Source organism: Thermobia domestica, chromosome 7 (genome assembly GCF_964235325.1).
Source record: "Thermobia domestica chromosome 7, izTheDome1.hap1.1, whole genome shotgun sequence".
Lineage (NCBI taxonomy): Eukaryota > Metazoa > Arthropoda > Insecta > Zygentoma > Lepismatidae > Thermobia > Thermobia domestica.
Genome location: NC_137460.1, coordinates 205,587,170 through 205,642,119, shown reverse-complemented (window position 1 = coordinate 205,642,119; position 54,950 = coordinate 205,587,170). Strand labels below are relative to the sequence as shown.

At 35.6% G+C, this 54,950-nt stretch overlaps 2 protein-coding genes across 11 annotated transcripts in view; both read right to left on the bottom strand.

The window, feature by feature from the left end:
* Nucleotides 1–3,106: 3,106 nt before the first annotated feature.
* LOC145690687 (uncharacterized) lies at nt 3,107–42,607 on the bottom strand. 10 transcript variants are annotated; one of them, XM_081765834.1, is made up of 5 exons: nt 32,852–32,956; nt 26,160–26,394; nt 17,759–17,969; nt 7,723–7,918; nt 3,107–4,306 (listed from the first exon to the last, which is right to left on the bottom strand). In XM_081765834.1, exons 3-5 carry the CDS (start codon nt 17,928–17,930, stop codon nt 3,379–3,381), a joined length of 1,296 nt encoding a protein of 431 aa, XP_081621960.1. In that variant the 5' UTR covers nt 17,931–17,969; nt 26,160–26,394; nt 32,852–32,956; the 3' UTR covers nt 3,107–3,378. The 10 variants fall into 10 exon arrangements, with proteins under 10 accessions (XP_081621960.1, XP_081621963.1, XP_081621965.1 ...); XM_081765837.1 differs by lacking the exon at nt 32,852–32,956 and adding an exon at nt 32,737–32,753; XM_081765839.1 differs by lacking the exons at nt 26,160–26,394; nt 32,852–32,956 and adding an exon at nt 42,399–42,607.
* Nucleotides 42,608–48,137: 5,530 nt separating this feature from the next.
* Nucleotides 48,138–54,950, bottom strand: part of D1 (D1 chromosomal protein) — a gene marked incomplete in the record, with an annotated part of 32,617 nt that continues 25,804 nt past the window's right edge. Inside the window, 1 exon segment of the mRNA XM_081765846.1 lies at nt 48,138–50,531. Within this exon segment, the coding sequence (XP_081621972.1) occupies nt 50,442–50,531 (90 nt within the window).

Below are 54,950 nucleotides of genomic sequence, written 5' to 3'. Positions count from 1 at the left end.
GGCGACTTCTAACCCCCAACCCGTGATCTCAGGGGTGCCTCAGGGGAGTGTACTTGGGCCTCTGCGTTTGTCCTGTATATGGATTATCTCTACACGCACTTATCAACTCAACCAAGTGGCCTTCTGCTTTTTGCTGACGATTGTAAGTTATACAGAGAAATATCGTGTCTCCATGACACAATTGCTCTACAGGAAGACATAAATTACCTTATAAGCTGATGTGAAATGTGGCACTTGAAACTCAACAGTAAGAAATGTGACAGTATTACTATTACCTTGAAAAAGTCTCCAGTCCCCTCCACATACCATATCAACGATTCCCCTATCACACATTCTGCTAGTCACAATGATCTTGGTGTCATCTTTGATTCAAAACTCACATTCTCTGACCACATCTCCACAATACTACAGAATTCAATGCGCATGTTGGGACTTCTTTATCGATTCACCGAACTACGCACTGTTTCTTCATTAGCAACTTTTTATAAAACTTTAATAGCGCCCAAGATCGAATACTGCTCTCCCATATGGGCCATGGCAGCACCTACACATCTCTCCAGACTTGATTCTGTTCTCAATTTCTTCCTCGCTATAGTCCGCTTTCGTGTTCCTGCACTTCGATCATTATCTAAGAAGGAACTCTTGCAACATCTTAATATTCAGACTCCTGAAGTACGCAGAATTATCTCTGACCTGAAGTATCTACATAAAATAGTTAATGGAAACTTAAGATCGGAAATATTACCTCAGGAACTATCCTTACGTGTCCCTTCCCGCATCACCCGGAATACCCACCTATTCCATCTTGCCCGTCCTAGGTTGGCTATTATACAGAGGTCTCTTTTTTTATAGAATACCAAACTGCTATAATCAAGTAACAACTGATGTGGACATTTTTTCGAGCTACCCAGTGTTTGAAAGAGCAATTAAACTAGTTTTGACGGAATAGTTTTACTTTTACACTCTTTTTTCTATGTTATTGTTATTGTTGTCTTGTTTTTTTCTTTCTTTTGTTAGAATGTCCCTGTGTAAAATGGCAAAGTTATGCTGTATCTGGGATTTGTTCAATAAATAAATAAATAAATAAATAAAAATTTTAATATGTTTTAAAGCTCTCAGAGAAATTATCAAAATGACCTGTTCCAGGTCCTTAGGTTACACCTGAGCTGAGTTATGGGGGGGTGCAAAGTCTCTATAAGAACAACATTGGGCATTTTTTAAATAATCGAAAACGAGCAATATTAGAGTTGAATTTATAGTTTTTGAGGTGGCTGAGATGAAGAGTGACAGTTTTAATCCAATTCAACTTCAAGATCATATTCCACTCCTGCAAGAATCCACTCCGTGTCCCTCGAGGGGGCGTGATTTTAAAAGTAATCGAAAACGACAGATGTTAATGTTGAATTCATAGTTTTCGAGGTCGCTGAGGTTAATGGTGTCAGTTTTCACGATGTTCAATTTCATCCTCACCCCTTTGAGTGGAGTGGGGGAGGTTGACTTTTTAAAACTAATCAGATAAGCTAGCTAATTAGTAACTATTGTAATTAGAGTGAATTAAACACATTAACATATTTTCTCGTGCTTGCGCGGGACTTTGTGGGTTGCTAATTTTGAATATTACTTTATTGTGAATATTAAAAAATACAAAATTCTGCCGCCCTGTGTTTAAGCATAGAATAGCACTTACCTAAATACAGGCCTGCCTCAGGTACGCAAAAACTCGGACAATACAGAGATCAGTTGTTATTAGGCACAGCAGTCCGTACTGTAAAGGACAAAACTATCTTTTTACACAGAAACTGTTAATTACAATATACTCAAAAAACTTATAAAAACAATATTTTTACATATATACACTACATCTTTTTTTTAGTAGTATCGCATGGAAATGCGAAACAAATTGAAATATATCGCAAATTGCGACACATCTTTGCATCTTTCATTATTACCACGAAAGGTAAAATAAGGAGCAAGCTGAAAAATATTACTATTTCAAGAAACTTTTCTTAGAAGAGTCGGTTGCTGCAAGAAAAAATGCCTTGACTTTGGGTTACAAAACAGTTTTCCACTCTGCTTTTCCTTCCCTTTGTCGATTTGTTGCTAGTGCGTCATCCTCCAGACCTTCTCAGGTTTCAGGTCATCCTATTCTTGTTTCTGAATGTGTAATAATAATAATAATAATAATAATAATAATAATAATAATAATAATAATAATAATAATAATAATAATAATAATAATAATAATAATAATAATAATAATAAAGTTTCTTGAAGAAAAAGCACATTGACAGCAAAGAAAACAAGTTCGAACTACATTGGACTTAGCCGCCATATAGTGTAGCATGAATGGGACTTGGATATGGTTAGTAAAACGCAGAAATGCGTACAATAGATCACTGAAACGGTAACGGCATTCTTCATCGCCGAAAATATAGAAAAATACACTCATATATCCCTCTCTTTTCTTTTCCTTTTCATTTAAAGTACTGATATACCGGATGGCTATTTACGCCCCTTGACAAAAACCAACATACAGTATTTGCAAGATTTCTCCTCGCGAGAAGCAACGAACCTAACTCACGAAACATTCTGAAGTAGTAATAATAATAATAATAATAATAATAATAATAATAATAATAATAATAATAATAATAATAATAATAATAGAAGATGATTCATAAAAGAAATACAATAAATACTTAAGTAATTCACACTTCCATTCATAATGAATGCAATTGCGAAGTATTTTCGTATTTATTGGACTTCTTTTATGAATCTATAATTACTCCTTATAGTACATAAAATGCGATACAAAATTTACAACTTGCGATATAAATTGAAATTTGCATCGCAATTTGCTGCACAAAATGTAAATTCAGAAAAAAAAAGCTGATACACCAGTATACAAAACTTATTTCTTGAGAAAGTTAGTGATTGTTTTCTGGAACATCTTTTGGCTTCCCTTTGATGCTACAATGTTACAGCAATACACAATGACAGACGGCTGAGCCCGAAGATTTAAGACTTAGCGGTTCGTTAACAGCCAGTGAGTGAATCACTTCTTACAACTTTTTTTTTGACTGTTTGAGTTAATACAGATGCTCGGTTAACCGGAACTCGGATAATCGTAAGTCCACTGTACAACTCGAATTTCTCAAATGTAGTTTTCAAGGTTCAGATTACACCTAACTTTGGTTTAGTTCACGTTACTACAAAGAACGCCTCATATATTAGGAGGTTTTTATTTTATCTCTTTACTTATTTAATCCGTGGCGTTCTATTTTATTTTTCAGGTTTTCTTTCGTACCTTTCGCATAACAATAAAACAGCAGTATTTGCATTTAACCTCTAAAAACTATTTTTATATATTTCTTTGAATTATTTACATGGATTTCTCTTATGACGTTTAAAATACGCCATAGAAATAAAAGTCTTTCCACATATATCACAAAAATACTTATTGTTACTATGAATTGAAACATGCATATTTAGATTTGATTTTTGTATAAATGATTTGCCACATATTTCACACGAATATCGTTTCTCATTCGTATGTATCCTCTTGTGTCGTTTCAGATACGACATCGACGCAAAAGCTCCACCACATTCCTCACAACAATAGGGCTTCTCGTTCGTATGAGATAATATATGAGTATTTAAGTTTGATTTCTGGCTATAAGATTTAGAACACACTTTACACGAATACGGTTTGTCACCAGTATGAATGTTTCTATGTCTTTTCAAATGTGATGTCGAAACGAATGATTTACCACATTCATCACACGAAAATGGCCTTACCTTAGTATGAATTAAAATATGTGTATTTAAATTTGCCTTTAGAGAAAATGACTTACCACAGTCATTGCAATGATATGGTTTATCACCTGTATGTATTTTCATGTGCTGTTGTAAGTTACATACCTGATAAAATGATCTATCGCATTCCTGGCACGCATAAGGTTTCACTGGTGTATGAGTTAAAGCATGAGTATTCAAATGCGACTTCTGAGTAAATGATTTACCACACTCTCTACAAGAATACGGTTTATCACTATTATGTAAATTTATATGACTTCCCAAATCTGATTGCGAAGTAAATGAGATGTCCCACTCGTTACAAGACGATGGTTGGAAACCTATTTTATTTAGAATACGTTTTAGATTCGAGTTCTCATGAACTGACTTAGTACATTCCACAGAATAGGGATTCTCTAGACAGGAGTTTTCAGACCAAGAGTTGCTACTGTGTTTATACTCATTAACATAACCAGAGGCTTCAACCACGTCCTTAGTTCCAGAAGTTTTCCTACGAGAAAGAAAGAAAAGTAGAAATAAAGCATCATTATAAGATAATGTTCTTTACATACTACTGTTATTACAACAAATTCCACGTGGATTATCCATACATGTATTTGTTTTAATATACAGTTAGGTACACACACAAAGAAGAAAGAAAAAGAAAATCGTCTGCAAAACACAGAAAGTGCATATTCATAAGCAACTTACCACTCTACCATATATAAAGCCTACTTTTATTAATCTGACTGCGGAATACTAAATATTGTGATTCAAAATTCGTGTTACTGAAAACATATATACAGTAATAAATACGAGAGTTGGAACTGCAACAGTGGCAACATTAATACATTTACGCCATGAAATATAATCAGTGCTTCTCGCTTATACCACACGTTTGTTCGATACCTAACATATCCCATCGTAAATAGACTTTCTTCTCAGACTTTAAGCAAATGTGCCGTGAGGAGAAGCATGGGCAGGTGTCAGCAGGAGATCTAAAGATGTACAGCCTCGATGTCCTCGGAACTCAGAAACTGGACAAAAATTGAATGTATCATCAAGATCCTCACGGGACGCGCAGCAAATTTCCTTTACCTAAAAAAAAAAAAAAAACGTCAAAGTGTGGCACACATACCTCGGATGAGGTGACGTACTGTGGGTGTAGAGGTAGCCCAGACCATTAGTATCTTGCTAGAGATGGACTGACAACAGATGATTGATGAGGAAGCCCATAAAACAAGATAATGGCATACGACTGTGCCTCAGATTTCAAAGGAACGGCTGACCATGAGAAAACTGAATCACAATGCCTTATGCACCATTTGACGGAAATGCAGAAATGGCTACTATACGATATTCTACTTGAATGCTATTAACGAGGAGATGCTTTCTTATGTCGTATCATTACTTTTCGTATAAATTGTCAGGCGTTATCACTCCTCATATGGAGTATCACTGGTTATTTTGAAACAAAACCTGTGACCAATGTTACAAAGAAGCGTCTTATAACTCACTGAAGAATTGTCCTATTTTTATGCGGAACAATTCTTGAGTGCATGTAGAGCAACGTGATTTGTTCGCTCGATGGTTCCCTGAGAAACGCTCTACCATACATCTCGGATCTCATCGTTGTGGGTATGATTTAATTTTTATCATTTTTATTGTGGTATTTTTTTTCTGAATTGATTCAGAGACATTCGAGCAACACATTACTCCAATCGAATCATCAACAGAACAGACGCTGCAACATACATTGCGAGCTCCACATCGCTGGCAACGGGTTATACAGAACGATCATGACTACATCGAAAAAGAGTACAATTTCATAACAGTATCTCTTTTCTATCAATTGTATATAAATAGTTGCCATTATTAAAATTTCAACCTTTGTAGCTTTTCATGAGTTACTAGTGTGTTTATAACCACATTTTCCTATTTAGGTATGTTTTATTTATTTATTTATTTTGAATAACCATTCCAATCATAACACTTATTACCGCAATGTAAAGTGCGGGACAAGAATAAACGTCCAAAAATACCATTAAAAGTAATGGTGGTTTTGGTCGTTTATTCTTGTCCCGTACTTTATAACGACCTGTCTGCTCCAGTGGCTGGCTCGAATAATCAGAATTTTGTTGTATGGGATAAAATATTGATTTGTTTCATTTAAACTGAATCAACTGCTCTTCGAAGATAACTATACAAGACGTTTATAAAATTCTAATGTACACGTAAAATTATCTTATTATTACAAGGCTCTGGAATTTTAGGGAAATTTTTTATAGCAAAAAATGGATGGAAAGATGCTATTTGGACGACTACTCTTTTCTGTAATCGAAAGCAGTTAATAGAAACTACGTATATTTCTATAGTAAACACCATGGCCAAATAACTTGTCTCATATGTTAATACTTAGTACTTCCACTCTTAGCTCGGAATACAGCTTCCACAGGTCGTGGAAGTGACGCAATAAGGTCGTGACATCTGTCGAGGGAGATACTGCCCCATGTCATCCCACGTAGAGAAAGTGTTCAGTTGTGAATAGGTTTGGAGATGCAGTCGTTCCAATGTTACCCGTAAAAGACCTTAAAAAATGTAGTACGGAGTTTACCTCTTTCGGCAACGAATTGCGAGTTCTGTTACGAAAGCAGCATTATTCCTACCGTAGTGAGATGTGCGTGAAAGTGGGATACAGTTGAACTCACGAATCATTTTACATAACACCAGATTTCGGTGAAAACCTAATTTTTTGGTATCACAGGTGATCGGAATAAGAAATGATGATTTGGAGTGCATTGACGTATTTTGATATGCAATGATCTTGTTTATAGAAAAAACAGTGTTCCTACCACCCGAATATTGAGATGAAAATAGTTTACAGTAAACATCAGATTAGTGCTCCTTTTTTGGAACCACAGTTCTTCAGAACTTCTCACTAAAGGGGAATATTTACTCTGTATCAGAAAATGGTAAATTCATGGCAATTTGAATTATATATGATTAACCATGAGCTCAGTGGAGAGTATTCTTTATTACTTATTCTTCAAGTATTCACATATTTCATATAATAACTGCCATAGATTATAACTAGCAACTTAAAATCATCTTTATATTATGGGCCTTTATCTCAATACTTTTACCCGTATTACCATAAATAATCCATATTTATTTATAACTTGGACACAAATTTCCTACTTAACTCTTGCTTTATCATTAGATCGATGCAGTGAGTGTCACTTCAGAACGAGACAGGCTATAAAATTAACAAGAATCATGATAAGTTTTTTTTTCTCATCTTGCAGGCTAATAAGACAATTCTCACAACTTTCGCCATCTCATTATTTTTACAACATTCGTATCTATTTTTTCTCTATCATATCTTTACTTCGTCTCCACTTGTTGTCACTATAAAGTTAGCCACAACATAAACAATACGCCCACGTTCACTTACATTGGGCCACCAGCATAGAGGAGGGACGTACAGAACCAAATGCACGGATTACGTTAGTAGCCAATAAGCAATAGCGTTGTAACGGAAGAATTAGATCCCGTTGTAGTACTAACATTGTCCCTTCAATTTCTCTCTCGTTGATATATTTTTTTTCGCACTTGCATACCAACTAATTTTTTTTTTTTTTTTTTTTTAATTGTTGCCCTGTGCCCGGACTCCTGTTGTTTCTGCGTAAATACAGTCCTGAGTCTCGTGCTGAAAAGTTAAGAAAGCTTAAAAACCGAAATTGGAACATCAATTTTGCAAGTAGAGCTCTACTGTAACTTACGCACGTTTTATGTGCTTCGAGATATGTTATTACAAAGGGTCTCATGGTTAAAATACATAAATAAAATTTCATATTATTCACTCTCAGTAAGTGTGTATTGTTCTGACACCCACCTCCCAACTCACTCAGAAGTACATTACATTACCTTGATTTGCTGCTTCCAGTCGTATCCTCTCTTTCGGAGACTGAAAAGTTACACTCATCTTCATCTTTGATTGAGATAATTGGTTCAACCTCTAATATTTCAGTATTGACATCTTCCACGTCTTCAACTTCCGTTTTAACGACTACTTCTAGTTTCTTTGATGTATCTTCTCTTAATTCCCCATTTACACAATAACCTAAAGGATAGGACAGGCAATTTATTCTCAAGAAGGTAAACAACATAGCAGACTAATTTGTGCGTACATTTAATTTCGAAACTTTCTAAAATCATCATTAAAGCCATTAATTCTCTCAACTGAAATGGAATTTATTGTTAATACCAGTTGCTCTTCGTCTGTGAATAAATCAAGCTGTATGGGTGATTTACAGGTTGAGATATACTTATGAATTACGGAAAATTACGTTCTAAAATTTACATAATTTAATCTTTTTGAGGTATGAATTAAGGAAGTAATTAGATTTTATTAGCAATCTTATATTAATTTTAACGAAAAAAATTCTGCTATACATGAATACACCTTCAGCGACAAAAGCAAGCTAATATAGTATCGGTAAAATCGTCTGTTTCCTTTATTACTTATACAATATCCTTTTGCATTCATTAACATATCGCTGACTTTGTAAAACCACGTGTTCTTATCGCTTCATGATTCTGTCCCTTGTTGTAGGTGCCAGTGTATTTACTTGCGTTTATTTTTCATAATTTTCTTTACCATATCGTCAGGATAGGAAAGCGGAAAAGGGTAATTTAACAGATTGGATAGGATGCTTGTTCAAAGTACAATACCTCTTTCTTTCGTAAATACCAATCCATTTGAAATCACACAATTTAAGATTAAAAGGTCGCTGGCAACATTTATTATTTTTAAATTTTTGTACACAAAGTCATACTATATTTAGAGAACTGGAAAATAGCATTCATTCGTTTTTTAGATATTCAGTTCTTTTTTGAACGGTCAGTTTGTATTGGTGTGTACGTCTGTTTTGCATTTTACAAAAGTCTGTGGTAAACGCCGTGGCTCCATTAGTTTTGAAAATATTTATTTGAAACAAAAGCCATTCGAATGGGAATCAAATGTACATTTTATGTCCAGTGCATATTTAAGCGTACTACACTACAAATACCTCAAAAAGCTTGTTGAAAGTTAAGCTTAAACATGCGAATTATCACTTTTAAATTTATAAATTTTACAGTTAAAAAAAACAAAACCAACCACCTCCACCTCCTCCTCCTCCTCCTCCTCCTCCTCCTACTACTACTACTACTACTACTAATAATAATAATAATAACAATAATAATAATAATAATAATCCTTTCTTTGTTATGGGCCTCCAAACATGATTTTTCAAAAATTGGCTATGTTCAACTACGAAATAACTCGGAAGGGACACACTGGAAAAACCTCAAATCTTTAAAAAAAAAAAAAAAAAAGTTATTTGCATAGTAGCAATGATTTTTTTCCCTCGGGTTGTGGACCGAGGAGGCGGCCTCTAGATATATGAGTTACCTGCGAATATATTAAATAAACACTCGAGGACATGAGGTACGCCTTCAGCTTGGGTTTTGGAATGAGGCTAACAACCTCATCTTGTATTAAAAAAAAAAAAAAAAAAAATCCTCCTTGAGAATTATTCACAGAAACCTCGGACCAGAACTGATAACTTGGCACGACCTCAGCAAAACAAAACGAACATGAGATTTGAAATACGGAATATATATAGTCTTCATAGGAGACGCGCATTGAAATCCGTGACAAGTGAGTTAGAGAAATATATGATGCACCTGGTAGTGTTCAAGAAGTTAAGTGGGAAGGAAAGGTTCGGTGGAAACAAGAAATTTTACTTTTTTTTATCATTATTATTATTTTATGGGGAAGGAAATAAAAATCTGCAACTAGGAACAGGGTTTATCGTCGCAAACGAAAAATATAATCAATTAAACGCGCTGAATTTGTTAATGATAAACTCTTTGTTATTACTCTTCAGGGTCGGTGATGCAATACTATTGCCTTAAATGTACATGCTCCAACAGAAATAAGGAAGATGATATAACGGACAGTTTTAATGAAGGAATAGAACGGAGATTTGACCAACTTCCGCGATATCATATGAAAATTCTATTAGGGGATTTCAATACGAAGATAGAGCGAAAGAAAATTTTCAAACTAAACAAGAAGATCGAAAGTCCGCATAAGGAAAGTAAAAATAAGGCATTAGACTCGTGAACTTTACAACGTCTAAAAATCTTATAGTGAAGAATACAAAATGTTCACATTGACATTCATAAATATACTTGGATCTCACCAGACGGAAAACTACATAATCAAACTGATACCATTTTAGTAGATAGAAGAAGACAGCCTAGCACAACTGATGTTCGGTCGTTTAGAGGAGCTGACTGTCACACTGACCACTCACCTGGTAGCAGCGAAAGAAAAATTAGAGCACGTAGAAGTGCGTAGGAACAAACCATGGTTCGACCAGGAATGCATTAAACTAGCAGAGAAGAGAAAACAGGCAAAACTGCGTTGATTACAAAATCCGAACGATTGAACTGCACAAAATTTCGTTGATATCAAGCGGGAAACTTCCAAAACTTTTAGAACGAAGAAACGTAATTTTTTGAAAGTTGAAATTGTTGAACTTGAAGATAATACTAAAAACAAAAATATTCGGGATATGTATAAAAGCATCAACAAATTTAAGCAAGGCTATCAACCTCGTGCTTAAATATTAAAGAAAGCGGACAGCAAAATTCTCACGAATATAGATAGTATTTTGAATAGAGGGAAGATTTTTTTTTTTTTTTTTTTTTTTTTGACAGTTTACTCAACACGCAGCCAGAAAATAATGTACGTAAAGAAAGCGAAATGCCACACAAACTCATTCTCTTCATCTGGTACAAGGAGGAACTGCCACAAGAATGTGTTGGGAATTTAACAGCTCGGGATAAAAGTGTTTACGAATAATAAGATGCTAGTTAAAAAACTACTGAGGCTCCGTTAGATCAATGGTTGTTTTTTAATAATTAAAGGGTCTTGACGCAGAAGTTATATAGACGGTTGAGTTTTTAGTAAGTTTATGATAGGAAAAGGAGGACTGGGATTAGCACTGATAAAATATTATATTATTGTGGAATTAATATGTATACATACTACAGTTAATAAAAGATAGTGTGGAAGTAAAGTCTCATAAAGGTTGGAAGCAGTTACTTGTACAGGAGTAGTAATTGGTGTAGCATAATCATAGGGACGACTTTTGAAAACAGTTAATAATAACATTTATAATTACCGAACTTTCTAAAACAATCCTGTAGTAATTTAACAGAATAAAAAAAAAAAAAAAAAAAAAAAATGTTCCAATTCACAAGAAAGGCGATAAAACTGACTGTAATAATTATCAAAACATCTCTTTGTTGTCAATACTTGTAAAATTCTCTCAAACATACTGTTAGCAAGATTGACCTCATGCACATATGAAATTATTGGAAATTATCAACGCGGATTCAGACGAAATGGATCAACTATTGACCAGATATTTACCATTCGTCAAATACTCAAAGAGAAACGGAAATATAATGCCCCGACACATCAATTATTTATTGATTTCAGAAAGGTCTACGACTCTGTTCGGATTGAAACATTGTATAACATTCTTACTGAATTTGGAATATCGAAAAAGCTAGTTAATTAAGATGTGTTTAAATGAATGCCAAAGTAATGTCCGAGTAGAAAAACACTTGTCCATGAGCTTTCACATCAATCGAGAATGTCCTGAAACAAGATGCATTATCTCCATTATTATTCAACTTTGTTCTAGAATACGGTGTAAGGAAAATAAAAACTAGTAACCAGAGAATAGAGCTGAATGGCATTCACCAGGTTATTGCACACGTTGTTATGTAGATCTGATAGGGAATGATACGAGGACAATAGAAATAAATGGAGAAGTTTTACAGAGTGTCTACTAAAATTCCAAAATCAAATTTAATGTCTTTTTCGTGATTTTTTAATTTTTTTTTTTTTTTTTTTTTTTTTTTTTTTTTTTTTTTTTATCAAATCATAAAATTTCGTAACATTCCAAAACTAATAACAACACCTATATTCTTCAGCACTGATCTTTATCTTATCTCTACTTTCAAAGGCTGTTCCTTAGAGTGATAAAAGGTTGGTATCTTCTCACAGTTGTATCAACTGGTTAGATGTGTGGGTCGTTTCGGCGATGCGATGCGATTTGCACCGCCACTGCTCAATGATGCCAGCTGAAGGACACTCTCAAGAGCGAATTTGAATGTGAATTAGGCCAAATTCTCATGCATGCGATACAAGAGTGCTTTGCTTGCGATTTGGTAGCGTTTAAAGCCGAAAATAGATATTTTTGGTGGGGGATTTTGACGTTTTATACAATAAAATTTCCCAGTCTCTACTTATATTCGTACAGACTTTAAAAAAAAAAAAAAAAAATCGTGACTTCATGACTTTCGTGACTTTTGTGACCGATAGACACCCTGTTTTATTAAACGCTTATAGGGACATGGAAGTAAATGAAGAAAAAACTTAATAATACGGAAGTTCGCCGTGACCGTAATACTGCAGATTATGGATACGGTAACATACCAAATAATACTTTCGACAAAGTGGATACTTTAAAATATATAGGATCAACATTAACAGATCAAAACCATATCCACGAAGAAATTTTATGTCGACGGAATTTATGTGATTATTCAGTTCAAAATATGTCTTCGCGAATCCTATCGAAGAATTTAAGCTTAAAATATATAAAACGGTAATTATTCCTGTTGTACTGTATGGCTATGAAACAATGTCGCTTACTTTAAGGGAGGAATGCAGACCGAAAGTATTTCAAAATATAATCCTATAGCGAATATTCGGACCCAAGCCGGACGGGAATAGGGAATGGCAAAAACTTCATAACGAGGAACTGCATAATTTATACGATTTAACTAACATTCTTATTATGGTCATTAAGTCTAGGAGGATCAGGTTGGAAGCTCATGTAGCCAAAATGGAAGAAAATAGAAAAGCTTTTAAAATGATAACTGAAAACTCATTCGGGAAAAGACCATTAGGAAGACCTAGGCCCAGATGGAAGGACAACATTAAGATGGATATCGGAGAAATGGGAATACAACGTAGAAAGCGGATCCAGTTGACTAAGGACAGAAGTCAATAAAGAGCTTTTATGAATTCGGCATTGAACCTAGAGGTTCCGTAGCCATACAGTGAGTGTGTCAGCTATGGACGAAATGACAAGAAGTTTTGCGCTCAGCAAATATTTAAAAAAAGTATTGTAAATCGAAATAACACATTAGTAACACTATGCTAGTATACTTATTTCTCTAGATATTAACGCTTTGACCTGTAGTCGTTGTGAACTCGCATCACACGTTGTTATGTTTAGAGACTTGGAAACAAGTCTGGGTCTATGTCAATGAAACAAATGAATAAAAGATTGTCGTTTTCCTGACTTGTTTCTTCATTCTTTTCAATCCACCAGTCCTTGTCGTACACGTAACCTACGGTATCTTGTATTCTCAACGACGACATACTTTCTTCTGGAATTGCTATAGTGCTGCAACCAATAAACTCTTTTGAATGTGGCTGTACATAACATCTAACTTTCGTCTGAATTAAAAGTACAAATCTATGAAATGACCTTATCTGTGTCATTTCTTTGCAAGTATCTCTGTAATGTCATCCTGTTTGATTGCACTTCTGATAGTACATAAATAAAATGAAAGGAGGGTTGCAGTCAACGGACGATGCCTTAACTTCAATACAAAAGCAGCCGGTTGGGGATCGTTTGACCATACCGTCTTTAAACAAGGGTAGTTGGTGTATTTTGCTTTAAACAGTATGCTAAGTAGTACCTCATTTTGATAAAGTGGTCTTGATTACTTTATGCATTGTACAGAAGGTTGTTGGCTTTATGTCCGACCATCTTTGAAGGATATTCACCTTAAGAGATATCGCGCCGCCATCACGATCATGTTCTATTGGACCCCCAGCATTGTGGACTATCACACGACATTGCAGATTCCATTGCAGCAATCTCCAGCGCAGGACGGGCAAGGGAATTCTGTCCCACTCCTCCCTACACGTTTTCCATAGACCACGGAGGGTGTGCGGACGATGATGTTGAAGACATCGTTTCAACAGTCCAGATGCACCTGGTCTTTCTACAAGAATGTCTTCAAACGAAAAGACACAATTCCTAATTCCTCTGCCATTTCCTGATAAAAACGTAGTGATGTTCTGGCGGTATGACTCGAGGCCTTGCCCATATGGATCATCACCTGGTACGCGTCCATTTTATACAATTGTGGGATGTCTCTCCAATAGATGGGTATCAGAATGGATTTTTCATTAATTCATTAATGGATTTTTTATTTATTAAAATTTTTAATCTCAAAAGTGGCAATTTCTCTTCTGGATTTTTGGAATTATCTTACATTCACCTTCACGTTTTTATCCACCTTGCACATCGGCAACTCACCCTCATATCCGAATCCCTTAACAACCCCAAAAAAAAAAAAAAAAAAAAAAAAAAAAAAAAAAAAAAAAAAAAAAAAAAAAAAAAAAAAAAAAAAACACGAGGGAAACTTTCCCTGACCTGACGAAAAAAGTTGCTGGGCCCCTTGCTGTCAATGTCATGGTATATAATCCCCCGAATATGACGACCAGCAGTGAGATAGACATTGAAGGGTAAGGGGAAAAAACAAGGAATGTCCATGCATGTGCTTTACCGGGTGCTTTGTCCTATCTGTTGGTGACTCTTGGTACTATTTGATTGTATATGCCATGCACGCGTAGATGTAGAAATATCCATGTAAAAAGGGACGAAAGATTTAATAACCCTATTCTTTGTACGTGATTTCCAATATTAAAATGCCGTTTTCTCAAAAATGTAATTTTGTGACATTCCTTCTTTTTTCCCCTTACCCTTCATATGATTTATCCATTGTGACACACTTTCTTTCATTTGGAACCCGCTAGGTACTTTTCATACAGTTTCTTGCTGTTCGTCTTAAGTTCGGCAATGTGACGCAGTAGCAGATGGTGTACACGGGCCTTCCGCACACACTTCAACCTATGGCGCTTGCGAATTGTCTTGTTCACAATTCACAATTGACGGTTCGAGGTAGAATCTGTGGCCCATATCACGTTGCGTCGGGAGATTTTCTTGGAATGCCAATCGACAGACCCCCTTTAGCACTATGGGTGTCGCTTTGTTTGCAGCCCTTCTCCTGATTGTTTTCGTGGGTGAATGTTTCACAGGGGGAGCCTGTTGCGTGTAACGGGACACAATAGTTTTCGCAGCAGTCACCCTCAGTGTTAACCCATTCTCCCAACACTGTTTCACAATACGTACGTACGAAAACTTACCGTAGAAAAATACATTACGTAACACTCCCAATACCGGTTGATTTTCAGTGCCATTTGATAACACTCACTACCAACACTGACGCACCTACAAGGTCAGACAAAACACTGCTCCCACCAGCAAACCCATACATAGTTCCAACATGATACGCCAGGTGACAGCATCGAATTGAAAATGGTCGGATATACAGCGAACAACATTCAGTATAAGCTCAAATCTACATCAGACACAACAGCATCTATTTTCTATATAATTCTTTCCTTCACAAACATGATTATCAATTAGTTTGTTCCAGTACAATATTATTATAATCAAACAACGTACACAACTGAACTGAGCTGTATGTTTATTTAATACCTAATATATACATATGGTGTATATATATTAGCTACTAAATACCTAATATCAAAGAACAACAAAACTCTGAGTTATCAAACGTTTTTAGAATAAAGTATATTACGAAGCCTACATCTAAAAGAAAAAGTAACGGTGACGCTTATTTTATTCATTAAAATTTTTAATCTCAAAAGTGGCAATTTCTCTTCAAAAATAACAGAGCTATAGTGGAGATTTCAAGATTGGAATGCAGACCATTAACGAGATCAGGTATGCAGATGATACGGTTATAATAGCTAAAACCGAAGGACGACTACAGGAGATGATTGACAAAATAGTTTACCCTGGAAAACCATATGGAATGGAAATCAACATCGAAAAATCGAAAGTTACGAAGGTATCCCGTAGAAACACGCCCTCACGGATCAGAGTAGAAAAAAGAGAAACTTGAGGAGGTCGATATTTCAAGTATCTGGGAAGTATTTTGTTGAGAGATGTTTACTGCACCAAAGAGAACAGGTCAAGAATTTCCATAGCTAAAGAAACATTCAACAAGAAAAGATAACTCTTAACTAGCAGGCTTAATATTGGACTTAAGAAAAAGTTGGTGAAGTGCTACATATGGAGCATTGGACTGTATGGTTCAGAGACTTGGACATTACGGAAGTTAGAGAAGAAATATTTAGAGAGCTTTAAAATGTGGTGTTGGAGGAAAATGATGAAGATAAAATGGATAGAGAGAGCAACAAATGATGATGTTTAAAAACGGACAGGAGAGAAGAGGGCACTTTTAGTTACCATCCTTCGTAGGAAGGCCAATTGGATTGGACACATTTTGTGAAGGAACTGTCTTCTTCATACTGCCATAGAAGGAAAGATGGAAGGGAAGCGAGGAACAAGAAGAAGAACACAGCTGATCGATGATTTGAAAAATATAAGAAAATACTAGGAGTTAAAAGAGGAAGCTGAAGACCAAGAACCGTGGAAGAAACATTTCCAAGCCCAAATCTAAAATTGAGAAAAAAAATCCTCATTAGTCCCAGGATCTGCCAAGGGCAGAACACTTAATAATAATAATAATAATAATAATAATAATAATAATAATAATAATAATAATAATAATAATAATAATAATAATAATAATAATAATAATAGTGTCTACGCGCCAATACAAAATGGCCGCTTCAAACCAAAACTGAACATCTAGAAAACGAATGAATGCTTGTTTTCAACTCTCTAAATAAAGAACAATTTTATGTACAAAAATTAATAAAATAAAATAAAATAAAATAAATTCTATAAGCAACCATCATTGGTTGACTTGATATGGATTTACCCCTATTATAATTGTAGATATTAGCTACTACAGACTTAGTGTCGGAAATCATGGACAATCGGTAACCTCAAGTCAAAGTTCCCTCTTTTTATACATTAAAATGAAAGTACAACGTTTAAATTTTTCCACTAATTAGAATTTTATAGAAAACGAATTATTTACCAGAAAACAAAGAAAGCATTGTCAGACAACACTACAAAACATGCACTATTATTCCTAGTAAATAAAATTAAAAAAAAATTAAAAACATGTTTCCTTAAAAAATATGTACTAAAAAGTTTTTTTAAAAAAATCTATTTATGCATGACTAAAAACAAAAACTTCAGGAGTGCAATTTATGAATTCTTCAATTCTCACGTAAATCACGTATTTGTATATGAGAGCAATCCCAATATTTTCGTTTCAGTCGCGCTTAAATAGAAATTTGTTTTAAAAATATTTTTTTTTAAATAAAAGATTTATTCTTTTATTTTTGATACGGTTTGTTTTGTTTATTATTTTTTTAACATTAATGCACAAAATAGTTTTATTAGAGAAACTATTAAAAACGCTCAAATCAACAAAGCATTTTTTTTTTGTTTTTCGTTTTTCATAGACTTGGAAAACCTTTGTTTTTTTTTTTTTTAATCTATATTTCCTGTGCTTAATAACATATACACAAGACTTCTTACAAAGAAAGGAGCAAAAAATAGCACATAAGCTGATGAAATGAAATGAAATGTTTAAGTTTTACGTCCCACGCTTATGCCGGCTAGGCTAAAGGAGACGGCGACGATGAGAAACGAATAAAAATGGTGGAATGAAGGAATTGGGAAAAAACGGGAGAACCCCGGGAAAACCCACGCACACGGTGCTTGTCCACCACATGTAATCTATGTAATCTGAATAAACATTGCTTTCTTCACCCAAAAGGTACTTTAAAAAATTAGTACTTTACCTGTTCTTCCCAATTCTAAAGTATCTTCATACAGTCGTTCAGTATCTTTTTTAAGCACTATTTCATCCTCATCTTCCTCGTATGAATTTTTTTCAACTTCTGTTTCATCAGGAATTTCACATTTTACATAGACTTCTTCTACTTTGGAACCTTCAGTCGATGTTGGCTCCATTTTCTTTCATTTCGGCGACATCTAAGAAGTAACCATTTTCTGTAACAGAAAGAGTTAAAATAAAATACTTTCTAAGCAATTCCGAACATTAAAAAAGAAAAAAAAAAAAGAAATTCACAACAGATCTATATAAAACATGGGCCACAATTAAAAACTAAGAAAATGTACATCTTAATTACTGGTACTTCAAGCTGCAACCTTCATTCCTGCTTGTGCTATGAACGTCTCCAATAAAATACGCTTATTTCACACAAGTAAATACACATGAACGAAAACTAAAAATATATTTAAAAAAAAAAAAAGAAGATGATGAAGAAGAAGAGAGATCTAAAAAAAATGCGGGACTGGTCTCCTATTTATTCTGCCGATACTCTAACCACTACGCTACCCAGTCCATCCCCTAAACAGCTGTAGACCCTCCACTTTTGAGGTCGGTACTCATCATTTCAGGCTATACACTTTCTTGTTTCGACACCAAGTGTTTATATAAATGAACACCTAAGATGGTTGAGGGGTGCAGCGACAGCGGTAGAATTGCTCGAACAAAAAAGTTTCTGGTAATAATAACCTGTTATTGATGACAGGGTTCTTCGAGATTTACTTCCTCCCTAATTTTTGTTTGTTTCTTTGCAGTGAAGCGGTCATATTTTAAAACCTTGTTTACAATCTCAAAGGACTACCTCTGCTTTAAAAATAGAGGGCGGTAATGTAAAGGATGCTTTGACATGAAATGAAATCTTTGAGTTTTACGTCCCACAGTTATGCCGGTTAGGCTAAAAGAGACGGTGATTATGAAAAATGAATGAAATAGTGGAATGAAGAAAGTGGAAGGAAATGGGAGAACCCCGAGAAAACCCAAGCACAAAGTTCACTTGACGGGGGCTGGGATAGAACCCGGGACCCCAAGCACCAGACTGAGCCACCGCGGCCCCTAAAGGATGCTTTCAGTCAATTATAATACAGATATCATTGTTGCTTGCCAAAAGAATAAAATGTTATGACAAGACGTGTCGGATTTACTGATGTTGCGAGTGTAGACTATATTCTTAATACATATTTTCTATTGCCGTTGCTATAAATTCCTCCTCGGAGATTTTAATAATTCTTATATCAGTGGTACTCTTTTTTTATGAGATGGCCAATCAAAGAGAAGCAATTCAAGTTTAGAAAGAAAAGCTTCGTTATTGCGTCGTTTTCTGAAGTACTCGAAATTTAGTGTCTAATGATTTCTTTTAACATTCGGAAAACAAACTGCTGACTAGTCCAGATACAGAGTTTCATCATCCTAACTTGATGGGCTTTTGATTTTTTTTTTTTTTCAAAATTAACTTCCTTCCCCCCTTGCTCCTTTCCTTAGGATATGATAGAGTGGTGATTGGTGGATTGTGTTTCGGATACTGCAGTACGAACGATTGGAGACAGAAGATAGAAACTGGACTTATTGACTAATCAACATGACTTTAGACACAAATACTACGTGATATGTGAAAATAAATAAAATTCTGTTAAAAAAAATAAAAATTAGTACATTTTATGCAATTACTCATCTTATATAAATAGATAGTCCATTCTTCCTTTTGATTGCAACAAATGTGTCTATTACACGCTGGTATCCCTATTATCAGGTCTTTTTTGATGAAAGTCAATGATGATCACTTTTCTAGGGATTGAATTCCTTAAAAATGTCTTAAATTTTATTCAATGTGGAAAACTACCTTTCTCATTCTGCTGACGTCATAGGTACACTTAATATCAACTTCAGAAGCTTTATAGATTCACTAAGTGATTTTCCTAGATTATTCCGAACAATTAATTCTAGCAAACCCACATCCCTGACAGTGAACAAAATTTATCTGCAGCGTAGACTGAAGACAGTTCGTGGCAGAAGTTACTTTTATGTATATATAATCTCTAAATTGAGCGTACTTCACAGTTTATCTAGGAAAATTTAAAGCATACTGTGGAAACATAGCTGGTGCAAACAACATCGCTGCCATGAGATGTCCTATGAATTTAAATCGGCTTTTAGGTTCGGAAAATATAGCATCGCATACTTCTTTTGCTTGTCTGTTCCATTCTGTGCTGTCACTCTTCCTCTTCTTTTGACGCCCTCTCTCTGCCGATTCCATTCTCTTGCTTCTGTTATCATCAATTTGATTTCTTATTGCATTAATATTCCTTTCAAAGTTATCGCATATTCTGATCAGTTTCTCTCTTTTGAACAAAATTTGAACAAGTGACATTATTTTATTGAAAAAAAGATAACTAAAAACTGAAGTGATGACTGATAAGAATTTTTGCAGGCTATCAGCCTCGTGGATTGTGTTGGCATTTTTTATCTCATCCATCGTTACTATCTTACTCATGCACTAGATGATGTCTTTTTCATGATCATTCACACTTCTAGACCTAACATTTCACTAAGATTTACTGCCCGAAGTAATTGTTTCTGAATTATTGAATTCAAACCTGCAGTTCTCTACGGGCTACCAGGAAAAAGAAAGAAAGAAGAAAAAGCAAATCTCTTGTAAATTAGAAAAGAAACTCCTACATTTGTATTTATGGAGATTTGTTCATAACCAAATTGACTTGATGAGCATAACAGTGTATATATTCGGCAATTAAAAAAGTTTATTCACTTACTGCTTCCCCTCCCTCCCCCCTCCCCAAAAGAAAAAAAAGAAGAACCAGACCTAACAGAATCCCCTTATATGTTTGCGCAATTAATTTTGGTGAATTTTCATGAAGATTTAACTTTTAGTTTTTCAATTCTGCAAGCAAGTAAGAAACTAATGTTTTAGCATCATACTTTGATACTGAAATAAAATTACAAAAACGTTCTACTGGTTTGCGCTTTACTGAGTACCGAAAAGCAATAATATCTTATCAATGTAAAGCACAATTGAAATATACTTGAAATATCACTATAATAACTGTTAAACCGTCTGGAATGAATTTTTGGATGTAATTATCATGTACCTCGAATCATGTTGCTCTGATGAAAATGCCTATTATAAAAGGGTAGGGGAGCGGAGGGTCAAAATCTATGCGAAACATTGAGTATTTCACGATCTTATGAAGTTAGGAAGATGAAACTTTTTATATAAACTCTCCATTCAAAATAAGTGGATCCGTGTCCCAGCGTTTTCGAGAATTTCCATTTTAAGAGGGGAAGGGTGGCATTTTCTAGAATTTGAAAGCGATGTTGCTCGCATCTCGGGGAAACGATTAAGCAGTCTGAAATGAAATTTTGAAAATAGTTTGTACCTACATTGAGCTTGGTCTATCATATTACTTTGATCCAAGGGCGCATTCTAGGAGAAGGAAGACAGAGGGAGTTCAAAATTGATGTTAAAAAAAAAAAAAAAATACAGTATGTCAAGAACCAGCCAAGTTACGAAGATGAAATTCGGTATATAAATTCCTCACTAAAAATAAGGGGACACGTCACTCCCCGTTTTTGAAAATTTTGGCTTTAAGGGAAGAAAGGGCACATTTTTTAAAAATTTCTTTCTTCACATTTAAATTGACAATGCCTGTTGAATAGTTTGATTTATTTTTATAAACATAGTTAGTATTTACCCTCAATCTGGGATCTTATCATGTAATTTTCCTTAAAGGGAGAAGGAGGGTTCAAAAAATATGTTTATGAGTTGTACCAAAAGGGTTAATAAAGCAGCTTTCTTTCATCTCTGACTCTTGACTTGCGGTACTGTATTTGCCTGGCATGTTTAGAGGTAAGTTAAAGAAACCTTCAGTCAAGACGGCTGACTCTTGAATCCTGAGTATGACAGGGGATTTTATATTATATGGAATTACCCACCCTTTATTACTCTACAAAATTGTCTACTTCCTCCTTCCTAGAAATCGAAATAAGGAAGTACAAACTTTGTTCCACGAAACATGGATGGGTCTCCACGGATTCCTTTTATACGACAAGGGGATTTCATAGTTTTATTCCAAATACATACAATAGAGCATGAATGTTTAAGTGTTATTTTAAGTAGGAATACAGCTTCAAGTGTACGTAGAAAATTTAATAAAACCCAATTTTCCCCAATAAAACACAATTTAGCTAATAAAACTCACTGGGCTGGACTTTTAAAAATACCCTGGGATTTTCACAACCCTGGTATAAACAGACAATAAAATGTCTTTCTCTATGTGTCAGTTACAGGGTTGTTACAAAATTACTTTTATCATTTTCCCTGACCCGCGACATTTAATAAGATAATGGTGTACTGATGATGAATGCCTGTAAAGGCTAAATAAATACTTGGGCCAATGATTCTCAACCTGTGTGATATAAAAGATCAGCAACTTTCCGTTTACAACACTATACAGTAGACACAAAGCCATACAAAAGGCTAATAATAGTAGACAAGCACACCAGTGTAAGCTAACCAAAGAATTTGCTATTTGAGCTAGTGAAGAAACTTTATAAGACATCTTCAAATAATATTACACATTAACGTTAAATTTCTTTTTAAAAAAAGTCATTTTTCTCCCCAATGAGCAGCTGTAAGTTAAGAGTTCTTAAAAAAAATGTCAACAAATTGCTTTTATTAATTTCGAAGAAAATAAGACGCGCTCCTAAAAATTTAGTAAACAAACAAAAAACAATACTTTAATGGAATTTCTCAATATTTCTTCCAATTCAATAAAATGAGAAAATAAAACAGTGGCAAACTTTTCAAAATAATATGTAAATATATATGCAACTGTTAGAATGCAAATTTTGATTTTTTTTTCCCTCAAACGCAAAAATATTATAAAAAAGTTTAACGTAATAAAAGTTATGAGGAGCGAACATCACAGCTGCCCATGCCAATTTCCTAACCTCTATTTTCTTTTCAGTTACCGATTTTTTTTTTCTTTTTTTTCTTTTCAGTTATTGCAATAGATCCTAACTGTTATCACAATAAAACAAATTTATTACGTTATCCATATTATACAACATATTAAAAGGTAACAAGAATTTTAGGAATGATCCCAAAAAAAAATGCATCAAAGATTGGGATCTTGGCCGATATTTAGTTTTTGGATCAGGAGCTACAAATTTTTTAAATGGCCCCTAAATCAAGTTTCCGTATTTTTTACGGAATAAGCATATCATACTGAGTTAGGTGATAGTTTGGGTTGGCTACAAAATATGTAGTTCTCCAGATATAAAGCGTACAAGAAAATTTTTGATTGAATGAAATATATTGGAGTTTTTGGATCAGGGGCCACAAAATATTTGAACGGACCCTAAATCGAGTTTTCTTATTTTTTTTACGGAATAAACACACCATTCTCAGTTAAATGATAGTTCGGGCTTGGCTATACTACATGTAGTTCTCCAGATATAAGACCTACAAGAAAATGTTTGCCTGAAATATATTGGATTTTTAGATTCAAAAAGAACTTAATTGATACTAAGTAAGTAGAATACTACTTAAACGCTTTTAGCAATAATAGCTATGATTATTTGTTTCAGCTACTTAGATTGATTGCTTTAAAATTTTGACATCACTTTTAATTTCTTCTGATTCCAATCATTATTTTTTCTTAAGTCATCTCTCCTTTTTTCTAGTTCTTTTAACTTAGTCGTTTTCCTCCGTTTAAATACTGCCTGAGAGCACTGATTTTCTCTTTCTTTTGTCTTCCAAAGCCGAATTGTATCTTGTTCTCACATCTTTTACAGACGTTAAAAGTTCTGGATCTGAAGGATTCAGACATCTAATTCCACCTATGTAGGCCAAATAATCTAGCAGTTGTCGGTGGGCTACTGAAGAAGCCTCTTGCAAATTTTCTACCAATATTCTTTTGTTAATAGAAATACCAGACTCTACATTTGCATTTCCATGTGAAACAGTCCATGTCATTTTCACAAGATTCCACAAGTGTTTGAATTCACTTTTGCCACTTAGAACTGATTTATAAAACTCATCAAGATTTGTTTTGCTTCCATCTGAATTAAAATACGACGCCAACATACTTTTAGACGGCTGAAGAAAAGACTCAGACTCCTTTCTGAACTAGCTCTGCTTTAACATAATCGAGACGAAACGACTGATGGAGTACTTCCAAGCACTTCGTCATTCTTATCCGGGCAAAATTTTAAGTTTATGCACGAAAATCTCAGGATCAAGGCATGAAATGGCACGTGCAAGACGATATCTAAGAGAACGATTTTCGAGTATTTTTTCAGTAGTTTCTATCAAAAATTGTTGACAATCACTGAAGAAAGGGCACCTGTCAACTTCCTTGACATCTTTAAGCTTCCCAATACTTTTTTTCCCCCTGCTCCGAATCTTATATCTACATTCTTTAGGGCTTTAAGGTTACTTTTAACTTCTAGAGCTTACCCTCAGTTTACTTCATTGGACATTGACATTTAAACTTTATCATGTATTCTTTAAATAATAATAATAATAATAATAATAATAATAATAATAATAATAATAATAATAATAATAATAATAATAATAAAAAGTTTACAGTCTATTACGGAGTGAGAAAGCATTGAGTAGTAGCAAATTACCCTCATTTACTTAACAGTGCTTCTATATTATTTTGTTCTCAAAAGAAATAAATGCCACCATTTATATAACATGAGGTGTAACAAATAAAAATATCTTCATAAATTGCATTCTTAATATTAGAAATAATGTCGTGTACAACTATACATGAAGTAGTAACTATTTTACTTAACAAGTTTACATACTATGGATACAACTCCTAAAACTCAACGAAAATCATTTATTTGTAGTGCTTCTTCGAACAAATAATGACTGAATTATTGGCTTATCTTAACAAATACGTAATACGGACAATAGTTTCATTTCGTGAGAAAAATCCCCAATTTTCCCTGATTTCCAGGTTAAGCACCATTTTCCCTGAGATTTGACCTTCGTTTCATTTTCCCTGTTTTCCAGATTTGTCCTGCAGTTAATTACAAATCACGAACGCTTCACTTAAAAAAGGAAATCACTAAAGATATACATCTATCTTCTCAACACTAACGGCAATCAGATCGTAAAACTCCCTAATTCTTCTTGCGCATCTGGACGAACATGTGACGTATAGTATAATTATCGTATATAACAAAAGCTCTTTAATCGTAAAATCCACTGTAAGAGAGTAAACTGACAACTGAAAATGAGGGGAAAAAAATCATTTCCAACATATCAGTTTCTAAAATGACTTTGTTTCTTTAAGAAAAACAATATCTACTCAGTAAAGCCGCTTTTTACGTCTCTGGCTCCTGAATTTGAGGTATTATCACAGTATTTGCCTGGCGTGTTTTGAGGAAAACTAAAGAAATCTTCAGTCAGAACGGCTGGCTCAGGGATTTCAATCCTGAGTGTAAGAGGGGATTTTATTCCTATTCTGTATTACACAGAATTATCCACTTCTTGGTTACTGTAGAAAATGTGTTCATGGATGGGAATATGTCTCACGTCTATGTATCGGAACCAAGGGAGACGATGAGATAGATGATAATGGCGACCTGATGAAAGTGAGAGGAAACGGGAAAACCCCGAGAAAACTCATCCACACGATTTTGTCAATCAACAAAGCGCACTTGGAGAGACCTGGGCTCGAACTAGGAACCCGCATCAGCGATAAGCCACCCCGGCTCCACAAAGGAATGTCATACTTTCATGTGTACAATAAAATATGAATGTTTAAATGGTATTTTAAGTAAGAATATAGTTTTAAATATACGTACAAAATTTAATAAAATCCGATATACTTCAATAACACTCAATTTTGCCCCATTAAAACTTACTTTTTTTTTACTGAGTTTCTTACGACCCTGATTCTATGCCACAAAGTAATTGAGATCTTCATTTAAATCAGATTGTAAATTGATTCTGAGGTAATTTAATCCAGAGCAACCCACGCATTGTACTCTTATACAAGAGGAGATGTACAAACGAGTGAATTTAGAGCCTTACACAATGTGCTACTTCATAATAGTTACACGTAATACAACGAGAAGTCTAAAGCTGTGGGACACGTAGTGAGCAAAGGAAATACCCAATATGTACACTGTAGTCGGGAAGTCTAGGGAAGAAAATATATGAGTAAACCAAGAAAATGAAAAGATCATACAGATAAAACACAATCGAGAAGGGTGGGAAATGATCCAAACTGGCTTGACTCAGCAAAGGATAGTGTTCAATGGAAGGGGATCGTCTCTGTTGCAATGAATTTTCACGTTCATTAAAAAGTACTCACCCCAGAAGCACTCAAAACTATCTAACTGTGAACTTTTCGGCAGGAAGCTTTTGCTTCTTTCGCACATATCTTTTCAGAAAACTAACGATGTCTGCAGAACTACATTCTGTTGATTTTCTTCTTCCGAATAGGATTGATTGATTGAATTTTAATGGGAAGTCAGCAACGAGGTTATTTGTCCACGTCACGAATTCTTCCGAATAGGAAATCATCCATATAATGTGATATTATGTATCTATAAATAGAAACAGAAATTATTTATAAAATAGTCTGAAATAAGTGTATATAAAACATTCTCTATTGTTTTCTGTTATTTGTTTAATTACTGGATTCATTGAATCTTATGATTAATTTCTAACCACTGAAGTACTATATCACAACGCGCAACCTACCATGTAAAACGATTTAAGCTCGAAGCTATCCTGAAGAAAAACAATTGTTAAATTTGCTTGAGATATAATGAACTTTTGAGGAATTTTTCATCTTCATAGGAATACTCTCAGATTCGCATTGTGAGAATATTAGTTTTCTTACTTCCAGTAATCCTCCATAAAATTTGCTTGAACCTAAATATTCTACTTCATAAGCACTAATAGGTATCTCATGTACCTGATTAATGATAATTACAGAAACACTGCTTGTCAGTCTCACTTGTTTCACCCAGGTTTTATTTCATTACTCCAATAACGTAATTAGTCGAAGAAAAATGTTAACACTATTACATTAAAATGTTAACAAATTTACTAAATTCCTTTAAAATTGTCTTCACTTCAATTCCCAAAAAGCGAAATTTTAGAAATACTTGCTTTTTAATCACGGTATTTTTTAATACTAAAAACGTAAAGAGACTTGAAGAAAAACTACGTAAGCTTCCCTCACTCAATCCACAATATTTCTTCCCACTTTCAAATTTTACAGATTATATTGACGACATTTATGAACTTCCATTCCACCATGGTGTTAAGTATCGATGTAAAGCTTTGCGAAACCACTCTGCTGAAAATCCGCCTTTTGTACTGTAACCTTGTTAATTAAAAACTGATCAACAATTATTGTTTTATCAGGTGTTAACTAAGATATCCTTTTTCAAAAGTTCATTTATTATTATTATTATTACTGCTTTTTAGTTTTCCTATCGTTATAGCCGGGAATATTTCACAAGCTTACCGAAATACTGAGTAAATCAGGGACAAAATTCGTATTGAGAAAAATCGAGCAATATAAAATAAATAAATAAATAAAACTTATCAGAACACATGCTCTTGTGACTAATGTTAATATAGGTATCGAGAAAAGAAATTATGAAACCAGCTTAAAGAAATTTGAGAAGTACCAAAGGAGATGAGTAAAAGAACTCAGATTTGTCAAGACATTTGCAACATGCGATCGCAAAATTAAAAGACGTGAATGATGTCCTTCCTACAGGAGTCTGTCACAGATACAAGGAACGTTTCTGATCATCTACTTACAATGCAAGTTACCAATCGCCGCTCGGCTACGTTCGATTCCGTCTGTATTCACAATTGGATAATGATGATGATGAACATGGACGTGCTTTTAAGTTATTATTAAGACAAGGTCCGCATGAAATGCAAAATACGGTTGTAATTACTTATATAAAACCCACAAGCATTTATTCCACGCAAGCAAAATATAATTTAGTAACTAAGCAACATGAACACAGTATATGAAGTAGAGATAGTTGCTACTGTTTACAGTGAGGGTAGTACATTATCTAACAAGCTTTATTGCCAATCGACATTAAACATATTACCATTAACAGGCCGGAACAGTATTTACATTTGAGCATTAATATTTATGTAACCGCATGCTACCTGAGTAAACTATAGATATATAACTTTTAAACTAACATATTAAAAGCGCTGAAGCTTTGGACCATGCAAGTATCGGAAAAGAAACATCGTCTGGCATACTCATCGATACCATACGGTTAACAGTGTTACCAATCCAACATTTTTTTTTTTTTCCAAATGGCATTACGTCATGTTATTACATGTTTCAAATCTGCATGCTAGATGAAAATATACAACGTTACATTTATTATATAGTAATTTAAGCTGGAATCTTGAAATTAAGAGGACACTTAATTTAGTAACTAAGTGTTCGTAGTGATTTACTTTCAATGGAAGGGTGTACTATCTATGACTTATAGTAGGAAACTGGTAATCAATGCATTAACTGTAAAGAATTAAAGCCTGGATCGGCCACCTTGAGCAGAATCTCCTAATACGCCAATGCGCACAGTGCATTTTGAGGTACCTGAATCTATAAATCCGGTAGGAACCTCTAAATAAATAAATGCAAATCGGGAAAACATTGCGAATAAATCGATTTGTGCCATTTGAAACCCTGATTTATTTTAGATTACGTATGAACCATGAATCTAACGTAATTGGTGTAAAATCAGTCGGCGTACCTTTTTCAGGTGGGGGGGGGGGGGCATTAAGTTTGAGAAAGTAGATCCAGAAATGTGAAAAATACGTACAATTTACAGGATAGAAACGACGAATGAGTTATTTCTCATGAAATTCATGGCTGATTTCAGTTTCTTCCCCAATCTTGCACATATAAGAACTTCGGTGTTACATACTTTACAAAATATAGCTGAGCGAGCAACAGCAAGCGAAGGGGGTTAGGAGCCAAGCTGGGCTCGTTGTTTTCTACCTTTATCACAATTCAGACATAAAACAAGTTACTCTGTTCTGAAGCCATAAAACGAATTAGGGGAAATACTAAATGTCATCCAAATTCATGCTACCAAAAGAGGTACAATGTGGTATTTCCAAGTGTTCGAAGCTGCGTGTTGTTGGTACTATTTTCAGTAAAAATATGCTCATGTCAGATACTGTGGTATAATGAGGAAACTAATTCCCAGCATTCAAAGACTGTAGTTGCATGCGATGGAAGTGACATTCATAATAACGTACGTTGGTAAAGAAAAAAGGTTATTGCGTTATGTGGAGCGACACGGATTATTGAAATGGAGCAGGAAACGCGGCAAATGTAGGACGGCATTAAAAGTAAAGAAATGGAAGAGCAGTTACATTTTCAAATGCGAACATCGTGTTGATGGTATGAAATGTAACTGGCAAACGTCAACAGAGAAGGTACTCAACCTACCGGTAGATGTTTTTTGCAACATCCTCGTTTACGCGCATACCCACCATCGCTGACGCACCTTCTACGAACGCACCTTCTCGGTACAACTCACCCCCGTGCTGCGCTCCTATCCTGACTCCATTAGACAGCACTCATGCTTCTGAGTAGCCACCTAGTAGAGGCTGTTTTGTGTTTTATACACTAGTTTACGGCATATTTCCGCACGCAGTACGACACCTAAGGGTTAAGCTTAGAGTTGCCCCTCCGTTTTTAATAAAAGTTAGAAGAAAATTTACAGGAAAAATGAGGTAAAAAAAATGATGACTTGGAGTACTTATCTGATGTTTAGCTGTGTAAGTTTGGCAGTAAATTTATGTTTAATACGAGAAAAGATATGCAGACGTGGGTACGATTTGCAAGACGCAAAAGCTTACGATGATTCAGCAGCATGGTAGTCGTATATTAACGCACCCAATTTCATTTCCAAATTTGGCCTATGTTTAGTAGAAGGAGTCCAGCATTTTTTTTTCTTCTAAAAAAAAGTTACAATTTCAGTAATTTATGTTCAGATTAGGTTAGTTTACTGTGGGTAGTTTGTTAGTGGAGGGATCCAGCATAATTTTCCAAAAAATGATATAATCTCGAGGTTTAGTTCCAAAGCTGGTCTTCCGTTTCTAGCAAAATTTTACAAATTTACCGAGATGAAGTGAATAATTTGCTCGTTTGTGTGCTTAATAATATATAAGAAGAATGAAAGTTACTTTTCTTACATAAGCGGTTCTAAACATGAATCTATTTGGCAAACGGAGGAAACTACTTGTCGCAAGGTGACCGTACTGTACGATTGTTGGAAAGTAATGAAGATTTGTATTGTATCGTAAACATAGCTGCATGTATACAGACACGTTGCTCTGGATGTGAGGTTAACAGTAATAATTTGGAATCAGTGCTGAATCGGCAAAATCTATTAAAAATATGTGAATATCATCGCTTAACCTTATGATGCCAACCCAGGCTTCATTATGTTCCTATATTTCCTTCGTTTACTTCACACTCTTGTGTACGACTGAGGACATCTCCTTTTAAGATGTTTTCTACTCACTCATAACAATTTACTCGCTGTACTCTGTTGTATTTAGAAATTATAATAATATTTAAATACAAAAACATATTTAGCACACCTGGGGTCCGTGCGGACCCTATGGTTTTCAATGCTCTGATATGGCGCAGATGGATAAATATGTGGAGGAAATTATGTTCTCAGCAACTAGGACATGAACGGGGCAAAACAAAATATCTGATGAAGTGACTTGTAAAATTTTCGTTAAATAAAGGAAAAATATAACCATGCACAATTATTTCACAAGCACTGAGCTCACCGAAGAGTTGCTTCTTCAGAGGGCAACAGTTGTTGGTACAATGAGAAACTGCAAAAGACACATCCCTAGGGAATTGCTGATTCACAATCTGCCAGAAAATACGTCTCACTTGTGCTCCAATGAACAGTTGAACCATGGGAACGATGTCCCGAAGAGAATAGATCGGGCATGCTGTTGTCTTCAATGCATCATGATAAGACAGTAGTTTCCAAAAAGAACAATCAACGTCTCTCCAGACTCCATACGTGCAAAAGAAAAGTGAGACGTTGCCCTACGGTTTTCTTCTTCAATGTAATTGATTGTGCAAGAATTGCTTCAATGGTGCTTTTGCAGTAGAAGTTCCCACAATACAGTGCTACCAGAACTTAAAAGAGAAAATATTTCTAAAGAACCCTGTGCGTCAATTGATGGGAAAGGAAATCCACAGGTTTCTTGAAAGTCGCCAGAGCATATAAAGTAACGACAGAGTATTACTGAGATTGCTAATGTGAAAGACATTAAAGAACGCTCGGGAAGTCCCACGACAAGAAACAGATATGCAGATGTAATTGTGGTAATCCAACTTTCCCGGAACATTTTAAAAGTCTGTGTAAAATATGTGCTGGTGAATTCTAAAGTAAATTATGTTCAGTACAATGCATGTAAAGGCAAGTGAAAGTACAGTACATACAGAATCCCAAGAGTGTGTGTTAGTGTAATTATATCATACTAAATAAATGAAAGAAATTGTATTTAACAATGCAATAAAAATAAAAGCTTATGAAAAAGTGCCTACCAACAATATTATTAATTGGGGTCCGCACGGACCCCACGCTGACATTAACCTAAGCTTTAAAAGGCTGGCATCATAAGGTTAATATATCTAAGGGACAACGTTTAGCAGAAGAGGTTTAGCTACGTTTTCTAAAAAATGTTACAATTTCGGTAGTTTCTGTTCACATTAGAATAGTGTAGTTTATGTTAGTGTAGGGGTCCAGCGTAACTCTCGAACACAAAAATAGCTTATTTCTATTAATATTAGTTTAGTTCTGGTTTGTTTAGGTTAGATTAACTTACGTTATGTTAGGTCTAGGGTTAAGTACCAAAGTTGGACGTCCGTTTCTAGCAAAATTTTGAAAATATACAGGGAAGATATAGATAATTTGATCGTTTGTGTACTTGATAATATATAAGGATCTCGAAAAATCTGTTTATTTGTTATATATAAGCGGTTATAAACATGGGACTATTCGGCAAGCGGAAGGAACTACTTCACGGAAAGTAACCGAATAGTTACATTGTTGGAAAGTAACAAGCATTTACATTATCAACATGGCGGTTAATATACAGAAATGTTGCACGGTATGTGAACTAACGGTGAAGCTATACGTTGATAATAAGCAAAATCTTGTAAAACTTGGTGAAGATTATCTTGCTGAATACCTTTTTAAGGAAAGGAGGCCGTTAACAAGAATCGTCCACAATTTCCTGCTGGAGGTAGGGGAGCTGTACAAACCGAAGTACTAAGGTGAGTGGAAAGTTTATAAAAAAAATAATTACTTTAATGAAAACTGAAAACAACGTGCCCTGCGGGGTTCTAACCCGCCTTCTCTCGCTGACGCTCGCTTGGCACTACTGTGTGAATTAAATAGTAAACTATGGTTAAAAAAAAAAAAAAATGAACCAGCTATTAACCGATATGCAGTACCTCTGTTCTAGATCATAACCTAACCTAACCTTTCCCCCACCTCGCGATGTAACGAAAGGAAGCCTAAAAAGTCAGTTAAGAACGTACAAATTGAAAAATTATAAATTTTAATAGCTTTTATTAAGATTTTGGTAGAAAACTATCGGACGTCCAACTTCGGAATAAATGCCTAGGTCTAAGTACTTGCATCATCCATTTCTCCTGTAAATTGTGTATATTTTACATACTTCTAGACCACTTCTGCTAAACATAACCTCCAAATTTTCCAAACTGTTATGCAAGCACCTTCCTCACCTTCTCTCTTGTAAAGATAGAGAGAACACAACTGTGGTATAATTTAAATACGTACACAAAAATGATGTAAACAAAACAAAATATAACACCCAAATACCTTACTTTTCAATTTCCTTAATCATTTTCTATAGCAACACATCATACAGATCTGATTACGTACATTAATCAAAGAAGAAATGCTAAAATGAAAACAAGTTAGTAGGAACTCTTACTTATCCAAACATATTGTAATAAAGTAATAACAAGGCTCTCTGACATTGACATACATAATAAACACAGACTAATAATCTAATTTCTTTATCTTCTTCCATTGCATCGTAAGCAGTGCTGCCAGCAACCTCTGAAGAAAAGAGGCTAGATCTTCAGAAATAACGCTTTTTACGCAAAAAAAAAAAAAAAAAAAAAGGCTAGTGCTAAACTATAACGAACATTGTATATTGGGAACCAGTCTTGGGAAGTAACGTAACGCAAGTAACGCGTTACTTTTTAAGTAGCGTTTCCTAGTAACGCGTTACATTTTTTCCAAAGTAACTGTAACGGTAACGCGTTACAAATTTTTAAGTAACGTACCTAGTTTGAGTTACTTTTTTCGCGATACATTTAGGATGAGTAACTATAATATATGTATTTTTTTTCGGAAACAAATGTTTCTTTCCTGTAAGTGAATTTCTCAGAATGAAACAATGGAGCATGGACTACGTATGTCAGTGACCCACAGTCACCGACACACAGAGAAAAAGATAAGTTCGTAGTGCCACTTGCTATTTTTGGAAGATGAGGTCAGCCTAAGGAAAATCACGTGTACTGATTGCAAGAACCTGGAAGGTTTTGTCCTAGATTTTGACAGCATCAAATCAATACATTCAGTGAGTGAACTAGGAGTGCAATGATAACGGTAGTCTATTTTACTTTGGTGTTGTTTTTATAAAGATGGAGAACGAAAATATTTTACCGTTCGAACATTTGAAAGAATACTTTTTTTTTTCTTTTTTCTTAAGAGCTGAGGATGATGGTGGACAGAATTTAAAAGTAAAGTGTCTGAAGTGCCCCGACGGAAAATATTTATCAACCACTAGCGTGCCATAATTAACGATATACAGTAAGAGGTTAATATGAATAAACTGTGTTCTGATGAGCAGGTCTAATTTTATTACTAGAAAATAGTTTGCTGGTGGTGTGTAATATTGGAGTTCTTTCAGTTCAGTTTGCTTATCCTAGAGTCCCGTTCATTATAGAGTTTGAAATAGCATGTATCGATTTTAGAGTTACTGGCAAGTTTTGATTCACCCCCAGTTCATGTGTTCTCACTTTATTGGTCGTAGTGTAATGTTTCTCTATATACTATATTTTTAATTTTACATAACAACATTGTTATTATCATATAATTAGTTCACCAGAATAATAATAAGCAACCATTTTTTTCTAACGCATAGGGATGAGTACTAGTCGAGTTCCGCCGATTCAGTTTTTCGCGTTGAGTTTCGAGTCCAGTCGAGTTTCATAAATGGCTCGTTCGTTTTAACTCGTCTTGAAATCATGGCCTGATTACACTGGAAAACGAAAGCCATGAGAAATGTAAGCTAAGTAGTAATATGGAATACTTTTAGTGTTGCTCACGAGAGGGGACACTGCTCGCATCTCGTCTCGTCTCGATAGCGAGACCACAAGAAATTTTTTTATAACAAGCTCAGCTCGGCTCGGCTCAACTGAGAAGATGGCTCGAGCGGGCTCGCTTGGGGTGAACCATCGGCTCGAGCTGGCTTGGTTGGGATGAGCCAACTGCTCGGTTCGGCTCAACTGAGCCGATGGCTCTAGCCGAGTCGGTTGGGTGAGCTGTAGGCTCGGCTCACTTCTCGGTTCGGGTCGATAGTGAATGAGCCGTGAGCCGAGCTGCTCGAGTCGTTGACAATTCTAAACCCGGGCCGAGCAGTTTCGAAGATATTTGGCCAGTGCCCTATAAGTTTTAACAGTGTTTGGCTCGAACCCGAATACTCAACCCAAATTCAGAAGCTCGTGAACAATGTCCTTGACTCCTAGACTTCACGACTACCGAGGTTGGCAATCAACTAGTTTTTTAGTATTCAAATACAAACCGCCTATCTTCCATGTTTATATACAGTGTTGTTATAATTAATAATAATAATAATATAAGTTGTAGTAGTAGTAGTGTCATTGATAATAATTATATTGTCTATGTAGTAGTCTTGAAGAGAGTACTCGAAACTACACACCGGATTTGGCTCGATTCGACTCGAAACTCGACCCCAATTCGAGTCGAGTTGGAGGAAACTTTTCGAGCCGAGTTCTCGGGTCGAGTTCAAAGATTTCTGTTTCTAGTCGAATCGAGTTTTTTTTTTTTTTTTTTTTTTTTTTTAAACTCGCTTGAACTCGCTCGTGCCCATCCCTACGAGTAACGCAGTATGGCATTTTATCAATGTTACAATATTATATGAAAATATTCATATATCAAGTAAAAATTTGTCCTTGCATTTACATAAAGCGATTCAGAACGTGGAATAATAATAATAATAATAATAATAATAATAATAATAATAATAATAATAATAATAATAATAATAATAATAATAATAATAATAACGGTAGTAATAGTAGTATGGAAAATTGAAATAATAGTTTTTTCCACATATATTTAAAGTTTCGGACCTAAAAGTAACGCGTTACTTTCGAAGCAAAGTAACAGTTACTTTTTTGGGCAAGTAACGCGTTACATTTTAAGAGAAAGTAAAGTAACTTGAAACGCGTTACATTTTTACAAGTAACTTACCCAACACTGTTTTGAATCCCTTTTTTGTGTATGTAGAATTATAAGTAAGTTATAGCACAGTTTCAAATGTTGAATTTTACTCACTAAAGACTAACAAGAAACATACATGACTTTAAATTACAATAAAAACCGTCAACAATTCATTTGATTTTTGCAAGTCAACAGCCGTTATCATCGATGACGTCGCAGCTAGCCGAGGTGCTGGAATTGGATGCCCCATAGTTGGATTGTGGCAAGGTTAATAGAGTAGTAGTGATTGTGGATTAGTTGTGTTTGTGTAAACTGCCATTCAGGCCCGTAGCCAGCCCGTAAATGTAAGGGGGAGCCGGTGAAAGTTAGGGGGGCCCGATCAAAAAATATAGTTCATCACCATATTATAGTTCATTTGCAAGCCTACTGTGAAAATTTTAGAGTGGGCCAGTAAAAATTTAGGACTGCCCGGCCCCCCTGGATCCTGGCCTGCTGTCATTGTCCCAATTATCAGTACTACTTCTTTTGGCAGGTTATGTAGTACTTACAACGCTTCTAATTTCTCTCTACACTTACACGAATCGTCATGATTGCATTGACTGTTTTCAAGGTAATTAGATATCATATTTGTATCCTTTAACAAACAAACAACAAAAAAAAAAAAAAAAATCTCTATGGTTTGAAGAACCGAACAGTATACTAAATTTGTATGAGAAAACTTTCATTTATGCAATGAAATAGGAAAATTAAAATATTTACAAATTAGGAAATGGGGCCGTTATGGGCAAGGATTGGTTACGGGAGCGACGTGTTTGTTGCGTAATAAAACACCCTCCGCCTTATGCAGAGTCGTTTTCGTGTATGATTAGTGTCATAATAAAGGACTGACTATTGCAGGAAATATTAGTTAGTCGAACTCTTTAGTACGGCACTAATAACGCGTCAGAACGACTCTGCAAAAGGCCCCCTCTGTCTAGAGAAATCAATACAATAATATATAATGACAAATACGCTAATTTCTTTAAAAAAAAAAAAAAAAACTTTATTTACAAAGAAAAAGTTTTTTCTGAATTAATTTAAGAACTAATTTAAAAGCCAAAACTGTCAAAAGAATTTCATAAAATAAGATTTAAGGCTATAAGCATAACGGAGATTTGTATGGCTAAATGCCTCTCCAAATAGGCTAGATTTAGCAAAAAAAAAAAAAAAAAAAAAAAAGGCTAAATTGGCATCCCTGATCTTATGTTTCCGGTCCTTCTATTCCTCTGGAACTTATTCCTTTAATTAAGCAGTTCTTGAGTCTTATGCAGAGTCGTTCTGACCAGCGAAAAAGGGGAATTCGAGATTCCAACACAAGTCTACAACAATCTTCTTCCTGTTTCAAACCAAAGTACACCGATCTTCAGATTTTGAAACCATTTTGTAACCCTACAAGCCAAACGTTTTACGAAACTCTACTACATCATCAGCAGTGAAGTGAGCATTTCTAATCATTACATATCATATCATATGTGACATTCCTTGTTCTTTCTGCAAACGTTTGGGCAGGGGCGGATCCAGGACGAACTTCTGGGAGAGGGTGTAACATTTCTACTTAGTGCTAGTTTTAAGAGCTCCAAAGTCTGAGGTCTGAGGTTTTATTTATATATAAAATAAGAAAGAAAGTTTCCTCCCCTTCTGGGAAGGGGCGATTGCCCCGATCGCCCCCTAGATCCGCCCCTGCGTTCGGGACTTTAGTTTGCAAAACAATAAACGTGTATTTTTTCCAATGGCAGTAATTATTGTTCTGATTGTGCTTCCTGGCAAACGAATGGACATTAACCTTTAACTTCACAAAATGGTCGTTCGTGTAATTCCACCCTATTCATTCCATACACGGTTTTCAATATTAAAACGCCGTTTTCTTGAAAATGCAGTTTTGTGACATTCCTTCTTTTCCCCCTTTACCCTTCACTTTACGTATAGGGTATATGTACCATGTTTAGATTCCCGATTGTTGGGCGAGAACGTTTACTTGTGAGCAGTGGCGTATTTACGATTTTGTTTCGGGGGGGCTTGGCTAACTTTGGGGGGGGCTTTGCCTGAAAATGTGAAAATTCTGCAAGATATTTCATATACTTTACTATAGTAAGTAAGATTTCGGGGGGGGCTTAAGCCCGGAAGCCCCCCCCCTAAATACGCCACTGCTTGTGAGATTTTGCAGTATTTCAGACGCTGAATTTTCTCGCCTACCATGCATCTTACACATTTTCTTTTTCGACGCATTGCTACGTCTGTTTGATTATTTATAAGAAATAACCATTTCTAATAAAATTAAGAGTATATTTCTAGTCTTCATGTCTCAAAGTGTTGACACTCTTGAGATATGCGAGAAGAATATGGTTCGTCAAGTGGCATTCTAAGTGAATGAGTGGTTGACTTCGTGATCGAGAGATTCTTAGTTCAAAATCCGTCTCCAATACCTGCGAATTCTTAAATTCTTCATGCTCCAAATAAAAGATTTTCCCTCCCTGTGCAATCATCTGATGCTTCTAAAAGAATTCTCCACCTTAATTTGACAATTGCAAGTGTTATGCTCGCAGGTTCGACTGAGAAACTTTGATTCTTATGCTTCAGAAAATCGAAATTTTCCTCAGAATATGGATGTTGTCCGATCATTTGTTTCTCTAATTTTCAACCTTGTACCTAGGTATGTCTGAATGTATCTGTCTCTGTCCCCACAATTAAAATTCTTTCCCTCTTCCGTGGGAGACCCGGGTTCGATTCCCGGCGGGAGTTCATGTGGTTCGGATTCCACGTTAATCAGTAGGTCCACGTCTCATATAGCCTCGCTGCTGAAAGGAACGCTAAACTAAAATCAACTCAACTCTTTCCCTCTTCTTTCTCTAAATATCGTCCATCACGCGAACTTACATGACCTGGATCAAACCTCCGATTCTTGAAACCTGATATAAGCTATATATCAATTAGTGATGAGCGCAAGAGTCTTGGTCTTGCAGTTTTTGCAAGAGTCTTGCATGCAAGACCAAGACCAAGACCAGGAATCCCGATGCAAGACCAAGACCAAGACCAAGGTGTGCAAGACCAAGACCAAGACCAAGACCATACCTGCAAGACCAAGACCAAGACCAAGACTCTTGCGCAAGAGTCTTGCACAAGTATGGTACTAATTGATTTTTTATAGAATGTAAAAAGGAAGGGGAAAAATCATTACATCTTTCACGTGAACTTCTTGGCTCCAGTAAAAATACCGCCGGAGTGAATGTGTTCCCAGTAGTTTATGCAATCCATGTGTCGATCTGCTCCTGTAACATATAGCTACAGTATGTCGTTTTTTGAATCGGTTGTTCACGAGACGACCGACAGCATAATTATATAGCTATAATAACTTCAGTGTCTGATTTACTTTGGTCATCATTTGATCATTCACGACGGCCCATGATTGGATTTTGGGAAATCATACGAAGAATAATTGTGTCCATAAGAAGTGGATAAACAAAAATAAACTAGAGTATGTTATGGACACGGTAGGTCAGTGGCAGAGCGTTCACCTCTGGTACATGGGGCCCTGGTTGCGCTATGTGAGCTGTGAGCTTCTTTGGTGAACAAACACCCTGTGCGTGGGTTTTCCCGTTTCCTCGTACTTTCTTCATTCCACCATTTCTCATCATCACTGTTTCCCTTAGCTTCAGTGTAATAATCGTGGGACGTTAAAGTAGATATTTCATTTCATTTCAAAACATATTAGTGGTGTTCTTCTTCCAAAACTAAAGAAATGTAGTATTGAACATCGGCAATTCCGTACACCATAGGTGCCGACTACATGGGTATGGCCTTGGCTCTGAGGTTCAAGCATCCGTTGGAAATTTTTAATGTGTACTTATAAAATTAATATTGAAATAACATTTTCATGACATTGACCAAAACTTAGCGCATGTGACAGCAAGTTTGATTTCATAGGTGGATGCTTATGCTTTGAATAATTGTTTATCAATATAACTTATAGCCCCCTTAGGTATACGGCATATCTAGGATTCAACGATATAACATTATACAACAATAAATAATCTATATTCACAATTGAGAGTGATTTCGTACTTATTTCAAATAACTTGAAGTTTGATGCCGTTATTATGTATTTCTAATGTAGGTCAAAAGTATTTATATAAATTAAGTTTACACAAAAAGACATAGACAGTTGAGTCGTTTTCAGTTTTCACTCAAATTATTCTAAAATATTGGGGCTCAGTGGTAGAGCGTTCAGCTCTGGTGTTTGGGGTCCCGCGTTCGATCCCAGACCCGCCAAATGAACTTTGTGGTGGACAAACACCGTGTGCGAGGGTTTCCTCGGGGTTCTCCCGTTTCCTCCTACTTTCTTTCCACCATTTTCATTCATTTTTCATCATCACCGTCTCCTTTGGCCTAGCCGGCATAACCGTGGGACGTAAAACTCACAAATTTAATTTCATTTATATTCTAAAATATTAAGAGGTTTTATTATTATTATTTTATTTTTTCTCTCTTTTTTGGTCAGTATTGCAAAACATATCATCATCGTCATAATAATAGCTATTCTGCCATTATTGGCAGCTTCAACTACAATCTCCTTCGCTCCCTCCCTCTCTCACGTCCCTCATAATACAGTTCCTCCTCAGCTAATGTCCTCCTCTTAATTACATCTAAAATTCTTCTTTTCTCCTCTACTGCTACTATTTCTAAAACCTTTGCATTCGTTTTCCGTTCAACCCAGCTGATTCTCTCCTTTTTTCTCCATGCCCACATTTCGAAAGTCTAACTGTTTCATCGTTTTTGCGTAATGACCTTGTTTCTGCCCCATGCAGTACATATTAGAATCAGTAAAACAAAATTTCGATATTTAATTGGGAGTTTGTTCAATACAAAGATGAGCTAATCGTGGTTGGAAGGAAAAAAATCTGACGCCTTTAGAGTGTAAAAATAATTTTGCAATTTATGGTAATTCAGTAATCTGTGCCGTCTTGGTTTTCTTTCATGCGTCTCACTGTCAGGGGTAGCCTCCCCAGTTTGGGAACCAGTGGAGTATTGGATCTGTTAAAACATATAAAAATATTACGAAATGTTGTGATTTATCTTATAAGTAGTGAAGCGTGATCACCCATTGAAAAAAAAAAAAAAAGTAAAGGTCATCGCCTATGTTGTACAGTATCATCACACTTACACGAAGGTAAAATATATTACATTTAGAAACATACATTGCATTTCCCTCACTATTGACGCAATGTAGGATTTATTATCCCTTATATCCAGAGTAAAATTTACTTATGAAAATCATAGATTTCTTAAAAGCCAAACTTGCAAGACTCTTGCAAGCAAGACCAAGACTGGGTGTGCAAGACCAAGACCAAGACCAAGACCAAGACTAGGTGTGCAAGACCAAGACCAAGACCAAGACCGAGAGTTCCAGTGCAAGACCAAGACCAAGACCACATGTGCAAGACCAAGACCAAGACCAAGACCAGCCGGGTCTTGGTCTTGGTCTTGCATTTGCTCATCACTAATACCAATGGGCGATCGTGACTTCTTATAGTTGTTAGTAGGCTGTGGATATTTATGCGCTTGAAACAGAAAACATAGACACAAAAATCAGTAAATCTGTCGTTTTCGTTCTGGAAATTTTTATGTTCATGATGCTCCTCGCAGTAGGCGACCAATCACCAAAAATTGGCACAAGTTAGCAGCACCGGCATGTAAACAGTCATGACATGTCCAATGAACCAAACATTCACCTCTAATAGTTTGGAGACAGCTGGCTACAAATTGTATTTACTCCTTGGTTATATGCAACCCATTCAGCTTTATTGAATTTCTGGTTGCAGCATATTTAGGATGAATTTTTCTTAGGCTTCGCAGGATTGATTTTTTTTTTATATAATTAAATTGGAATTGTTTATTCGATTACTTGAAACTGTATAGAAATATTACCAACGGTTCTCGAGATAATCGCATACAATTATACAAATTTACCTACACACGTACAGGCCAAACTAAACCGTCCTTTTCTTTTAAAAATAAAAACTGTAGCACACCAAAGCCGCCTATAGACCTGACTCAAGTCAGTAACTAACTATAACTGTGTCAAGGTTTATGGAGTGTTTGAGCTACTGCTTTGAGCCTACGACGAAACGCAGGCCTTTTCGAAATTCAAACCTGCACTTTTAGAGTTCTTATACATTTTACCTACGAATCAGCTTCGGTCTTGAAAGTCCATCTTAAGGAGACTACTGTGTTTGGAGGGACATATAAATATATTAAAAATAGCATATTATAGTGCATGCCGTACGTGTACTATAATGCTACAGTATTAAGGAGGAAATAATAGATGTTAATTATGTTGCTATAATAGAGGACAAAACTACAGATATTACTTCTGTTTTTAAATGGTTATAGTCTCTTGGTTTAATGTCCACGATTACGCTTTTTAGGCTAAGGGGGATAGTGACTAAGACAAGTGAAGATCATGGAAGAATTGCTGGAATAAGAATATGTCTTCTAAATGAACCTTTCTTAAAATGCAAGCAAAGAAAAAGAGATGAAAATTATAATGAGCAGTACTTTGGGTCTCTCAAAACAACAATTTCTATAAATACATGGTCTAAAGATAATGTTCAAATTTTGGGGTAAACATATGTACATGTAGTACATACATTCGTAATTACTCTGACAACCGAAATTTCTAACCTGGCCCCCGCCCCCTCTCCCATTGAGTAGTTATTACACTTCACATTATGAATGTATACCGTATATGTGCCATCTCTGGGGAAAACTAAGCTTAGTGCTGCATAATGGTTTCAATTCCTCGTGCAGAAAGCATCACTTTCACTGTCATAACACTACAATTTTGAAGGTTTTGTACCAAACAGAATTTTTCGAAGATTAGTTACCAAACAAAATTTCTATCCTGTCAGAATGTAAACACTACCACACTTACTTGGTCAATCTTCTCCAAAAAGGTTAAAATTGAATACCTCTATAGCTGCAGTCATGTCCTGGGGTCTTCAAGACTTGAAATCTTACACCACCTCTCAAATTCGAAAGGTTAAATGGTGTTGAAATTATTTTTATGCACTTAACTGTACAACTATGCAGTTCCAAAACAAGGGAAGACGGCTGACCCCCAACCACTCTCGTCTGATGTGAAGAACCTTGCTTACGCTGCTAACTCCAATGTCCATTGAGCGTATCAACTTCCTCACTGCACTACGTCAATGTTTTAAAGGTGTGCAAGTCCCAAAATCATTTTTACTTTTCAAATTTTCACTTTTCTCACGTTTTTTTATAGATGAGAATAACTTTACGTCTCTCTTAACACAGCTTCTGATAAAAGACAAAAGATAATGGGAAGAAGATCCCTAATTGGCTATTATTGATGACGTAACTATAGGACGAGATTTTCCCAACTTATCAGACTCCGCAAATCCTCAAACGAAGCTGTGATTGCTGATGATCCAATAGGAGACAATTTTCACCGCAACAACAAAGAGATGCATAATAATTCACTGTTTTGAAAGCGACTTAGCTTGTGATAAAATTCACGAAAAACGAACGCGTTCACATCAGCTAGTTCAAATTTGTGTCCTCCATTTCAACCTCTGAAGCCGCCCCTGTTAACGTAGACATCAGAAAAAGTTCAGGAAATAGGAACGGGTATGCTCACTGCGTGTACAAAATTCCAGGCTCCTATCTTGAAAAGTAAGGAAGGGAATTTAAAAAAAAAAAAATCCCCACAATGGACCATTTTACCTTAAATGACCCGGGTGAAATATAAAATTTTTTGAGACATCCTTAATTAACCTAGGATCATGACTCATAGCTTGTTCTTTTCAGAATAGAACAACACTTCAGACGGCACTACTCGCATCTCTCCATCGTGTACATAAAGCGAGTAAATCGGGAAGAAAGGGAATTTTAACAAAATCCCTTTCGTTTTCCCCCTCTGGAGCCGCCACTATGTTAACGCAGACATCAGAAAATAGCAACTGGTATGCTGACTGCGTGTACAAAATTCTAGGCTCCTATCTTGAGAAATAAGGGCGGGAAAAATATTTACCAATGTGCTACGCATATTCCCAGAATATTGCACATGCCTGCTTATACAGGGTCTCATAAAAATTTCCAGACACGTCCCTAATTAATCTAGAACCATGGTTCATAGCTCGTTCTCTTCAGAATGGAACCCACTTTCACATTGTATTTTTTTTTAAATCTCCCCTCATGTACCAGAGGCGTAAAATTTGAGGGAATATTCCCTGAAAAAAATCGCATTTCCCCCCTTGGACTCCGTCCATGTTAAGGTACAGAGCTGAAAAAATATAGTAAATACTAGGGTGTACACTGAATGTTTGTACAAAATTTCAATCTTCTAGCTGCAAAAGCAAGCCCCCCTCCAAAAAAAAATCTATTCTTGAGAAAAAACAAAAACACGATGTAAAAAGCTTTATTGTTTCATTTTTAAGCCCAAAAAGACACTGCTTCATGGGAACTATAGTTCCCATAAAATTTAAAAGGGTTAAATACCAACGATTATGATATTTTAAAATCCCTCCTCGTTGATCTAGTCGCCGATATCCATAGATGAGTGGTCTGTGAAGTTTAGCTGCAGATTACCCTGGGTTCGAGTACCACTGAAAAGCAGGTGCACTTTTAACTTGCCTTGGTGTTTCTCTCATGTCCCTGTCGTTTGCATATGAAAAAGAACAAACGTGAGTGAAGTCAATGTGCTAAGAGAAAAATTCTCAATAAAGAAAAATTGCAGGTACACTTGGTCCTTAAATGATTGCTTAAAAATAATAAAGTGGCTATTGCTCATATCTTCGGTGAGATTCTCGATTCAATTTCCGGTAGTTGGATTAGTTTAGCTTCCCTTTCAGAACGCTATAGGAAACATGGATCTACAGCTTACAGTATGATCCGAACATCTTTCGCCAGGAATAGAACCAGATATCCTGCACCAAAGGCGCGTACGCTAAGCATGTAGCAACGAGAAAGCTGTTCTTGGCGGGAGAGCATCGAACATGTTATACTTCAGATCCCTCCTTAAACATTAGGTATTCTATAGTCTTTCCGCTCACTGTTAAAGTCCATCAATCAAGTTTAATAAAGAAATAAGGGTTACAAAAAATACTATTCGCATTACATACTTCTAGTGGTTATATGGTTAGCGTACTCTTTGGCGTGGCTTCGATGTCCAGTGGGAGCACATCTGGTTCGGATCCCACGTTTTATGTAACCTTAGGGACGCTGACCCAAGCATCGCAACTTGTTATTAAGCGAAGTTAGGAATTTGAGACTTGAGTACAAATAAATTAAGATTTGAGAACTCTGATATAGATTACCTGTGATTTGTAGTTCTTTATTACTATTTACTAATAACATTTCAGACAGAACTGAAAGGGACTATTTAATTGGGACACAATATCTTGGAAAGGATCTTCAATGGTTAGTGGCTTGATTCTCTGTAAAATGCATATTTAGATTCTACCTAACACAAAACACGTGATCCATGTAAGCACGTTAACTGTTCAGTAGCTAACGTGCGAACTTCCTGTGCATATATCCCGACGTTTGATTCCTAGTAGGGATACAAACTCGAGTAATTGATCGGGTTCCACGTTAAACAGCGATTTATTTGCTTCATTGCATTAATTAGTATTTGCTGAATAGTAGGTCTCTCTGTTTCATACAGCCTCGGCGCTGAAATCAAAACGCAAATACGAACAATCAATACGTTCCGCTTTGATGCAGTTTCCATGACTTTTTTTTTTTAAAAAAAGAATAAACATTCAGAACTTAAAATGAAATACACGAGTCAACGTTTTAATATTATAGGTATTACCTCATTACATTATTTGTGAAATTGAGGTAAGTAAATAATCTCTCGTTTATGAGACGAGGTTTAACTACTCAAATATTCTTTCCAAGATGTAGTTTAAAATAATACCCTGACTGTTGGGAACCTATGTATGTTATTAACTTCATTTATTTTGCTGTAAGTTATTTAGCATCCCTTTCAGCAGCAACGCTAATGAAACTTGGGTCTATAGTCAAAACACAAGCTCTCGCCCGGAATTCAACCTGGGTCTCCCACACGAAAGGCGCGCATACTAACCGTTCATTTTAGTTGATTGATTAGTGTACCCTTTTGCGCTTATTGATTACAAGCTGTAATTTCATACGGAATGAAAGCTGTCAACGGAGTAAGGCATAGTACTTTGAAGATGTAGTAAGTTTCTTACGGTTAAAAATAGAAGACTAGCAGTCAATAACTAAATTATCTCTACTATTATGTTAAAATGTATATATATTTTGGACATGCCCTACCCGTTTAATACTCCACAAGCCGCCACTGATGGTTTGTTTCCACGCTATGTGAACTTGGAGCGGACACCAGATCCGTGATTCTCCAGATTCCTCCCACCAGTCTAATTGTCTCACTTTTATAACCAAGGGACGTAAACCTATAAATTTAATTTTAGAGTAATGTATTTAATTGTAGTTAAAATTTGCTTTCAAATAAGAGGAAAATTTGCGCAGGAAAAAAAAGTTTATGTAACTTGGATGGGCAATATGAATGTTTGAGGAAGCGATATGGCTGGTCAATCATTTCATCCGGAAACATTAATTGAAAAACTGAGTGCAAAACCAGTCTATCAAACCTTTAGTCAGAAGTTCAGCCTGACTAGAAAATCTACGCCTATCGAAACGATCAAATAGTTTCTAGGTGAAAATAATAGTGGTGAGATTGCTACATATTGGCAATCTTACTCCACTTTCACTCTTGTAGTATTACCGATTTTCCACTGAGCCGCTCAATTATACGTAGGAATTCCAATTAACTGGACTAACGAGTTGTGCACGTTGTATTCTTTCTGTCTTTTCAGATTTACGCGGGCTAGTTTCTTATGAGTCTTCAAGATCTTCAAGTTCTCTCCCGGAAGTTATTTCTAACCATATTCATCCCATTTACTTTTTAAGTCTTCCTCTGCCTCTTCAAGTTCACTTCTGATACTACAAGTTCTTCTTACGATGCGTGCCAATAGATGAGTCGTTCCAAATTTCTTCCTGAGTGTACTATCATATGGATAATTCATCTACACACCTTAACTGAGAAATCGCGGCCAATTTCTGTTACTCAATATTACCTGCCTTCCACTAAGTCCAGTTACGATTCTTCTTACAACTGACTTCTTCGGATTTTCTTAAAAGTGAGATTAGAAATAAGATCCTCTGAAATTGGTGCAATAAGACTAAACAAATTTAAAGTTGATTTAAACAAGAATTTGACGAAAATCACATACTTCTACGAACAAATACATACAACATGCAAAAGGGAATTGATCCCGGTGACGAGTACGAATAATTGGAGTTTCATAGACCAATCTACCCAAAGCTCAAAAAGAAATTTAAAACCGAAAAATGCGTTGAATTTCTGCATTACTTCACCCTTTCCGGATCCGGGGTTTTTGGGCTATTTTTAGACTTTCAGTCAAGCAGCTACTGCATCGTCACTATTTATCCTAGGATCATGGTTCATACCTCATTCTCTTCAGAATGGAGCTGGCTTTCAAATGATACCACTTGCATGCTCATACCATATACCAGGAGGGAAAAGTGATGTCAAAGGGAGATTTTTTTTCACACTTTGGGCCCCTCTGGAAAGGCCCTGTGTGAACGTCGAGATCTCAAAAAACTCTGATAAATAGTACTTGGTATACTGAATGTACTTGATCTTGAATACTAAGGGCGGAAGAAATTTTATCAAGAACCCCTACAATGCCCCAAATTATCGTAAAACACCATGATCTCAGGTAAAAAAAATTTCCTGAGGCATCTCTATTTACCCTAGGACTATAATCCGCCCATCATTCTGTTCAGAATAGAACTGCCTTTCAGGCAGTACCATTCACGTGTCTCCATCATGTATCTAAGGCGGGAAAATGAGGAAAAACGGGATTTTTGGGTAAAAATATATCTTTTTTCAACTTTTTGACCCACTGGATCTCCCCCCCCCCGTGTTTTAACGCAGAAATCTGAAAAAAAAAAAATCTGGTAAATACTACTCGGTGGACTGAATGTTTGTGCACAATTTCAATCTTCTACGTGCAAAAATAAGCCCGCCAAAAATACTTTACATACCCCCCCCCCCCCAAAAAAAAGTATTACACGAAAATATAAATTTTAGACTTATGACATCACCTACTATATCTCGACGCAGGAAGGTGTGAAACCATATGTAATGTCTTCTACAATGCCTCTGGACTTGAAAGAAAGAAAGAAAGAAAAAAAAAAAAAAAAAAAAAGGACGAAAAAGCTGAAATAGGAGAGTTATAGCGCAATGTTCCATGAAACACCCCGTATGGTACAAATTGTACCATGGGATCCCCAAAGGGTTCAGTCAAATTTCTAAATGCATTTAATTTCGAGTAAGATTGCCTTTCTCTTTTCAATTATATATTTGACGTTGTTAATTGTTGAAGTACAAAAGTTAACACAGACTCCACCCGACCAAAAGGAAGTGTTACTAACAATATTCGAAGCCAATAAAGATAAATTCGGTGCATCTCCTTGTTCCAGATTTCAACTTTATTTGGTATATTTTTTTATCATTTAAGCTGTACATAACCGATTTTGCACTTAAGCAATCAGTAAAAAAAATCGTTGGGAACATTGCGCTACCTTAATAATAAATAAAGAAAAACTACAGTAAATAGAATCTAGTGTTTTTTATTATATGAAATGTTGTACAAAAAAGTGACCTGACAGAGAGACACATTCTGATTTGACTTACAATCTACTGATTGAACACTGCAGCAGAAGAATCCATTTTGAAATCAGCCTTCCACTACTAGATTCACTTAGGTTTTACTTGGTCAACAACATGGCAGTGTTCAGTCTCAAACAAGATAATTCCCTTTTGCACATAACCATGATTTGATCCAATTTCATTGGCACACTCTCGATAAAATCAGTACGTAACAAATGAATTCTTCTGCTGCGTGTCTAATATATATGTATGACAATAGGTCAGATTACAATAACGAAAAAAAAACTAGCAAAACCAGATTTATTCAGGATCTCAAACAAATTTAAATTCAAAACACACACACGCACACAAATAAAGTTTAAAAATAAATGCTGAGTGACGTATATATATAAATATCTTCTCTTTCTTATGATCGTAAGTTCAAATCAGAAGTTGATGATTTATATGCAAAATCCAGGTACCAGAGTTGTTTAGAAATTTACTTTTAAAGTGTGTGTGTTTTGGGTGAGCCTCCTGTCGATACGTCACTCAGCACACTTCTAAGAAAAACTAAAATCGAAAAATACACAGAAGTATATTTTTTGTTACGATGTAGCTATACATAGACTGAAAAGTAGGCATGACATCAGAAATGAATAAACAATTCCATTACTAACACACATTTCATTAAAACCATGATTAATTTGATTTTATGATATAATAATATCATAATTTCAAAATCAGCTAAGTTTAGTGTAAAGGTCTATTTGTTACCTGACAATTAACTTTTCCATCTGAAAAATAAGTAAATACTACGAAACCGATTAATATATGTTGTTTGAAATATAAGTTATATATATTCATTAATGCCAACTTCTCTCATCCATGTAAAAGCAACTCTGTCCTGGTTTGAGATTCATGAGTTTTGTCACCTGACTTCTTTAATAGGTATGAAACTGATTAAAAATGTTAGCTTGTGGTTCTGTTTTCTACAAGTAAGATACACGGATATGGCATTCTTTTAAAAATACAGGACAGGCTGCTAACAAAGAGGTGGTGTTACACAAAAATAGGTCTATGGGGGGAACAAAGGACCTACATATCAAAACACACACTATTTTTCTTTTAAATTCACTTCTATTACCTAAGAAAAATTTTTTTTGTTATGACATTTAAAACTGTTGCCATGGTAAAATCATATACAGTAACACGTTCAAGTGACACACAGGGAGGGCATTATGGGGGAGTACTTCGAAACGGGGGTTGCTTTTGTACTTAGTGGATAATATATAATTATATATTTTTATATTTATATATAATATATACGTTACATATGTATATAATTTTTTCATCTTCTATAAACAGTTACAACTCCAGTGACTCCAACATACTGACTTGACACAATCAACCCCCAATTTTATTTTTTTCGTACTTACTGTTCTTTCACAAAAGGTACGTACAAACCAACCGTCGACTGAATAGACAGACAAATTTAGTCAGCCCATAGAACAGTGGGAGGACCTGCCAACCCTCAAATCAAATCTGAAAGCAAGCCACACTTATCTGTTACATCTACCAGACGCACTGCTAAAACTTCGTAAGTTCATCATCACGTAATCGAAAGCTGAAATCGAGCAATTCCATTGTGAAAATCGAAAACTTGAATGTCCAGTAACATTCGTTTCTGTATACACTTCATTTATACACAATTTGCTGCAAGTTGTATTGTTATTCGAGAAAATGACATGTACGAGAGAACTGTAATGTATACTACCAGTCACGTAGGAACGACCTCACTAAGTTTTATATTCTTGCATCCCACATATTGGAGAAGATTCTGGATTTTAAAAAATACCAATTGAACTTCATTCTACAAAACTGACCTAAATATGTTCTTTATAGTATAGAACAGTCATATTCTAAAATATTTACATACACTTCCTTTCTGATTGTAATTTACTGCATTATTTGACTGCATTCATAAATTAACTACTCTCCCATGAGAGTATTATAATGAATGACGGCCATAATACCGGATCAATGAACTGAAATGAAAACCACTGGCCTGAAACAAAAAGTACATTTGGCATACATCGCATAATGCAATCTAACCAACACCTGTTACAAGAAAACCTTAACCTGCGTCGGAGAAAATGTAATAATAGCTGTTTTTAAAATCATCGTCGACATCTAACATTCCTGCTATCCCGCTGTTCCAAAGACGATCTTCCAATGGCTGCCTATTCATCAGCGGGCCTTGTGTTGATGTTTACTTGCTCTCATTGGCATCCTCACCAGACTCTGCACCTTTGTCTTCCTTCTTTGGGCGGCCACGACCACGTCCACCACCGCTCGACTTCTGAATTTTAAAAAGAAAAAAATAAATGTCAGTATGAGGTAATCAATCATACAATGAACGGTTTGTTCTGACTTACAAAGACTACTACGGATCCTTCTGTTTAAGAATTTATTGAAGTAACTCCGTTCTTGTATTTACCTTAATTCTTATAATATAAACCCAAACTTATTTTATACAATTCATTACGCCAGTACCGGAGGATTGTAAAACATGGGTATTAAAGATAAAGCGCATACTAGTTTCTGTGTTTAATTCCTTGAACTGTTTGGGTGTTCATTGAACACCTTGTATATGTCAAATACTGATGCATGTGCAGTTAGTAATTTTGAAGAACGGAATTGAATGCACTACTTTTGGAATCAATTTATTTCAAGTTTCTTGCTCTTTCCCATTTACATATTGACATTTGAGTCATGTCCGTAGGATTGAGACAAGGAACATTGAATTTTAAAAAATAAATAAATGAATAATAAAGCAGAAGAGGATACGTAGTAATTCAACTCTCGCATTAGTAATTAATACAGTACGAAAAATAGTACCTTCACAATAGCTTTAAACAAGTATTTTCCCACATCACCGTAAATGTGCGTATCATATTCCGTAATACTTAAACGCACAGCATTTCAATAACTGATTCAGAAGATGAAGTACACTCAGTTTCAAAAAGAATATACGTATTATAAAGATTCATTTTGCCCAAACTATCGATCGCTGCGCCTCGCCTCGACTATTGGAGAAATGAATGCTGTCTAGTTTATATTAATAGCCGCTAGATGTCAGTTGTCTCGCTTTGCTCGGTAACCGTCATATGTTTAAAATGGCTACTCCGCAGCAGAAATCATTTTGTGTTCTCGAGTTTGCGAAGTGCAATTCCGTGATTATAGTGCACAGACGTTTGAGGTACCAAATTGATCCTCCGGATGGGTGGAACATTCGCAGATGGTATCGACAGTATGTAGATACAGGATGTGTATTTAAGGGAAAGAGTCCTGGCCGCCCTCGTGTTCCTGAAGAAAATGTTACACGAATTCAAACTGCTTTCTAACGTAGTCCTTGAAAATAACTTATCGTGCCAACAACAACAATTTGGTGTGTTTTGAGACGTCGGTAGGTTATGCAGCCGTACAAGTTACAGCTGTTACAAGCTCTGCGTCCTGTTGACAAACGCAAACATGTGGCATTTTGTAACGAGATTCTGGATGCTATTGACAATGATAACACTTTTGCACAACGCATCGTGTTCAGTGATGAAGCGACTTTCCGTGTTAGTGGTCAGGTAAACAAACAAAATGTTCGAATTCGGGGCCTACAGAGCCCACATGCAGTCACTGAACACGTACGAAATTCGCCCAAAATCAATGTTTTATGCGATATCCCGATCATCTGTTTACGGCCCATTCTTCTTTAATAGAAACACGGTTAACAGTCAGCAGTATCTCGCTGTTACAAAACTGGTTGTTTCCGAGGCTGCACGAAGACAACTTCATTTTTCAACAAGACGGGGCACCCCCTCGATGGAGTCACCAGTGCGTCAACATCTGAATGAAACTACCGATCTGTTGGATTGCTCATCAAGGAGCTGGTGACTTAGCATGTCTCAGCTGGCCTCCACGATCACCGGATTTGGAACCCTGTGACTTCTTCCTATGGGGTTTCGTTAAAGGCAACGTTTATGTACCATCACTCCCACACAGCCTGGAAGAGTTGAAGAACCGGATCCGTCTGCCACAACATCAGTGACGCAGGACATGCTTGCCCGAGTGTGGGAGGAATTTGAGTATCGATGTGATATTGTTCGTGTCGCTGATGGAGAGCATATTGAACATGTTATTTGAACTTTGAACTGTAATTTGAACTTGAGAGGTTCGTAAATGTGTGTGTAAAATTTCATATTAGTATGTCTTCAAGTTTAATAAATATATGGATTCGAAATACGTATATTCCTTTTGAAATAGGGTGTACTTGGGCCAGATGCATAAACCAAGCTGATGATCTCTATTTCCCATTTATTTCGTTGACGCCAAGATCTACTTATTCGAATTAGTTTCTTCATTTTGTATTATCCAACAGTTCAAATAAACAACTACCCTAGCATTTACCAGTCCTATACTTCTGAAGACAATGACGTTTTGAACCTACACAGGATGTTCTCAGGTTTTGAGCCAACAAAAGAAAAAAAATAATAAACAGAAACCCACACGCATTGGTTCGTACTTTGGTAATTCTATCGAAGTTAATATTGTAAAGACACTTCGTCCAAACGTTTTCCAATGGTGTTGCTATGTTAACTGGTCTCAGTATTCCCAGATATAGAGTTGGTAGGCAGCACAATTCCTGCACTTCGAAACATTCAGGAGTGTGGTCAAGCCGTGATTTAGCTGGCCTTTGTCCTAACTTAATCCTAGATTTCTTATTTGAAGAAAAAGATTATTCTATAACTAACCTACACATAATCCAGAAGTTTTATGTTTCTCTTTTGCATTTCTTATATATTGGAATATCCCCTCCCCTCAAACAAAAATTAAACTAAAGGTTTGTTTTCGAGGGAACATTAATCACCGAGGTTTACTGAACGGTTCTGTCATGAAGAAGAGAACGTTAATACTGTTTTCTGTTGCATTAATAGGTCACTTTGGCAATAAAATTATCACACAACCTTCGTATTTTCCGATCCAATTTTTCATTTGCATTCCATTTCTAGGATTTTATTTCAAATAAAGAATTCGCGATTGGGTTTGGACAGGAGCCAACTAAAGCAGGGTTAGACAACAGTTCTAGATGCCTTCGGAATGAAGGAGACGTGCTATCGTCTCTGAAATCTACTAATATACGACAGGAAGAAGTTTCGATAAAGTCACAGTAGGAATTTACTTCCGTGGAATATTCACTTAGAACAAATTCTTTTGATTGTAATTTCTTTTTTCTCCTTATTCGTTAAAAATTCCGATAAAATTTGTCAAGCTTTGAAACATAATTGCTATTTGCAGAAACATCAAACTGGTTAAGTACATGGGTAATTCTACTTATTATAAGGCAGGATTTTCAACTCAACGTACGTTCAAAAAGACTAAACAGTTCGGTCGTAGATGAAATTTTTTCACTTACAGAAACTTCACAACAAACATACAAGACCCAAAAAAGACTTATTTATTATACATTATGGTGAGTATACTTACTGAGCACTACTCGTCAGGAATTTTTAAACTAATTGTATGGAAGCTCAGAAATCCACAATAGTTTGATCAGTGAGTTATCAGACACAGCCAAGGATTATCATCACAGCTTCCAACTTTATTTCAAATACTATGTAGAGAATTAGAAGGAAACACAGGAAATAAAGAAGCACTGCAGAATAATTGCATACAACGTAATACGATTAATCCTGTTTATTACTTCTGAATTCCTATCCCAAATAGCTTCTTCGGTGCTCGAAAGGCCCTCTCACTCAAACCACCACACCAATGTGATCAGTCCAATTATGTTTGCACTTTAACATGAAGAAGCCGAAACATCGAGAAGAAAATACCTGAACATTTTCAATGTGAAATTCTTTTCACTAAAATATATACCTTGACTGAAATTCATTCTCTCTCTCTCTTGCTACAAAACAAGAGGGTAAAAATAACTATCGCATTCCACCACTGAAAATTACAATATAAACCCAACATTAAATTGACAGTCTCCATATTAAAGGAATAAATGTTCTTTCATTGACTTTATCAGCCAAATTGCTGCGCAAATTGTTTTGTAATAATAGTTCTTGGTGTATAATGATTCTTGAAGTTTACCTTCATACGATAGACCATGGGTGATATCAATAAAACGGAGAAGTTACTCATTATTCCCATTTTGTAGTAGTTACTCGCATTGGTATCAATAAAAAGAACTGAGCACTACTCGTCTCGGCTGACCTCGGAGAAGCCCTGCTCCTTTGGAGTAACACATACTTCGTGTTTGATATCAATAAAAATCAAAGACTCCTCTGTAACTTCTCCAAATTTGTGAAGCAAGCTAAATAGGTGACTCCGTGCGAAATATGGCAGCGTGTATGATTGTTGTGCTATGTAGAAAAACTTACAAACTGCACAGAAATGTTGGAAATACAGATTACAAAAAGCATTATAGGTTTATGAAAGAAAATGTAGAGTGGTTAGCACAACATTTTTTATGAGAATGAACCAAAATTCGGGGTGGTGCACTACGTAATGACGGAAAGATGCGGGTTTTCTTGCGTTACGTGAGTGATCTGGGATTCCCGGTCGGAATGTCAGGGGATTCTGATATGGCTCAAATTACTGTGTCTATGACTACTACAAGTGTGTGTTGCGAAATCTGAAAATGGATTGTTTCCGGAAGTGAGCGTAATATGCAAACAGCAAAGGCAGAGTGGCAAGAACAATATACATTTCCGGGTACTAT

Bases quoted from the DNA above. Each gene is read 5' to 3' on its own strand.
- LOC145690687 (XM_081765839.1), bottom strand. From the start codon at position 17,930: ATGGAGCCAACATCGACTGAAGGTTCCAAAGTAGAAGAAGTCTATGTA. The intron at 7,919-17,758 runs GTAAAGTACTAA...CCTATCCTTTAG, and splicing joins TTTAGAATTGGGAAGAACAG to GTTATTGTGTAAATGGGGAA. The intron at 4,307-7,722 runs GTAATGTAATGT...TCTTTCTCGTAG, and splicing joins ACTGGAAGCAGCAAATCAAG to GAAAACTTCTGGAACTAAGG.